Consider the following 67,072-nt stretch of genomic DNA (forward strand, 5'->3'; position numbering starts at 1 on the left):
ACTTCATTAAATAAAATAAAATCACAATTTAAAGGCCTAAAAAATTATAAAATACATAATTAAAAATACGTAATTAAAAAATACATAATTAAAAAATAATATAATTAAATAAAATAAAAATTACAATTTAAAGGCCTAAAAAATTTAAAAATACATAATTAAAAATTAAAATTTACAAATTTTTTTTTTTGAATTTTCGATTTTTTAAAAAAAAAAAAATTTATGACATCATAATTCCGACGCCCACGGGCATCACGCCATCGCTTAGCGCGCGCGTCGTCTCGCCAGCTCGAGGCCGGCCTCTTCCGGACACGTCGCGCGACGAGGTGTCTCGTCTCGTCGAGACGAGACGAGCGTCGCAACGCTGTCTCGATGCTGTCTCGTCACGTCGAGACGAGACCGAGACAGCATCGAGCCGCGTTGCGGATGCCCTTACGATCTCTGCATACATACCCAGCCAGGTAGATATCTCGGGAGCCCTCTCAATGTTTTTTCTTTTGCCATTTTCATCCATTTTTACATATGCTCAACAAACTCGTCACTTAATCAATTGGTACGTAATTGACATAAAACCATGATTCGAACTATAAAACTTGAGAATAAACAAGTCACTCGACTAGTCAAAAGCTGCAAAACAATGAGTTTATCAAGATTCAGGCTTACCTATTTTTAGGGTAAATAGTCATTTAAATCACCAAGATTCGTCAAAACTGGTTTATCCCACAATATTTAAAATTCACTAATTAAATCACGAAGTTTCAATTTTTCTAGTTTATCCCATGGTCAAATTTTAGGTGTAATATTTGCATCTATACATTGAAATCCATCTTGAAATATCAATCCAACTTTAAGATCAAGCTCCTTGTGATTATACTTTGAATTATACACGCATCTTTTTCGTGATTTAAATCTCAATCCACGTCAACAAAGATTCCACTTAAAATTCGACTCATGGGATAAACTAGAAAAATTGAAACTTCGTGATTTAATTAGCGAATTTCAAACTTTGTGGATAAACCAGATTTTGACCAAACTTGGTGATTTAAATAGCTATTTTTCTTATTTTTTATAATAAAAAACTACCCTCCCTCCATCCCAAGCTAATTGCTCCATTTCTATTTTGGATAAAAATTAGGATATTTAATTACAGTACTACAAAATTAGACTAAATTAAATGTCCGCTTATTAAACCTAATATCCAAATTAATTAAAGAATCCTTACCTCCCACCTATCCAATCCGCCGAATACCTCTCATTTCCAAGATTCAATTATATGTATTTCAAGTTTCCAACGATTTTCTGTTGCTCATTTTAGCAGTTATTAATATTTTGCACTACTTTTCAACGTGATCGTATATCTGCCTCAATTGTCTTCAATAATTGAAAGAAAATGCATGTACAAGAAAATCTGGTGTTTGCATATTGATAGCTTGTGTTAGGATGAGAAGATATAAACAAAAATAGTGATGAATAGAAAAGAAAGGCAAGGATAAAAACAAAATGCAGAAAACCATAGTTGTGTGGCTTTGGTATCCATAGAGAATGGTGTGGCTGAAAGCCCTTTATCCCTTTATCTCTTGCCATATTCTTTCCACCTCAATCTTTTCAACTCTTCTATGGTGTGTATACTTGTGGACCTTCTCTTCTTTTGTTGTATTTATAGATTAAGCACACATTTATGTATCATGATTGCATTTCACGCACACATTTATGTATCAAGATTACATTTTATGCATAATTTTTGTAAAAATCTATCTTAGAAAATATGAAGTGAATTCTATACTCAATCCCCAAATCTTATAATTTCCATAAGTACCTTATTTGCATCACCCATTTGTCCCACGAGCATATATTTTGATATGTAACATATTAAATCTGATTTAATATCATGTTTTTTAATAATAGATAATATGTTATAATTAAATTTAATTAATACTTCATTTGTCACATTAAAAATGAAACATTTTTGTATATAGGTTGTCCCAATAAAAATGACACATTTCCTAAAATATAAACATCACCATATTTCTTTTTCTCTTTCTACTTAATTTACAAAACAATACCATAGAAAACCATGTGCATGCCAAAAAATAAAGATTTCATATTTAGTGTGTCAAACAGAGTATTTATTATAATTATGATTTAAATTAGGTAGGAGATGGCCGAATGCTATCTAGAAGAATCACACAAAACAAAACTATATAGTATGGTGTAGTTCCGTAGATTTTTCTATGAGTAAATTAGTCATAGGTGAATGTAGGATTATTAATCCTGAGATATTATTTAATATTGACATTATAGAGAAAGGTCAAGATATATTATCATATAGGCCAATCTTTTAGAAAACACAATCGAACAAGAGATAAATTAGTGATGATCTTTAATCACAAGTACTAATGGCAATCGAACTCCCCATTAATGATTTGTTTGTGTTGTAGCAAACAGTAGATTAGGAGGTTACATTATGCCCTAATTAGTACAACAAATTAATCACAAGCACTCATTAGTTTACACATTTAGTTTTTTTTCAGAAAATCTAGAGGCGGATTTGGAATATTAGAAGAAATGGAGGGGTATGAGGGCATAAAGGAAAAAAAAATCTTTATGTTGCTGACATGAGATGATGTCCGTTGGATTAACATTGGTGTAACTCTTATCTGCCACGTAAGAATCCCAATGTGGGGCCCACGACCTCTTATAAAATATTATTCAACTCTATTCATCTATCATTGGGTGCTCTGTCTCTCTGCTCAATTCCCACTGTCACACAGGTAAACACATTTCCTTATCCTCTCCATTCAATTTTTGTTTTTGTATTTATTGTACATGCATGAGCCATGCCATGCATCTAGTTTACTACTGGATACAGCGATAATTTTCTGTATTTCAAACATGAGGTGCATATATTAATAAGTAACAAAAAAATTAAACTGATTTCTGTATTCCCACTGAATTGAAGTAGTCCTACTCCTACAAACAAGAGTGTGAGAAGATAACTTTTCTTCAAAATATGTTGTGTTTTATGTATTGATATGGATAGTAAGAGGACTGTGTGTTAGTATGTTTTGATATAGAGTGGTACTAGGACTAGTGATACATATATTAAAGCAACATATATATGTATGGTTTTGTTTGATTGTTGAAATATGTATGTATCTAACTAATAGTATTTGTATTTGGTAGGGAGTGTTAAGAAGATGGATTATGTGAATGGACCCGGAAGGAACCACCTGTTTGTTCCGGGGCCTGTAAATATTCCGGATCAGGTTATCCGGGCAATGAGCAGAAACAACGAGGACTACCGCTCCCCGGCCATCCCTGCTCTCACTAAAACCTTGCTTGAGGATGTCAAGCAGATCTTCAAAACCACCTCTGGAACTCCTTTTCTCTTCCCCACTACAGGTCCCTATGTTCCCTTACTAGTTAGTTACTCTTTTATGCACATATATAGGAGATGGTTCATTTGAAAATTCTGTTAAAATGAGAACTCTGAGAACAAAATAAAGCACTTTGTATAAGACTGATATGTCTTGTGATGTCAACTGATATTAATGTATCGATGAATTAATATGATTTTCAGTTCTCAAAATTCTCATTTTAACAAAGTTTTCATTGGAATCACTCCCTAATCCTGATTTTCAGTCATCAACATCATCTCTTTGACTTTGATTTGGAGGTTAATTGTCTATATATCTATTCAATTGACTACACAAGGAACTCTACCATTCAAATTGCATATGCCAAATTTAAAAATAGTTTTATGACATTCCAATCAAATGAAGCTAGTTTATATAATTGATTTAGAGGCTAATTAATATGAAAAAATGGAACAGGCACGGGCGCGTGGGAGAGCGCCCTAACGAACACGCTCTCCCCTGGCGACCGGATCGTTTCGTTCCTGATTGGGCAGTTCAGCCTCCTGTGGATCGACCAGCAGCAGCGCCTCAACTTCAACGTGGACGTGGTCGAGAGCGAGTGGGGCCAGGGCGCCAATCTGGACACCCTGGCCTCCAAGCTGGCCGAAGACAGGGCCCACACCATCAAGGCCATCTGCATCGTCCACAACGAGACGGCCACGGGTGTCACCAACAACCTCGCCACGGTCAGGAAGATCCTCAACCAGTACAACCACCCGGCCCTCCTCCTGGTGGATGGCGTGTCCTCCATCTGCGCCCTCGACTTCCGCATGGACGAATGGGGCGTGGACGTGGCCCTCACCGGGTCCCAGAAGGCGCTCTCCCTCCCCACCGGGATTGGGATCGTGTGCGCCAGCCCCAAGGCGATCGAGGCATCCAAGAGCGCCAAATCGGTGAGAGTGTTCTTCGATTGGAAGGACTACTTGAAGTTCTACAAGATGGGGACTTATTGGCCCTACACACCTTCCATTCAGCTGCTCTATGGATTGAGGGCAGCTCTTGATCTCTTGTTTGAGGAAGGACTTGATAATGTCATTGCCAGGCACAACCGCCTCGCCACTGCCACCAGGTATGTGTTAATAAACCAATTGGTGATAGGAGGATCGAACTATAAGATGAGACTTAATTACTTATATAGTAGTTTCAGACTTTCAGTTCTCTTTTTGTACTGATATGAGATGTCGTTATAGTTATTCTGTTGTATGTATATGGTTGGATAGGCTGGCTGTGGACGCGTGGGGGCTGAAGAACTGCACGCAGAAGGAGGAGTGGCATAGCGACACGGTGACTGCGGTGGTGGTTCCAGGATACATAGACAGCTCGGAGATCGTGCGGAGGGCGTGGAAGCGCTACAACTTGAGCTTGGGGCTGGGCCTCAACAAGGTGGCTGGCAAGGTTTTCAGAATAGGCCATCTTGGCAACCTTAATGAGGTGTGTCTTGTTTTCATCCATAATTCACATATACTCCCTTCATTCACCACCGAAACCTGACACATTTTGCCATTTTTGAGTATCCGCCTATTTAAAGACAAATTTACCTTTTTTCACTTTTATTAAGTGGATCCCATACTCCAGTAACTCATTACACTAATATTCTATTATCAAATTAATATATAAAAATAGACCTACATTACCTATTTTTCTCATTATCTTTCTTACTATACCAAATCGTCTCACTTTAAAACTACTCCCTCCGTCCCACATAATTTTACACAGTTTGACTTGACACGGGTTTTAAGAAATATAATAGAAAGTGAGTTGAAAAAGTTGATGGGATGTGGGTCCTACTTTTAAAGTATTGGTTTTATAATAAAATGTGAGTAGGAATGAGTTAGTGGAATATGGGATCCACTACAAAAAATGGTAAAAGTGAAATAGGTAAAATTATGTGGGACGGAATAAAATAGAATACTGGGTAAAATTATGGGGGACGGAGGAAGTATGTATTAAAATTTGTTATCATTTAAAAAGTTAGAGTATCAATAACATCTGCTGATCATTGATTTTGCAGTTGCAACTATTGGGGTGTCTTGGTGGGGTGGAGATGGTGCTCAAGGACGTCGGATATCCGGTGAAGCTCGGAAGCGGCGTCGCTGCTGCAGCCGCATACTTACAGAACACCACCCCTTTGATCCCTTCAAGGATTTGATTTCTCACACATATTTTACTTTTGTGATATGCTCTCATACTGTAAAAATTGCACCTTAATTTCCAACTCCTATGCCTGTAATCGGTTTATGTGTTCCTTAATGCAATGCTACCTTATTTGCAATAGCTATCGATGTATCTCGTTTGAGTCAACTAGTCAGTAGCTACTATATTAAAAAAAGTTAGATTATGGTTTCATATTTATTAAAGTGTCTTATGTTACATTTGCATATCATTCAAATGTATAGAACTTTTTCAATAAAAAAAGGATGATGACGTGAAATTTCTTGAATCTGAGAAAATGAAAACTCATTTTCACACAGAATGATTCTAATCAAAATATATAGTGAGAAAACAATGAATAAGTATCAAATTTATTTTTCGATCAGAGAAAAAGGAGATTATTTGAATTGAAACATAAATCTCATTTTTAACATAAGAGATCTAGTTAATCATTTCCATATAAGCATGAAAATATTAAAAACAAACCCAAAATTGTGCAGAAAGAATATACCAATATTTTGAAGAATTTCAATGTAACTTTTGTATTCTGGTGAGATTTTCAGGAATATTGACTGCAATTAATTAAGAAGGCTATTAAAATTTGAATATTAATGAGCAGTTAAATCATGAATGCAACGAATATTTATTCAATAATCAAATATTCAAAACTAAGCAGAAAAAAGATTTGCAGATCAAACTGCAAACATAATTAAATAACCCAGAAAATAAAAATTTGTTCATCCTTTTCTCGTTCCACTTTCTCTCTCTGTCTATACATGGATTGAATTGATAGTCCGTCGAGATTAGCTTTCTTTCTCTACTTGAATTCACCGCCAAGTTGAGTGGGGGATGGAGCGTTGATGGTTCGATACAGAGGAGAACGTGTTGAAACCTAATTTGAAAGGGCAAATTCAATTGAGGAATAGTTGCTCGCGGCTGAATCATGAGAGAAGGTATGGATTGATATCTTTTCAAGTTTAATTAACGTATCAGATCACGATTGACTCGTGATGTTGTTGGAGAACTTGATTTAGTTGGATTCCACATTTAGGTATCCTTCTGTTTCCCGAGTTTGATTTTAAGATTTTTGTTGTGCAATGTCGTCGTGAATTTTTATCCAAATTTTATTGCTCACTTTTTTTTTGGAATTGGCTTTAAGTTTTGTTTTCAATTTTGATTTTGTATTAAAGATTTGTGTGAATTTTTTCCGTTTCATCATTGTTACTGTTTCTTTTGCTGCTGAAAGCTGCAAAAACATTAAGCTGATTTTCTTACTTTAGGTTGAGATTTGTCGATGAAAAGATGAACTACATACATGATGTATTTGAGCAGTCTGGGTTTTAGCTGAATGGCGATGCATGGAAGTTATGTGAAAAACGAGGCATATTATGGACTCTGATCTTTGGATGCGTGTTATTATCTAGTACTCCACTATTCAACCAGATGACATAAAGTTGTCATATTGTTGTAGGTTTGAATATGACTTAGTAGTTTGCTGTTACGACATTGTGTATCCTTCCCTAGCAATGTTCATGTATGTAGAGGAACAACATTCTTCATATTGCCAGTTAAAAGTTATCGATGAGCTTGTCAAGAGATTATGAGCCTGAAGATAGAAGATGCCAACATTTTAGGATTCATTCATCCATGGGCACTGAAATATAAACACGTAGATACCAATTCATTTGGTTGGATGCAGAAGTGGGTATAGATAATTGTCTCCATCCAATAGTAATTTTTTCTTGACTCAAAATGCCTGGATACGTTATTACTCTTTTGAGGCATATAAATGCTTTCTATGTGCGTAATATAATGTGAGAAGCAGAGATTAATGAGATACAATCTCTCATAGATGATGATAATGATTTGCCTTCATGTATGCATAAGATCTACTTATGTTGGTATTATGTTTTATCTTTATGAGTGTCTATAGATTAGATCCAAAAGAAGTCAGTGATGGAAAATCAAAATATTTACACAATTGAGATTTGTTCCTTCTTCTAAATGAAGTGCTAAATAAGTTGTTTTCCTACCTTATGATCTTTTACTCCAATCACATATGTCCAATAGGAAGTTGCTAATGAATATAAAATTGTTGGTGCACATTTGCTGATAGCTCTTTAATACTTACCACATATGATTTTGATTATTAATGTTTTTCAGGATCATGTGAGATGCAGCATGAAGATGATAAATCTCTTTCAGAGAAGAACAAGAAAAGGATAGTGAAGACACAGGCTCAGGTTCAAGCATTAGAGAAATTTTACAATGGTGAGTTAGTCTCTTAAATTCTTAATATTGTGATATATCCTGTCCTGTCGTTTACTTGTGAAATTTCTTTTACACTGTTGTTAATTTAAGGGCTGGTTTTGTTCTACCAGAGCATAAATATCCTTCAGAATCCATGAAAATACAAGTTGCGGAGTCCATAGGTTTAACAGAGAAGCAAGTTTCTGGATGGTTTTGCCATAGGAGGTTAAAGGATAAAAAATTAATCAATGGAGAAAATCATGCCACTGTAAGGCAAGATCGGTCAAGTGGAGTCGTACAAGACCGTGGCAGCGGGCATAGGCAAGATTCATGTGGTAGCACAAAACAGGGGGATGATAAGAATCTCGATACCAGGGAAGTGGAAAGTGGAAGATTGACTGCAAAAGACTTTTCTGCTGCAGACCTTACGTATGAGCATGACAATCATTATGCTGGAAACTACAATCGTACAATTGATGATTCTTCAGGAAGTAGCAGTTCATTGCGGAATGCACCTCCTAATTACCAAAACGGGGATCCTTCTGACGTGTCTACTTCAAGGTACCTAATGCCAAAATTTCCATCTGATACAAAGGGTATAAAACCCAGGCCTGGCCCGTCAGGTTACTTAAAAGTGAAGGGTCGTCTGGAAAATCCTGCTGTAACTGCAGTCAAGAGACAGCTGGGAAAGCATTATCGGGAGGATGGTCCTCCTCTTGGCGTTGAATTTGATCCACTTCCTCCGGGTGCATTTGAATCCTCAATGCAGGAGCCGGTTGAAGGTAAGTTATTATAATGATGTTATTGTAATATAAATGTATATGGCCCTTTCAAAAGTTTCCTGATGTCATATGCAACTTTGATGACATGTGCATATAATTTTAAGAATTTGTTTGCTCAATTGCACCATTAGTCTCACAATGAGATCAGGCTTGTTATTCTTGTTACAAACTGCATTTCAACAATTCTGGCCTTCTAGCTTGTGACCATATGTATATGTTCAAGTGTTTGTTTTTCTTTCTCTTTTGAATTACTCCATTTTTTACGAAAGGGAATTTTCAACTGTTTTGCATTTACAATCTGGATATTCACAGTTCACATTGTTCATCATTTCACTTTGGCCTTTGTATTAGGAAATTATCACACTGGAGAAGATGTACGTGGTTCACCTGATCATTTGAATGTTCGCCAGAATTCCAAGTATTTCAAGGTGAGTCGGTGTCACATAATTACATTTAGTTTTCCATCTCCTGCTTATGCCAAATATGATTTTGAACATCAAACAACCTATTACTCAAGGAGTGTGTACTCGAGCTTATTGGTCAAGTAATTCTACAATCTAGCAGGTCATACACGAGTCTCTGCTAGTCAATTTTGGGAGCTTGAATAATCTGATTTTGCCACTGTGTGCGAAGATGCATGAATGCAAAACAAGAGTATAGCAGTGTGTATGCATGATCTATTAGTCTTTTGTAGAATCTTTATCGGAGATATCTCCACTGTCCATTTTAAAATTCTTGATGTTTATAGTTTATCCATTAAGTAAGCTGCAAGCAATTAAGCTGAACAGTTTTTTCCATCTCTATTTCATGTTGCTGTATTGACCCTTGAATGTAATTGCAAAAATAAGCTGCTGATCTTTTGTTGTTTATCTTATATGTTGCTTTTGCCAGACACCAATCTAAAATCAGCATTAATCAGCTATCACTCTCTTTTTTTCTGGCTAAGCCGAACAGTCTTTTTTACTGATTGATGAATTTTTCTGGCTAAGCAGAACAGCCACAGACCTTATGCGCACATCCTTGTAATGTTTTCATTTCTATTTATCTTTTATACTGACTTTGAGTGGACTGTGCATCTGATATGATCTAGATTCTCCTCTAATCAAAATTCATTCAGGGATCTGAATACCCATCCAGCATGGCTCCATATAACTCTGATATTGATGGTACGAATTTCAAAACAAGGAGTGGCTCTGATATTCCTGATAGCTACGTTTACCGGAAGTCCAGGATAAAGACCTCTTTATCCAACAGTGGTTCCTATTATCCAAGGAGTAACTCTTCAGTGGAATTTACGGGAGGTAGTGGCAGAGATATACCAGGAGTTGGGAGTAGAGATGAGTATGGTTTGAGGCATAGACTTGGTGTTGAAGTTACAACAATGGATACAGTGCCAAGATATTCAAATCTGCAAGCTTTTGGTGGCAAAGTGAGAGAGAAACGAGCAGAGTCTTGGTCTCAAAAATATAATGATGTGAATGGAGGGGTTCCCTTTGGAGAATATACAGAACATGATAATTCCCCCTTGGCAACAAGAAGAAATGGCTACTACAGCTCTGCTGACAAAGGGCTCCGAAGAGAAGTTATTAAGGTTTTCTTTTCTCTTATATAAACTTTCTTACTTCCCACTATTTGTTTTTGCTTTCTGTCCCTTTGGTGTGTGCTGATGTTTTGTGCCTTCACACAATGTTTTATGCAGGATGATGGAATATATACTGATAGGAGGATGATAAATGAACATCAAATGAAGATCCCCATCAAGAATGATACAATTGTAATTTACGCGCCTGCATTTGTGCTAATATGCATAGACTGATTAGGTTATAGTCATTGACATACTTTTCTCTTTTCATGTTTCTTATTTATAGGCTAAGAAAAGATTAAGGGAAGACTTTCCACATCAGCAACCCTCAAAAGCAACATTGATGGTGGATACAACACTACACAACTATCAAGTCATAAGGTTAGATTCGGTCAATATAGTTTTTGGACAACTGATTGATATTGGTGCTTTTGCTTGATGTATCTGGACACTCAATATATCCGAGTCTTCTCAAACAAATTACGAACTCAATCATTTGACAAATGGACTAATTGATGCCTGAATCTTGCATTATATAAATGGCCAATGCTGTCTGTATCCAGACACAATGTTAGTATCTTGCTGACAGTGTCCTCAGATAATACTTCACTCAAACACCAATTCACATAGACCAAATAAATTTTGCAAATTTCAAGGACCTGGAATCATGCTCAAATCTAGAGGGGATTTTAGCAAGCATTTGTTTTCTAAATCCTTGTGGTTTCTGGTTCGTCTGTGTCTTTATATGTAGAAATGTTCTAGCATGCGTTGCCTTGCCTTTTTCCTATTCCAATCTAGAAATGTCGTCTACTGCTCTTTCATCATCTTTCTTTTGACCTAATGTTGCAACATACTGTATTTGTATCTTTAGGTCCGCAACAGAGATGCCATCAAGCTTTAGTGAAGACGACGAAAGTGGTGGAACGAGTTCTTCAGTGGATTGAAAAAAGGCGAAACTATGGAGCTTTTCACTGCTTGCGGAGAGCTGGAAATATGTACAGTTAAAATAATTTTATAGCATTGTAACATAGTATTAGCTATGTGGGGCTGCAGGAACCTTGATTATATAGAAGATGGCCCCAATGTGAATCATTCTTGTCTCAAGTTTGCTAATTTTTTCCGTGATGAGAATTAGAATTTTAACGTATGGCTATTTATTTTTTTAATTATAGATTGTGTAGTTCTTCTTGGTAGTAAAACACCATTTTTCCTAGTAGTTATTCTTAGTAATAAAAAACAATTAATTGAATTCAAGAATTATAGCTAGTGTGACCGTATGGGAGGTATAGAATTATAAGTCAAAATTGAGTTTGCAAACAAAAAAGCTTTGAAGTGCTAGGTTTTTAACTGTAACTAACCCTATTTCTCAAGAAGCCATATATAGGATCGAGATATGATAAGATCAGTTCGGGGAAGATTCTCAATTAACAATATATATAAGCATCATTATCACGAGTCACCACTAAGATATTAATGCAAAAACTTTTCTAACACCAACATTTCATAGGAGTTATTCTTCAGTAAAATATCCTGTCTCCTAGTGCAATACTATATGTTTTCTTACCTTGATTTTCTCTTTCCAATAACTGTCATAGCAAAAGCTCAAACTATGTCTTAAGAAATTTTCACAGGACAATTTTTTACTTCTTTTTGGATGTGTTTGGTTTTGATGCAAATCAAATCAATCCACATGAAAATGCAAATTATTATCCTTTCAGAAGACTTAATTGATGTTCCACAACTGGAACTATGGATTAAAGCAACTAATGAGTTAATTGACGAATCTAATCTTCTATTTCTTACATATATATAAGAGTGAATTTAAATTGGAGTAAAAGGAATATACTAGTAGTAATACATGGACTAACAATCGAGTAAGAGCTGATGAAGAGATAAATACCGAAATCATAACAAAACATAATTTAATAGTAATAAACAAAGTATCTAAGCATGAGAAAAATAGAAGCAAAAACCAAAACAAGTGATTGCCAAAAATGCCCCCATCAGGAACGGAAAAAAACTTAAATTCACTCAAAATTAAAATACTACTAGTGTGATGGTGCTAGTTGGTATTTAGGAGTTTTATCAATATGATTAAAGAGGCCAAAATGCTGCTCGGTTGCACTGCCACTCTTCTCATTCTCATCAAACATGCCAAACAAGTATGTCTCCAACGCTTTCCCCTTTCTCTTCGGTGTTCCTCCTTCCACGTGCCCTATCAAATTCCGGTAATAAATCGCCGCCTTCTCAACACTCTCCACCACCCCATCTCCTCCCCCGGACGGCCACCCACTCTCCGAAATCACCACCTCCACACCGCCCCCTCCGGCCTTCTCCAGCGCGTAGTAAACCCCGTCAACCATAGCATCAAATATGTTCCTATACTCCAATCCATTGTCAACAAATTCTACTCGTTCCGAATTAAACAAGACGAAATCGAGACTTATATTCTTGTCTGCGAGGTAGGCAAAGTAAGGATATATGTTGACCAGAAGTGGAGATTCTTTCTTCACCAAAAATTCGACGATTGGAGCCATGAACGAGGCGTCTTTAAAGACGGACGCCGAGGGCGGAGAGGTGGACGCTAGTATCGCGGAATAGGCCGCGGTGGAGACCTTGATTTGGGTTTGTAGTCCGAATTTTGAGAGGGCGTTGTAGATGGATTGCATGGCGGGGAGAAGGAGAGGGGCAAATTCGGAATTGGAGGGGTCGATTTCGTTGCCGACGGCGATGTAGCGGATTTTGGTGGCGGGAAAGTGGGGAATGACGTTGGTTTGGATCCATGCGGTGGCGTCGGATTGGAGGGAGGGGAGGTCTGTGTTGGGGACGCCGAGGAGGAGCTCGATGTCGGAGCCTTGGAGGCCGGCGATGGTGGCCGGGTTAGGGTAGTAGATTCGCATTTTTTTTATTCCGTTGGCTTTGTAGAGCTCGACGACGTCGTGCTCCGGTGGTAGATTGTTGCCGACTCGCCCGTTGCATACTCCGATTGGACCTAATGATTGTAATATTTTTGCATATTTTTATACAGGCACAAACAACTCGCGTTACAATAAAACTAATTTCCAAGAACACAAACTTTCAATACAACATTTAAACTTAAACATGAACATGAAAACATAAGTTTATCAAAATTTAAACATATAAAATAGAAAAAGTTTTGAGTTTTGGATTGAAAATTAGTTAGCATATATACATATGAATTGCGAGCGATTATCAAAATAAAATTCTGCAATAAAGTTTATGATATTTACCTTGAAATTGAGATACCACAGCAGAGGTAGTAGCGGCCAAGAGGATTAATAGGTAAAAGAGAACCATCCTTACACTTACTAATGAATGAATAGACCAAATTTGCAGTGTGAATATTTTGATTTCAGAATGGTTTGGCTTAAATAGATGAATTTGGACGAATACACCAAAGTTAATTACATGGAAATCTCCCGAGTTTTGGAATGAGAATATTTTTCTTTCCAAACTCTATAAATTTAGTCGATTTTGTCCAATATTTCTCGCGCTTATATATGGTTAGATGGAAATTATTTTGAGAGAATAATTGTCTTGTACGATCAAATATTCTCTTCATATTCATATAAAGATAGTAGTATAATATATAGCTCCATCGATTTTCTTAATTCTTATTTTATTCTATGTTTTGAAATGTTTAAATAAACCCTAATTAAACCTTAAAAAACCTAGTCTAATGGAGTACTAAAATAATAAGAATTTGAACAGAAATATTTTGTTTCGGTCTGATTCGGTTTTTGGATTTTTAGATGTTTTGATATTAACAGAGATACATCCAGGTCAAAGCATAAGGACAATGAGATAGATTATTGGATTATATAGATTGGGCCGATTAATAGTGAAGAAAACTGAAGCTTTTCATATTGTTAAAGACAAAGTATCTTGCTCAGAACAAAGTATCTTTGTATAGAAATGATTATAAAATATAGGATGTTCTATCTATTATATGACCAAATTATTACATATTAATGCAAAGAGTGATTCATGCTAAATCACATCTTCCATTATTGATTTATTCTCACAGACAGATCTTCATTCGTGCGATCTAATGATGCATTCACAGGCATGCAATTTCTCTCCTTTTTGGATCGTATCTTTTATGTAGATTCTATGTTCCTTCCGTAAGTTTTGATTTTGTAAATGGACCGGTCGAAGGTTAAATCTTCATCTTTTGGCAAGGCGCGCTAACACTCTCCTCAATTCAAACGCAGATTACGACACTACTCCCAGTAATCTATCGAAAGGCTTGTCGAGCCGATGGCTTAGTAAAGATGTCTGCAACTTGATCAGACGTTGCAATTTTCCCACTTCTCAATTAAATAAATTCATTTTTTCTCCACATATAATTTCTTTTTTCATTTTTTAATCCAAAAGTCACCTTTTTTTTCATCTATAAGTACGTCTCATTTCATCCCAAAAAATCACACCAAACAACTCTTCTCTCAATCGCATCTTCACTCTCAAATATTCCAACACTCTTTTCTATCTATATTTTGCTAGCATGTCTGACCAACAACCCCCCCACCCCCCACCCCCCGGCGGTTGGAACCATGTACCAATGGTTCGGGACGTCCAACTTCATCTCTATGCAAACCCAAAATATGTAATTTTTTGACTTTTAAAATTCAATTATAGTATAATTACCCAAACACGGCCTTAGAGTAATTGTAGCATAATTATACTTGATTTTCTTTTTAAATAACATCAATAGTAGTAGTACTAGTATTTATTTTATAAATTATACTCCATGTAGTATTTAAGTTATAAATATATCCTCACAATGATCATGCTAGCTGGTATTTTGGAGTTTGATCAACAGGACTAAACAAGCCAAAATGGTTCTCAGTTTCAGCCCCATTCTTCTCATTCTCATCCAACATCGCAAACAAGTAAGTCTCCAACGCTTTCCCTCCCTTCTTCGGCGTCCCCCCGCCCACGTGCCTGATCAAATTCCGGTAATAATCCGCCGCCTTCTCAACACTCTCCACCGCCCCATCTCCGCCCCCGGACGGCCATCCCGTCTCGGAAACCACCACCTCCACGCCGCCCCCTCCGATCTTCTCCAGCGCGTAGTAAACGCCGTCAACCATTGCGTCGAACAAATTCGTATACTCCAATCCATCGTCAACAAATTCAACTCCCTCAGACTTAAACAGAGCGAAATCGACATATTTATTCCTGTCTCCCACGAAAGCAAAGTAGGGATACATGTTCACGAGTAGTGCAGATTCTGTCTTCACCAAAAAATCGACGATTGGAGCCATGAACGAGGCGTCTTCAAAGGAAGATGCCGAGGGCGGAGATGTGTCCTTGAGCACGGCGGAATACGTGGCGGTGGAGACCTTGATTTGGGTTTGTAGTCCGAATTTGGAAAGGGCGTCGTAGATGGATTGCATCGCGGGGAGAAGGAGAGGGGCGGAATTGGGATCGGAGGGGTTGATTTCGTTGCCGACGGCGATGTAGCGGATTTTGGTGGCGGGAAAGTAGGGAATGACGTTGGTTTGGATCCATTGTGTGGCGTCGGATTGGAGGGAGGAGAGATCGTCGTTGGGGACGTCGAGGATGAGCTCGATGTCGGAGTCGCGGAGGGCGGCGAGGGTGGCGTCGCTGGGGCCGTAGATTCTCATTTTTTTTAATTCCGTTGCCTTTGTAGAGCTCGACGACATCTTGCTCCGATGGTAGATTGTTGCCGTATCGCCCGTTGCATACTCCGATTGGACCTTCAATGAACTAACTTTGGTTAATTTATGACACCCACAAAATAATCAATACCAAAAATACTCCCTCCGTGAGACGTCTCACTTTGAACCGACACGATTGGTGAAGCTGAGACGAGTCTAGTATGCATTATTATATCTCTTACGTTTATTTTATTAAAAAATTTAAATAAAAAATCAAATGTGTGCGATAAATTCGGACTGGCAGTAGTTAATAGATCAAAAATATAGTAGTAAATTTGTATTGGTGAGTTGAATTAAGAAATTGAACGATTTACCTTGAAATTGAGATAACACAGCAGTCGTAGTAGCGCCCAAGAACATGAATAAATAAAAGAGCATCGGAGCCATCATATTATGTACTAACAAATGAATAAATAAGAGAGAATATTGAGAAAACTTGGTTGATTAATGCAATTGGAAGAGCAGATTTGAGACGTATTTATAGTGTGAAAATGGATGCAATCAATGCAAGAATTATGGTCACCATTCTACCCCATTGGAGACGGTAGACTCTTGTGTAGTGCTATTATATGCTATTATTACTATTAGTTGACTATTGTCATATCGTGTGTTCCAAGTTGCTACGTAAATGTTGGTTTGGCATAAATTGGACGACTTCACAACTTAGTGTAGTGCGATTTCATACTCGAATATTTTAAATTTATATGGTTATATTGTTCCGAGATTATATTTATGAGATATTGGGCATGAGTTGTGGTATCCAAGTATTGCATTATTGGATAATGTAATACGCAGTTTCAAATGTTATACTAGTATGATTTATGCATTTTGGTACAACTAGTTCATGTTGTGAGAGAGGCGGCGACAGTTAGTTCGTGTTGTATTCAAATTCGTACAATTTTCATTTCTTGTTCTGATCCATCGATGTAGGAAGATATTCTATTCAAGCATTCGTTATTCAGAACGAATGTAAATTGATTTTTTAAATAGCATTGACATCATGGTGACATATTTATAAAAATAGAAACATCCATCTCTTTTATTTTTCTCTCTTTTACTTTGTTCTCTTTATTTAACTCACATAACAACCTTTCATAAAATTCTCTATTGAACAAAAAATATTCCACATGAATGAAATATTTGGCTAAATCTCTACATTGAAATAAGCAAATGTAAAACCTATTCCTAAAGAAAAAGAAGGAAACACTGAGTAGTAAAGTTAGTTTAGGTACATAGACTAGGGATGGGTAGGTACGGTATACCTTATCGAAACACTATATTGTATACATACCTTTACATTATCAAAATTTTCGATATACCAAACTTCGGTATACCTATTTTCAGTATGACGAAATTCATACCGATATTTTTAGCATGAACTCCTTTAATTGAACTTGTATGATTTTCTTGATTTTCTTTGCTTATTAGTCTTATCTTTGGAGATTATTTTTAAACATGTTGAGTCTAGCAAGAACACATAATTTTGGAATTGCCTTATTCTAAATTATCTAATGTCTCTTTAATTTAGAATAAGGATTTAAAGAATAAGGAGCAAACAAAGATAAGGACCTTTCAGGCTAGAACCGATTAAAGGATAAACCAGGGGTCGATCTTTGTATGTTGAACTGTGATAAAAGTTAATCTAAAGCCTATTATGCCCTTGTAAGGGTGATAGGTTAGTGAGTAGAGTCTAAAAGACGTGATCAGCCTTCCCTAGGTGTATAATTCCTCAATCAGTGACCAATTGCGAGCGAGTGTAAAATCAACATTGTCCTTAAACCTATAACAACAAATTCACCGCTTTTTAGTAGTTTTAGTTAATTTTAGCAATTAAGCTCCTTCTCGTGAGTTCGGCCTTAAGTACTACTACCCTATCCTACTTAAGATGCCCACCTTTCTTTTTTAGTTTGTCTTACTCAAGATCTCCATTTATATATTTGAAAATAAATCTACCTCTCCTCTTTCTTCATTAAAATATTAAACTATTTTTTACTCTATACTTACTCCACCTAACAACCAGGGACGGAGACACCGGCGGCCAAGCCACCGCTCCAGCTGCCGGACCCAGACTCTCCCCCTCTGTAGCCGCCCCCGCCTTATTTCTGCCCCGGCGCCTCGGATAGCCAGAATTTGAAGACTACCCTTGAATTCGTGTGACTGTAACGGCGCCTCTGTATTTGTGCCCGGAGAAGAAGACTCAATTGGACTTTTAAGTGGTTATTAATTTTATTATGCCGTGGACTTTTGGTCTTGTGCCTTGGGCCTTTATATTTTTTAATTCGTAAATTTGTAATATAATGAAAGTATGGGCGGATCCAATTAATAACAAGTGGGTACCATTGTACCCCCAAGTTATAGAAGTAGCCTAGTGATAAAAGCATCATTTCGGTTCGATTCCTGTTTAGCGCATTTTTGGCTAAGTGCATTTCCGTCTATTTATGCTTATATATTACCTAATAATGTTTGATTAAATATAGTCATTTATTATTTGTTTTATCCTATACTCCACAGTAGGTATATAATAAAGCATGTATGGTTGAATATATGTTTATGATTTCTATTATGCTTATATTTTACTCCCTCCGTCCCGGATAATTCGTCTCAGTTTTCCATTTCGGTCCGTCCCACATAATTTGTCTCATTTCACTTTTACCATTTTTAGTAGTGGACTCCATATTCCACTAACTCATTCCTACTCACATTTTATTACTCCCTTCGTCCCGCTTAAGATGACACGTTTTCCTTTTTAGTCTGTCCCAACTAAGATGACACATTTCCTTTTTTGGTAACTTTCTCTCTCCAATTAATACACTCAACCACTTTTTCCCACTCCTATTAAAATATTCATCTTTCTTTATCTCTCTACTTTAATACTTCCACCCACTTTCTCTCTCCAATTAAACACTTTAACTAAGAGCATCCGCAATGGTGCTTAGGCCAGCCATAGGCCAGCAATAGGCCAGCCATTCTCTCCCCTGCCACGTCAGCAACACTAAAAAATCCACCTGTTACATCAGATTTAGGTCAGCCATAGGCCAGCCGCAATAAAAATAATTCAAAATATACTACATTTACGGAATTAAAATTACGATAAAAATACGGAATTAAATTTACGAGACATATACGGGAAAATTCATTAATTTTATTTATTTAAATAAAAAAAGATACATTAACTAAAAATCATAAAAATAACATAATAAAAAAAATCCGGGCTTCCACACACGAGCCACCTTGAATCTGTTATAGTTTGCCGCTAGCCGAACGGGGGTCCCGACGGTAGAGATAGATGTTGTATGCATAGTCATCAGATCCTGACGGTAGAGTTTTTTTTGTCGCTAGATGTTGCTCATGTACAGAAATTTAGAGATAGAGAAAATCGCGTTTATATAGTTTTTAAAAAATTTAAAAAAAGAATTAAATTTTTTTTTTTAAAAAAAGAATTAAAAAAAATTTAAAAAAAGAATTAAAAAAAAAAAAAAATTCGGCGCTGGCCGATCGCTGGCCGATCGGGCAGCCACAATGGCGGCTAGCCGATCGGCCAGCGCTTCGGCCAGCGACGAGCGATCGGCCAGCCCACGCCGATCCGCTCGCCGATTTCGTGTTTGCCGATTGCAATGGTTCGGCTAGCCGATCGGCTAGCGCGACGAATCGGCTAGCCGGTCGCTAGCCGACCATTGCGGATGCTCTAATAACTCCTAAAATCCCGTGCCGGCTAAGCAATGTGTCATCTTAGCCGGGACGGAGGGAGTATAAAACTACTCCATATAAAGGTAGGACCCACATTCCACTAACTTTTTCAACTCACTTTTCATTACAATTCTTAAATCCCGTGCCCGGTCAAAGTGACCCGAATTATCCGGGATGGGGGGAGTAGATTCTATACAAAATATGGTACATTTTATTTTTAGTTTAAATATTTCGAACTTTTTATAAATTAAAATAAATTCTTTGTATATAAATATCTAAAAATTCTCAATTTAATAGTGAACTTTTTCAAGTAATAACACTAATTTTTTTTTTATTTAATGAAATGACTTAATAGAAAAATTTGAGATAACAAAACAAAAAAGATAGCTTGGATTTTATATTTTTAAGTTAATATAATTATTTATCACAACCTTAATATGAAATTTCTAGATCTGCCAATGAATAAAAGGAAATAGAAAAGCTATTTATAGTTGAATTTGTAAGCCCCAGTAGAGCAGCTCTCCTAAGCAAAATACATCTAATCTGCATTCACCGCATAAAAACACAAACACTATACAGTAGCAAAGTGTATAATTGTGAAACACTAATCTGAGATTTGATTATAAACTTATGTAGTAGTGCTCGAGTACTTAGCTGCAATATTTTGTTAACGTAGTTTCTTCTTTCTTAACAAATCAAGGAAAATTCATTAAATTTTAAATTCATATTTTCTCATAATTGTTAGGTTCTTGTTACTTATTCAAGAGATGAATAATTGTTTCCCGAAAACGAATTCAGAATTGCTTAATTGCAAAAGTGATAATTTAATGAATTTATAACTTGTTTTATGAACTTAATTTACCCCCTAAAAATCGTAGTAATAGAAACCATTGCCCAGATTATTATTTGAATCCGCAATGCTCGAAATCGATGTCGCTACCAGAACTACAAGACAAAAGAAGACTGCATTTAGCTGCCATTTTTCGCACGGGTTTAAGAACCATATACTTAATTTTATTTTTATGAGTCGTTTTCATTGTCTAATAGAGTGATGGACGAGATTGAAGGATACGAGTTGGATTATGAGAAGTAAAGGTTTCCATTATTATGCATTCACTTAATTGAGTAATGAAAAAAAGTTTAGAATGGAAGACATGCATATGTGCATGTAATGAAGATTTGTTAACATTGTGATGAAAATTCATCTTGACTATAATAACAAAAAATAAATTTAATTATGCTAACATAATTAAAGTGGCCAAAAATAGGTAATACCATAATTGAAAACTGTGCTACATAATTTATCCTTTTGCTTTAAATGTATTTATCGCCATGTGTCAAATTATATCATAAGATTTTCAAATCCAATGGATATTAAGAGTTATTTGCTATATGAAGTATTATAGTTTGATTATTATCCAGAATACATTCTGGATAGCCAGAAATAAATACACAAGTTTTAATGATTATATGAACTAAACAATTCATCTTCAAATTTATAAATTTCAATTATATATTTATTATATTATTATCAGTTTTAGACAAATTAATATTTATTTAGATAAATGAAATATCAAATTAAAATCATCTTGGCTAATTGAAGTAGTACAGACATGAACTATATTGATTAATACATCACCTATTTAAGGGCAAATTGCCTAAAAAGTCATGAACTTTCAACATAATTTGATTTTTTCTGTGAATTTTAAATGTTGCATGAAAAGTAACGAACTTTATCGGACTGTGTAAATGTCCCATTCGACCCAACCCGATAGATTTCCGACACAATTACTTATTCTACGTGGCGCGCCAGAGGCGTGACTTGGCAAACTCCACTAATTCTGATTGTTTCTCTTTTATTTTTGCAATCTCTAACCATGAACCTATTACAAACATACAAGTAGCACAAATGAAAACATACAAATCGAATTCAACATACAAATCGACATAAACATTCAAATCGAATTCCACAAATCGAATTCAGCATAAAAGTAACATTAATTTCATTATTTGAATTGAACCCTAAATTTGTCATTTGTCAAGTCACGCCTCCGACGTGCCACGTAGGATAAGTTTGTGTCGGAAATCTATCGGGTCAGATAAAATGAGAAATTTACACAGTCCGATAAAATTAATGATTTTTCATACAATATTTAAAGTTTACCGAAAAAAATCAAACTATTCTGAAAGTTCAAAATTTTACTGGCAATTTGCCCCCAGTTTAAACCATATAGACATCCTGCGCCCACCACAACATGAATTAATATACATTTGACAACCTTGTAAAGACGAAACAATTAGTAAATTAAATATCATAACTCATCTTGGCTCTTGGCTAATTGAAGTAACACCAACATGAGCTATATTGATTAATCACTTGTTTAAGCCATGTAAGCAAACCTTGTGTCCACCACAAACAATAAAAGTGCTTCCTCCGTTCGATAATAGTGGAGTCATTTTGTCATTTTGATACATTCCACAGTAGTTGAGTTACTTTCATTTTTAGTAAAAGTTATCACATTTCGTCTCAATTATATTACTTTCTACTCCCTCCGTCCGCCATTAGGAGTCTCATTCCTGGGCGGCACGGATTTTAGGAAATGTTAAAAAAAGTGGGTGGAAAAGTTAGTGAAATAGGAATCTCACTTGTATATATTAGTTTTAAATTAAATGTGAGTGGAATGAGTTAGTGGAAAGTGGGACCCTATTACCACTTATGGTAAAAGTGAACCGGGACTCTTATTTGCAGACGGGCTAAAATGGAAAAACGAGACTCTTATTCGCGGAGGGAGGAAGTATTACCTTATTATTTCTTCATCTCTCTACTTTTTTTATTTTCTACTTTATTCTTCCTTTTATTTTTAAACTTACTTAATAAAGTTTTTCTTAAACTATGTGCCAAAAAAAAACCGTCTCCTCCACTATCCGCAGGGAGTATACATTAGTCTTGTACAGATGAAACAATTAGTAAATTTAATATTATAACACATACAATTAGTAAATTTAATATTATAACACATAATTGCTAATTAAAGTAGTATAGACATGCGGCTAACTGAAAGTGGTACAGACATGAACATATTGGTTAATAAATCACCTATTTTAAGTCGTATAGACCCACCTTGCGACCACCACAACATTAAGTACACATTTGACAACCTTGTAAAGACGAAACAATGGAATATTAAATTTAATATCATAAAACATCTTCGCTAATTGAAGTAGTACGGACATGAACTAGATTCGGCTAATACATCACTTGTTTCAGCTATATAGACACACCTTGCACCCACCACAAACATTATTAATGTATGCATTTGACAATAGCTCGCAGGAGCAGGCAGAGGCAGAGTTACAAGAATACTACGGAGTATAACATTTGACAACCTTGTAAAGACAAAACAATTACTAGTAAATTCCATATCATAACACGCATCTTGGCTAATTGACGTAGTACAGGCAAGAACTATATTAGTTAATACATCACTTGTTTGCATATAGAGACACATTGCGCCAAAACCTAGGGCTGGCTAAATATATCGAAATACCGAAATACCATACTTATCGTACCGAAAAAATACCAGAAGTACCGAATTTGCGGTATACCGCAAGTTGCAGTACGGTATGATACCTTACCGATAGATTTCGGTACGATAAAGGTATAGATTTTCCTATACCGCACGTACGATATTTGCCAAAAATTCGATATACATGTTGTATTTAATATTTATACAACAAATAGTTAATATGTTAAAATCCCTAACCCTACTTCCATATTTTAGTTCAGTCGCCCCCAACCCCAAACACACTCACGCAGAGATGCAAATCAAGTCTACCGTATAGATTTGATTGTCGTGTAGTTTTAATATTTTGGACATTATTTAAATAGGTGAAATTTTATGTTAAATATTTGGCTATAATAGAATTTTTTTGGTATGAAACACATGTATAACGGTATGACATACCTTATTTTGGTATATCGTACTCGGTATGCCATACTTTATTTCGGTATACTGCAATACGGTATGGTATACCGCATAGACGGTATGGTAACAGTATCAGAAATAATCATACCGAAAATTTGGTAAGATATAGGTATGACATTTTCTCATACCGCAATTTGCGGTACGGTATGTGGTATGACATTCTCGGTGCGGTATACCATACCGTGCCACCCCTAGCCCAACCACAACATTAATCAGTATACATTTGAGAACCTTGTAAAGACGAAACAATAGTAAATTCAATATCATATCGTTGATTTACCGAATTTTTTAGTATATCGACATTTCGATATGACTGATTATAAATATTGATACCATAAGATTTTTTCGATACACTGTACCGTTCAATGTACCATAAAAATATGATATACTCATGTTGTCTCAACTAAGTTGATTCACTTCTTTTTTGCACTCGTTTTTAAAAAATCGTAAAAAATAGTTAAAATGGATATATAATAAAGTAAAAGCGAGAATATTGTAGATAAGACTAATCTCTATATTATTCTCGCTTTTATTTTACTATATATCCACTTTAACTATTTATTAGAGATCACTTAATAAGGGAACACTTAATTAACTCTAGTATTTTAATTAAATACCCTGATTCTTACTCCACTTAAAATAGAAATAGTTTAAGTAACTTGGAACGAACCGAAATAGAAAAGTGCGAGTAACATGGTACAGAGGAAGTGTATAAAAGTAGGACTCACATTCCACCAACTTTTTTCTATCCACTCTATTACATTTCTTAAAACCTGTGCCAAATCAACTTAAGACAATTAATCATGGACTAAGGGAGTACTTAAAAAAACGCTTGTATAAAAGTCGCTAAGCGCTTACACCTCCAAAAACAATCTATAGCTCTGATGATAAAATCACATATTCTTAGTATCAAATGTAATAAATGTTAGGTTATAACCTAAATTGTTTTCAATAATGGGATTAAACATTTTAGGGGTAAAATTGTATAACTTTTTCATATTATTACAAATTGTTCAAAATTTTGCATAAATTATAGTACAAAAAATTTCATCAGCGTTTCAATTTAATACATTCCGCCTTGGACGCCTTTAACTACGTCGCGTATAAAACAGGAAACAATAATGAAATTTTATGTACCAATATAAATAGTGATAGAACTTTTTGTATCAATATATGAAACAATCATGAAACCTTTTATATTCCACATCGAAAAAGAGTTAATAACATGCAAACATAAATTTACAGAATGTATTAAAATAAAACACTGGTGAAACTTTTTATATGATTTTTATAAACTTCAAACTTTTTTGATAACACGAAACAAAGGTGAAACATTCTATATAAGTTGTGTAATTACACCAACATTTTAACCTCTCTTTTTTAATAATTCCTTGCCAGCAACAAATAAAAACAAAGGCATCGAACCTTTTGCCTTAAAAAAACTAAATGCTAACATAGCCTGGCCCAGTAGACTTCGGGGCTGTTCGGTTGTCATGATTCTTACGATTCAAAGTCATGGCTAATGTTATCTTTTGTTTAGTTATGCTTTTCTCACGTGATAATGTAACTTAGCCCTTCTCTATAATATCAATATTAGATTGTATTTTATGATTAATCAGTTCACTTTCACCTCTACGACTAATTTAATTCTAAACAAATCCTTTATGACCTATCCATATTGTGTCCCACTATTAACTTGTATAACTAACCAAACACCACCTTAAACAACCATCTACAATATCAATGCTTATAGATCTATAATATCAATATTAGATTGTATTTTATGATTAATCAGTTCACTTTCACCTCTACGACTAATTTAATTCTAAACAAATCCTTTATGACCTATCCATATTGTGTCCCACTATTAACTTGTATAACTAACCAAACACCACCTTAAACAACCATCTACAATATCAATGCTTATAGATTTTCTTGTTCAATCTTGCCAGTAATAACCCCCAAGGGGAAACTAATTTTCAATGCTTACCACATATTCCCTCCGTCCCACATTATTTGAGTCACTTCTTTTTTTCACTCATTTTGGAAAACTGATAGTAATAAATAGTTAAAGCTTTTTTCACTCATTTTGGAAAACTGATAGTAATAAATAGTTAAAGCGGAGAGAGGGTAATGCACAAGAGAGGATAATGCAGAAAAGAGTCTTCTCTATATTATTCATCCTTTACTTTTTTTTCCACTTTAACTATTTATTTGTCATTTTTCTAAAACAACCGCAAAAAAAAAGAAAAGAAATGTCTCCAGTAACGTGGAACAGATGGAGTATCTTACTTTTATTAACTAATCCTTGTACTTAACTGATCATGAATAGTAAATGCCTCAAACGGAACAAAGGAAATGACAGGAAGGAAGGACACCAGATACTATACATCTCAAAACTAAATGCCCATTCCCTTTTCATTTCAAATTTCCTAACATTTTTACAAATTGATAATGGAAAAAAAAGAGTAAAAGAAAAGGACTGCAGTCAAAAGATATAAAACTACTAGCCTTCATTTGTCTAGTGATGTGCTACAATTCATCTGTGGTCCATACCATCACATGAAAGGGTCGCAAAATAAAGCAAAGGAGAGACCCCACTCCCATAAATCAGTTCTTGCATACTACACTCTATATTGTTCCAACTCACATTATCTGTTCATTGATCATTATACACAGCTAACTGGATTGCAAAATGAGCCATCTAAAGCAAACATGTACTGATTTTCAGAACTATTGTTTCAGGACTTCTGACCTACTTACCAAGCTAGGCTATTCATTACCATTTCACAAACGACGACTGGTAGAAACACCTTCATTGTCGTTGGCAAGTCATCCTTGTTCCTAAGTGCAAATTCTTTAAAATGGCGAAGTGACGGAGTTGAATTAACTAGTGTACCTTGTCGTTTGGAGCATAGTTAGAAGGATGTACTAATTAGAGGACTATTGTCTTCTGATGAGCTGGTGAGGATGCAAATTAATCCTCCGAAGCTGGTTTTGTTGGCGAGCAGAAAAGAGTGCCGGGTAGGAAATGCTCCAAACTGTGTCACGTCAAAATCAGGTGAAAAGCAGATTAGCATACTTTGAACCTTACAATGTTTGTATTGGGGAGACAAAAATGATGTACCTTGCGGGGAGATAAGAGTCATCATCATTTACATGTCGGTTTCTATTGCCATTCGAAACATTGTTATCCAAGGAAGATTCAGTTTCTTCCAGCACTGAATTCTCATAATCAGCTTTCGATGATTCTTGCCAGTCATCGAGTTCTGCAGCAATGAATAACTGAGTTCAAAAGAAGAAAATACAAGATGAACACCTGCAAAATGTAATCCTAACCTTGCAAAACGTTTGGATTAGCACGATCACAAGAAACAATCATGTTTTCTACTGGCTGAGACTGTCTCGGGGAGGAAACCAAGACACCAGCTGGAAAGCTTGGCAGAAAGCGATGATTATTCTGCTGGTATCCTACGTCCATCAGCTGTAAATTCCCCATCCTTCGACCTTGAAGTTCAATGACATTATGTAATTCAGCCTCGTTCTCCAACTGTCTCCTCAGCATCTCCTGTCTATTGAATAACATTCTGGGTCCTGCAGCCAGCTGCGCATGCTCACCAATCGGAACATCAAAGAGTTCTTTTGAATCCATTGTAGAAGGGCTTAAGTTTGGTGAATACTCAGACCTCTCTAGATTTTGATATTGCTGTTGGAATTGTTTCCTACCAACAATAATTGAATGCACATATGTCATTACCGGGCTAAGATCAACAGGAGAGAAAGCAAAGCAAAGCAAAATATTCTTACTTGTCCGGGGCTTTTCCTTTTTCCATGTATGGTTTTACCAGCACTCGAGAATCACACACATAATGAGGGTTCCCTTTTGCCAAGATGTGTTTTACAGTATCTGGGTACACAAATGTAACGAACCCAAACATCCGCTTTTGTTGATATGGAATTCTAACATCTTGCACCGGTCCAAACATACTATAGACCATGAAGGGAAAAAAAGCAAAAATTATCATACCATTTGCATGTATAAGATCACTGAAGCTACCATTACCTAAAGTAGCCGGCAACATCCTCTTCTTTGAACGTACTGTCAGCCGGAAAGGTCAAGTAAATCTGCCGTGAGCTAGAAGCCATAGCAGCACTCATTCCCATTCCCATTCCCACTCGTGAAAGCTCATTCCTAGGACCACACCTATTGAATTTGTGGAAGTTATTACCTTTATCTAACAAATGCATCGCATTCAAACAGGATATCACGCATAAATGCCCTAATATGCACGACAGTAAGCATCCACACACAGATTTAGAGCATCAATTTCCAAAATTGGAGCTACACGATGTTGAAATATGTACACATAATATGCAAGAATAGACATACTATAACTTGCTCCAGAAACTACAAAGCAGAAAAAAAAAATGTGCACAAAAGGCAAAGATTGCCAAAAATTTACCTCTGATTCGCATTCAAAGAGTTGCTGGATTTGTTGTAATTAGCAAACGGAGCCCTGACTCCAAACCTCTGCTGCTGAAAAGACCCCAATTCATCACCACCACCAACATAATCACCATTCCTGCAAAACCCTTTCCCCAAATAGGTACACGGCCTACATCCAACACCACCCCCTTCCTCAACACGAGACAGAAATACATCATTCACCGAATAGCTCCGCCGATGAAACGGATGGTGAGAGTGAGGGTGAGGGGACCCACCGACGCCGCCGTCCTCACTCAATTGGAAAATGAGAGAATCACTCCGGCCACTAGGGCTCAGCAACTCATCACTCAACTCATTCCCGCCAAAATTAGAATTGGGCGAAATTGGAGGCGGGGGAGAGAGGCTGCCGCCGAAGTAGCCATAACGGGGCGAATTCGGGAAGGCGGTCGGCCGGATTCCGGAATTGAGCGGCAGAGTGTTCGAATTCGAGAGTGAATTGGGGAAAGCGAGCCCTAAACAGGCCTTGGCTTGATTGACGCTGGATAGGAGAACGGCATCGGGTGCTAGGGCTAACCTAATCATCTCCTTCTCCCCTTGATCCTGCATCAGAATGTATCCTATGATTCTGGAGGCGTTTTCGGTGTCCAAGTTCTTGATTCTCGGCATCACTATTTTCATTGCTTCGCAGGCATCCATAGCGGCTGAGTTTTTTTGCTACAGAGCTTGAGTGAGTGACGTTTCAGAAAAGATTCCTGCTACAGAGCAAGTTTGCAGGGGAGAGAGAAGAGTAGAGAAGGGATAGTAGGGTTTTAGAGATAGATAGATTCCTCTTTCAGTCTCTCTATCCTATCCCTACTAGTTGAATCGATTTTTATTGAATCCAATTTAAGCAATAAATGTTTAAAATTGGTCAAATATGAATTTTATATTTATATATTAACTTTTTAATGAATAAAGAATAAAAGTAAAATGTGTTACTTTATATTTATATAAAGTGTATGTTTGGGAGGATGGATAATTCGTTTAGGGTGGAATTCTTTGAATAAAAATGTCATTTCTGCCTGTTATTAGAAGTTCCAATTTATCATTTTAGTTCATCCACCATTAGGAGTCCTGATTCTTTTTTACTGTAAATTGTAGGTACACCTCACTTTTCACTAACTCATTCCACTCAAATTCTATTATAAAACTAATACTTCCTCCGTCCTACAAAGATTGTCCCACTTTGACCGGATACGGGTTTTAAGAAATGTAATGAAAAGTGAGTTGAAAAAGTTAGTGGGATGTGGGTCCTACTTTTATATATTAAAAATGTGAGTAGGAATAAGTTAGTGGAATATGGGGTCCACTATAAAAAATGGTAAAAAGTGAAATGGGGACAAACTTTGTGGGACGGACCGAAATGGAAAAATGAGACAATCTTTGTGGGACGGAGGGAGTAGTATATAAATGGGTCACATATTCAACTATCTATTTGCATTCACTTTTCTTTATACTTCTTTCGTCTCCAAAAAAGTAACAACTTTAGATATGACACAGATTTTAATGTGCAATTAATAAAGTAAGAGAGAGATTGAAAAAAGTAAGAAAGGGAAAGGGAAAATGTATTGAAAATAGTGTTAGTGAATTGTGAAATTCAGATTTTTAGTGATGTATAATTGGTTAAAAACTTTCTATAGTTAGACTTTGTCTAATTTTGAGGAAGGGTAGTGATAAAATGCAAACTTATATATTGTACAAACTCAAAACTCTTCAATACAGCTTCAACACAGTTTCAATACAATATCAACACAATGTAAAATTTCAAGATTTTAATGTCAACACAGTATCAACACAATATTAACACAACATCTATCATTGAGTACTGTTGAAATTCTGCTGACATTTTCCTGTTGATGCTTTTTTGTGATCTGTTGACATTTTTCAATGGTCCAAATCATAGTTTTAAGTTTGTACAATATTTAGAGTTTTTATTTGATCACATTCCTTTTGATGAATGTCTCAAAATGGTAAAAATAGTGTACTTTTTGGAACATGAGTGAGTATTTCTTAAAATTCGTGTCAAATAAACGGAATCCTAATAGGGGACGAGAGATTAGTAAATAAGACTGTGTAATAATGAATATTTTGAAATTGCAAAATGTGGCCTTTAAGAGCATCCACAATGCCGGCTAGCCGATCCACGTCGCTAGCCGATCGGCTAACTGAACCATTGCAACCGGCCAGCCGAGAATCGGCGTAAAAATCAGCGTGGGCTAGCCGATTAGAGGGCATTGGCCGATGCACTGGCCGCCATTGTGGCGTGCCGATCGGCCAGCGCCAATTTCCGTTTTTTTTTTATTTTTTTTTTGAAACCTATATATACGCGATTTTAGTTTCATTTTCATTTGCACCACTTGTTTTAACGAGTTTTCTCTCTCTCTAAATTCTTATACAAGAGCAACATCGAGGGCTGAGTAACGCGGGTGGTAGCGGTGGTGGTAGTGGTTGGGATGCTGAGGAGTACGAACGACAGATGAACGAGGCTATGGAGGCCTACATGAACCGCGAGATGGAGCGGTACATGCGAAGGGTGGAACAGCAGGCGGTACCTCGCCCTCCACCGGTTGTCCACCGCCGAGCAGTGATTGATCGGGATCACGTAGCTACACATCAGCGCCTATATGACGACTACTTCGCTCCGGACCCGCGGTTTCCAGCAACCATGTTCAAGCGGCGTTTTAAAATGCGCAAGGAGTTGTTTATGCGTATCGTTGACGCTTTGGAGCGTCGATATCTTTATTTCCGCTTCAGGCACGATGCGGCTGGCAGACCCGGCCACACCCCTATCCAAAAGTGCACGGCGGCAATCAGGCAGCTGGCCTACGGAGGCGCGGTAGACATGTGGGATGAGTACCTCCACATCGGTGAGACGACTTCTCTGCAATGTCTGAAATTTTTCTGTCAGGGCGTGATTCAAATTTTCGGTGAGGAGTACCTTCGAAGCCCTACCCCCCAAGATTGTCAGAATCTGATGCAGATGCACGGGGAGCAGCATGGGTTCCCCGGGACATTAGGCAGCATAGATTGTATGCATTGGGAGTGGAAGAACTGTCCGACTGCCTGGAAGGGGGCCTACACGACCGGCTACAAGTCAAAGAATCCCACGATGATCCTCGAGGCCGTAGCTGAATACCGGCTGTGGATCTGACATTCATATTTTGGGGTAGCCGGGTCGAACAACGACCTCAACGTCCTCAACTCGTCGCCCCTCTTCAACGAGAAGTGTCAGGGCATCAGTCCAGCCGTCTCATTTGTGGCCAACGGCAACCGGCATGATATGGGCTACTACTTGGCGGATGGGATATACCCTAGGTGACCCGTCTTTGTGAAGAACATCAGGCACGCGGCGGATGACAAGAAGGCCTACTTTGCGGAATGACAGGAGTCGGCGCGCAAGGATGTGGAGCGCGCATTTGGTGTGCTCCAGTCTCGATGTGCGGCAATTAAGGGTCCAACGCGTTTGTGGGATGTCAAATGCGTTTCCCAAATAATGTACGCCTGCATTATCATGCACAACATAATCGTCGAAGACGAAGACGTACAACTGACTAGTTGGGCTAATGACGATTAAGCCGGTCCAAGCCACGGAACGACCACCCCTAGCGTACGACATGGGATACCTCTCGATGAAGTCGGCCGCCTCCAGGAATATGCCGACATGCGCCAAGTGGATGCTCATATTCAACTCCAAAAGGATATAATTGAAGAGTTGTGGGCACGGAAGACTGCACGGCGATAGTTTTTTTTCTTTATTATGTAATTTATTTTTTTAAATGAATGTACTTTTTCTTAATGCAATTAATGAATTTTCCCGTATATGTCTCATAAATTTAATTTCGCAATTTAATCGTAAATTTAATTCCATAAATGTAGTTGTTTTTGAATTATTTTTATTGCGTCTGGCCTATGGCTAGCCTAAATCTGATGTGGCAAGTGGATTTTTAGTGCTGCTGACGTGGCAGGGAGAGAGAGTGGCTGACCTATTTCTATTGTGGATGCTCTAATGGTAGATAAAGAGGTATATTTACTAGGGGTGTGTGATTTGGTTAAGCATACTATGTAGACTTACTGTAATTAATCAACATTAATGGTATAACACAAAGTATCACCATAAACTCATAAATGACTGCTATTGTGAAAAGGTTACTCAATAAATGATTGCTAATTCAAAAAGATATTCTAATTGAATGTTATATTTTGTGCGTGAGAAAAAAAAAAGAAAAAAAAAGTGGGTGACCGGTGATTGAGGTTATTCTGAAGGTGTGTTTTAATGAAAAAACCCTAAGCATCTTGCATTTGAAATTCAAGTTGGCATCTCGTGAAGGTATAGTGGTGTTGAAGGAGGTATGAAATGGTTTTATTCACTTTTGCATTTTTGTTTTAGTTAATTTTATGTAATTTATTTTGATATGGGTTGTAGTACTTTATGGTTTTGAGTCTGTTTTATCTTTAGTCAATTTTAGTTTAGGTTGGAGTCAAATTTTATGGAGAATCCTTTCTTCTAACAGTTAATCAATTACTCTTTTTGACGGCCATTAGAAGTCACATTTATGGTGGTACGAATTTTAGAAAATATTAAGAAAAATGGGTGGAAAAGTTAGTGAAATAAGGGTCTCACTTATATTTATTACTTTTAAATAAAATATGAGTGGAATGAGTTAGTGGAAGGTAAGACCCTATTACCATTTATGGTAAAAGTGAATCAAGGCTCCTATTCGCGGACGGATTAAAATGAAAAAACGGGACTCCTATTCGTGGACAGAGTGAATATTTTTAGAGAATTTGTGCACTTTCATTTTAGATTGGTTGTTAAGGTTCACAAAATTTCATTCAAGTACATATTGTAAAGTGGTAGGCATGTTGATATTTAGACTAGAGGTTCTGGGTTTGATTCCCCTAGGCACATATATTTAAAAAATTTGAACAAAACATTTTAATAAAACCGGTTCTCGGTCGAGCCAATCTGGCCGGCCGATTCTGACGGTTTAAGACAGTCTAACATGCTCACTGGTTTAAAGGGTAACCAGACCGGACCACCTATCGACTCACTGTCCAACCGGTCGAATCGACCGGTTCAGTCCAATTTTTATAATACTGTGTAATAAGCACCAAGCTTCTAGCTTTAGGGCCATGTGATATAGCCACTAACAAAAAGGATGCTAAGGATATACAACTTTGTCTATGAATAATTGGCATTTTTTTTCCTCCGTCCAAAATTACTTAGGTCATCCGCATCTTTGTCTCTTATTTGTCTCTTAACCGTCTCATCTCTTCACTATTCATGGGCCCCACTGTACTTCTCACCCCATCTCTTTACCAATTGAGCATTAAAACCCGTGTCATTTACAACTTTATCTATTTCTTGTGGATGGATGGGGTATAATTAAGAGTAAAGGTCAATTTTGGTCCTAAACATATGACCAAAATACGAATTTGGCCCACAACATTCACTTTTGAAAAATGGATCCATAACAAATGAAAATGTCGACGAATTAGTCCTTCGTTTGACGGTTCCGTAAAAAAACTAACGGTCAACGCTAATTGTACAGTGACATGACCGTTAGTTTTTTGGCGAAATCGTAAAAAAAGGACCACTCCGACAATGATTTCATTTGTTACGGACTTGTTTTTCAAAATGTGCATGTTTTAGACTAAATTTCTAGTTTGGTCATATGTTTAGAACTAAAATTGACTTTTACTCTATAATTTATAAACAATATTTTGTACTACTCCCTCCATCACATAAAAGATGTCTCAATTTTTTTTTGTCTATTTAAAGATGTCACATTTTCATTTTTGGAAAAAGTTCATCCTTACATCAATATAAATGGAGTATTATATTTTCTCACCATATTAAACACACAAAACAAAATCTCCTAAAATTTCATGTCTTGCCACAAGTGCAACATTTATTGTGGGATGACGGGAGTACTAAAACTTTATAATTTGGTATTCTAATTTTAAATTTTGTTTAATAAAAATTAACATATTTCCCTTTTTGAGAGAATTCGGAATAAGGGTCTTAATTCGCTGACCTTTCGAAATTAAGGATTAAATTCGCTGATCTCTCAGAATATGAGTTCGAGTCACGTGAATTTTTCAAAATAAGGATTTTTCACTTTTTTATATTTTTTCTCTTCATTTTTGTTATTATTTTCTTTATAATAATTATAAATTGACCAAACTATCCATTACATTTTACCCAATTTCTCAAAAATTCAATTGAAACTTTGCTCCAGTCACACCGAGATTGTTCTGCGCTCCCCGCCTCCACCCTCCTCTTCCCCCCGCCTCACACCTTGATGAAGCTTCACTTTCATCCGATAAGTTCCTATTTTCCCCTCCATCAACTCCCAATCCTTCTTCACCATCACTAAGAGCATCCGCAATGGTCGGCTAGCGACCGGCTAGCCGATTCGTCGCGCTAGCCGATCGGCTAGCCGAACCATTGCAATCGGCCAGCGCGAAATCGGCCAGCGCATCGGCGTGGGCTGGCCGATCGCTCGTCGCTAGCCAATCCGCTGGCCGATCGGCTAGCCGCCATTGCAGAGGCCCGATCGGCTAGCGATCGGCCAGCGGTGTTTTCCGATTTTTTTTTTTTTTTTAAATCATATATAAACGCGATTTTCGTTTCATTTTCATTTGCACCACTTGTTTTAACGAGTTTTCTCTCTCTCTAACTTTCTGTTCAAGAGCATCATCGAGCGATGGATCACGCGGGTGGTAGCGGTAGCGGTAGTGGTGGGGATCCTGAGGAGTACGAACGGAGGATGAACGAGGCTATGGAGGCCTACATGAACCGCGGGATGGAGCGGTACATGCGTATGGTGGAACAGCAGGCGATACCTCGCCCTCCTCCACCAGTTGTCCACCACCGAGCAGTGATTGATCGGGATCACGTAGCTGCACATCAGCGGCTGTACGAGGACTACTTTGCAGAGTACCCGCGGTTTCCCGCCAACATGTTCCGGCGGCGTTTCAGAATGCGCAGGGAGTTGTTTATGCGCATCGTTAGGGCATTGGAGCGTCAATATATGTGTTTCCGCTTCAGGCACGATGCGGCTGGCAGACCCGACCACACCCCTATCCAAAAGTGCACGGCGGCAATCAGGCAGTTGGCCTACGGAGGCGCGGCAGACATGTGGGATGAGTACCTCCACATCGGTGAGTCGTCAGCCCTGAAATGTCTGAAGGAGTTCTGTGGGGGCGTGATCAGCATTTTCGGTGAGCAGTACCTTCGAAGCCCTACTCCCGAAGATTGTCAGAATTTGATGCAGATGCACGGGGAGAAGCATGGGTTCCCCGGGATGTTAGGCAGCATAGACTGTATGCATTGGGAGTGGAAGAACTGTCCGACTGCCTGGAAGGGGGCCTACACGACCGGCTACAAGTCAAAGAACCCCACGATAATCCTCGAGGCCGTAGCTGATTACCGGCTGTGGATCTGGCATGCGTATTTTGGGGTAGCCGGGTCGAACAACGACCTCAACGTCCTGAACTCGTCTCCCCTCTTCAACGAGAAGTGCCAGGGCGTCGGTCCAGCCGTCTCATTCGTGGCCAACGGCAACCGGCATGATATGGGCTACTACTTGGCGGATGGGATATACCCTCGGTGGCCGGTCTTTATGAAGACGATCCGACAAACAAGTGATGAAAAGAAGGCCTACTTTGCGCAACGACAGGAGTCGGCGCGCAAGGACGTGGAGCGCGCATTTGGTGTGCTCCAGTCTCGATGGGCGGCAATCAAGGGCCCAACGCGTTTGTGGGATGTCAGATGCGTTTCCGAGATAATGTACGCCTGCATTATCCTGCACAACATGATCGTCGAAGACGAAGGCGTACAACTGACTAGTTGGGTCAGTGACGATGAAGCCGGTCCAAGCCACGGAACGGCCACCCCTAGTGTACGACAGGGGGTACCCCTCGATGAAGCCGGCCGACTCAAGGAATTTGCCAGCATGCGCCAAGTGGATGCTCATATTCAACTCCAAAAGGATATAATTGAAGAGTTGTGGGCACGGAGGACTGCACGACGATAGTTTTTTTTCTTTATTATGCATGTACTTTTTTTTTTTATCTATGTAACTTTTTAAAATGCAATTAATGAATTTTCCCGTACACGTGTCTAAATTTAATTCCGTATTTTAATCGTAATTTTAATTCCGTAAATGTAGTATATTTTGAATTGTTTTTATTGCGGCTGGCCTATGGCTGGCCTAAATCTGACGTGGCAGGTGGTTTTTTTAGTGTTGCTGACGTGGCAGAGGAGAGAATTGCTGGCCTATGGCTGGCCTAAGCACCATTGCGGATGCTCTAAACCTTCTCCCATTTGCAGTCTCATCAAATTCACCTCCAATTTGCACATTTCTGTCCCTAATATTTTTCATTCCGCTACCAGTCACAGCCCCATTCCCCCAACTACCTTTAGCATCAAAATTCCCTCCCAAATCAACACCACCACTCACAAAACCTTCAATTCTCTCATTCAAACTCAACGCGCTATTATCAATTACTCGACGCGACTCCGAATCGCGAATCTTATTAAATTCAGAATTCTCACCGCCAAGTTTGAAGCTTTTCAATGAGCCGAAATCAGAAACGTTCAACAAGCTACCTCGGAAGCTAGGGATCCCCGTTGTTGAGCTGGCCCTGCAGTATATTTCGAACTCCAATTGGCCGCCACAAGATGACTACTGAGATAACTCCGGTTTGGAGTTGAAGCAAAATTTCAATTGAATTTTTGAAAAATGGGGCAAAAATGTGAGGGTAGTACGATCAATTTATAATTATTGAAAGGAAATAATAATAAAAATGAAGAGAAAAAATAAAAAAGCGAAAAATCCTTATTCTGAAAAATTCGCATGACTCAAACCCATATTCTAAAAGGTCAGCAAATTTAATCTTTAATCTCGAAAGGTCGTAAATTGATACCCTTATTTCGAAATCTCTATTTCAGAAGTACTACTAATTTAAAAAAAAAAAGTTTTTTTAATAATGACTCGTGAAATATGATTTGGCAGTCTCTTTTAAACCCATCTCCAATCCCCAACTCTAAACCTAGCGAAAATTATCTGCTTCAATGGCGAATGCGGAAGCGGAAGCCGTCGATTTCGAGCCGGAGGAGGACGATCTCATGGACGAGGACGTCGGCGACGGCTCCCCCAGTCGGCTCGCCCATCCTCGCCTCAAGTCCGCCATCACTGGCGGTGGCTCCTCCACCGCTCCGAAGAAGACCAAGGGCCGCGGCTTTCGCGACGAGGCCGCTGCTGAGGCCGACCGCAATGCTCGCATGTCCGCCCCCTTCGATTCGCTCGATTCAGAAGGCGGTCCTGGCCCCGAACGATGTCAGTGTATAGAACCTTAATTGTTTTGAAATATTTCGTTATTTGCTTTTTTGTTTGTGCGAATTCACCTTGCTCGTAACTGTTTCTGTTGATATCTTTGTGCGGATGTTGTTGAATAGTGGTTGTATCGAAAAATTGAAGGATCTGTTTGTTGAATTTATGCAATTTTTATAGAGTTGTCAAGCTATGATACTTCTTTCGGAAATTTGGTACAGAAATTTGATAATTGAATTTGGGGATAATTGCTATTGAAGGTTTGGTATATAGTATACTACTCGCTCCATCCCAGCTAAGATGACACATTTCTTAGCCGATACGAGTTTTTTGGAGTTGTTGGTTAGTCAGGTTAGTTGGAGAGAGAAAGATTAGTTGGAGAGAGAAAGAGTGGGTGTAAGTATTAAATGGAAAGAGAATTGAATATTTAATTGGAGTGCGAAAAACATGGTTGGGTATATTAGTTGGTGAGGAAAAGTTACCAGAAATAAAATATGTCATTTTGGTTGGGACAAACTAAAAAGGAATGTGTGTCATCTTAGTTGGGACGGAGAGAGTAGTAAAATTGAGCTAGATGTACTCACTTGGGTTGTTTTATCGGTAGTGGTTACATTTTCCTTTACACTTACAGTGTGGGAGAATTAAGCTCTAGAGTACTACTGATCAAGTTTGTTCGAGTGTTTGATACTGTTGTCTGTCGAATTCAAAGTGGAGGCATGTTTGATTGGATGACACCAATTTTCTTTTTTTGCAAGAACTTCAAATAGATGTTGGGATATAAGTTTGAGTTCTATTTGTGGTTGCGCTTTTGTAGCTATTGAAGGATGGATTATTCTAGTTACTGGAGTTCATGAAGAAGCTCAAGAGGATGATCTACAAAATGCATTTGGTGATTTTGGAGAGATAAAGAATTTGCACTTGAATCTTGATCGACGTACGGGTTTTGTCAAGGTATATAAATCTTGTTTTCTTTTATATGTTGTGCAAGTTGCCTGTTACAGTGTAATTTTGTCAATGTGTTAAAGAGAAATCTTATGAGATATTGTATAATGTTTGCCAGGTTTATCTTTAAATGTTCTGATCTTCCACTTTTATGCTATGTAATTCTTCTTCATCCACTATATTATGTTGAATTTGAAATCGGCATGTCTTCCTTTCGGCCACCGCTTTAGATGATATTGTAGCATATTATCGGCATGTCTATCCACAGCTAATCGAGGATCCTCTAAACTCATTTTTGACCGGGATCAGTATTTTGAGTCTTGTAACTACCATAGTGTGGATGGGCTGAAAGAAAATATTATTATTCACTCCGAGTTGCATAAAACAGCTTATTTTTTTCTCTGGAGCAGTCTTTGCTCACAAAGGGACTAAGGCTTTTTCTGCCTGACACCCTTATATTCTCTCGAAAATATTCCATTTATCTTTCCCTGCACTATATTTCTCATACATCCATTGTCAACTAATTGTGTTATGGTGTTTTCTAGGGCTATGCTCTGATCGAATTTGAGAAGTTTGAGGAGGCACAGAGAGCCATAAGAGAGATGGATGGAGCTGAACTCCTAACCCAGATCATGAATGTTGACTGGGCATTCAGCAAAGGTCCATTCAGAAGAAGGAACGTCAGGAGGAGGTACGTGTTCTAAAATTACTGTTGCTCATAGAAGAATATAGGACAAGAAAAACTGGTAATCCCATTGGAAATGTGCTTGGCCCAATTATTACCTACACTGACAAATAAATTATACGAATTTTTATGAGGTAAAATGGTGTTTGAACGATGTCGAGGGGGCATGTTAAATGTTTTGGTTAGCAGTTTGGGTTGGTTATGGTCCAGACATTGTGAAGCAATGTTATGATACCTAACCTTGAAAAATCTTTCTCCACTTGCAATCTGTTAGACGTAGTTTTTCATGTCTGTTTTTTAGTATCCCACTGTTTGATTGGTGATAATATTGTATCGTCTCGTTTGACAAAAATGGGAACAGCCACATATTACCACAATGTGACCTGAATTGTCTATTTGTCTGTTACTGTTTTGTGATTGATCTCTTTATTGAAATCTGCTACAGATCACCTCGAGGTCATCGTTCCAGGAGTCCAAGGAGGAGATTCTGATCATGGAGGCGTGTGAAAGTTTTTGGGGCTTTGATCTAGAGTGAAGATACCGATGCGCGTGTTTGTTAATGTTTTAACAATGTGTGCGGTTGTTGTTGCCAGTTTTCGTTCATCAACACTTCTTTTCATATGTATTAACGTTTACAAGGCTTCTTCGGGTTGCTCCCTTCCTGGCCTGCCATTTTTATAGTTGGTGATACTGTAGTTGAAGAATGTTTTGTATTAACAGTGGTGTATTCCATGCCTTATTTATTACTTGTTGCTTTTTGTAACATCATAATTCTTTTTGTGGTTTTTTTCTTTTTTTTTGTTCAAGTAAAAGATGCATTACTAAAGTTCGTTTTGAATTAAAACCAAACAATGTAACGCAGCATATTCTAATTCTCATCGGTTGCTGACTTGCATATAAAAGTTCAAATCCATCTGTTTATTAACTTCATCTTAGATAATCATGTAAATCTTAAAGTATTAAGAAGATATCTAAGTCTAAGCTTTTTCTATAATAAAATAAATTTAAATTTAGTGTAAATGGTTGGATATACTCTTAAAAGCTGAATTTCACCTTAAATAAAAAAATAAAAATAAAAAATCACAATTCACAAGTGCACTTTCAATTCACTCACAGTAATATAAGAAATTGATTAATTGAAGAAAAAATAGCGCAAATCAATTGTTTGATAAAATAAGAATAATAAAATAATAAGAATCTTTGGTCCAAGTATCTCTTAGTAGTACTTTATACTACCTTCATCTATGAAAAACAGATCTTTTCAAACAGCACGAGTGTTAATGTATAATTGATAAAGTAAGATGAAATAATTGGTAAAGTAGGGGGAAAAGAAAAATGTGTAAAATAAGAAAGTGGAAGAAAAAAAAGTAGTGGAGGTAGTGTTAGTGGATTGCGAGGTTCGCCTCCTATAACGTTCATAAAGTTTCTATTTTTGAGAAACAGTCCAATATAGAAATAGGTTTCAAAATAGAAACAGGTTCTATTTTTAAGGGATAAAGATAGTATTGTTTTTAAAATTATAAAGATCTTTATTCACATTTTTTTACGAATACGATCTCAAATATCCACATTATAACTGTCAATAATTTTTTGTAATCTTGTACTATCAAAAACCACCATATATTCATCAACGTCAAACTCATCCGAATTCCTATCAATGACAACATTATTTTTCTATTATTTTGATTCTTGTTTATCGCTAGTAGAAACTTTGGGTATTTTCATAAATAAGTTATCCATTGATCTAATAATTAAATAAAAATTATATAATACAGGGTGGACGCAGAAAAATATCCTAGTAGGGGCTGACTATATGTGTCCCATAACTACTACAAAGTACTTAGTATATAATTTTTTCATTCCATAAAAACAGACACTATTTTTATTTTATTCGTTCCAGAAAGTAATTACCCTTTTTTTTTCAATTCGTAATTCACTAATAAGTAATATTTTATTTTCTTTGATTTCTCTTTTACTTTACATATTGCGCGTTAAAACTCGTATTGTTTTAAAATTGTCTACTTTTATAGAATGTCTATAAAAACAGTACATACATTATTAAAAATAAAAAACACAACTACTATAAAAATGCATTAAACCCACAACGTTATCTATTGATAGATTTATAATTTTTAATATAGTAACAATTTATCAAAAATAGGTTATGAATTTGGAAGAAAAATTAATATGCAATTTAATATCATCAATGTACTCATCCGTTATACCATCGGCTAAATGAAAAGAATAATAAAAAAAGCACTACTATTTTAAACAATAAATGATTGTAATAGCTTATATTTTAAATCAATAATTAAATTGACACAATTTTTGACACACTTTTTTATATTTTGAATTGAATCATCTTTTTCACAAACACCGGGCGGCCATTGTTGTCCATTTCTTTATGCAATTTTTCTTTTCAGATTTAGTTCAGCCCTTTTGTCATATAATTTTTGATGATTTCGTCTTCAAAAACATTAATTTAGTAAGGGCTATAGATGATTTTTCAAAAATCTAAAAAAAGTTTCAGAAGTAGAAAAACAAAAAAAATACATTTTGGGTAAGGGCTTAAGCCCCACCCTTCTCCCAAGTGTGTCCGTCCCTGGTACTACCTCTACCCTTTCTCGATTGACGCATTTTTCATGATACGTTGATGCACAATTTATTAATACTAAAATCAATTGCAAGTATACATTATAGAGGTAGTATAGCTCAAGATTAGTACAGATATCGAATCTACGATGAATAAAAATGCAAACTAGGTTTTGAGTTTGATTTATAAAACTAATGCAAAATTAATAAATAAGAAAATAAAATAATTAAGAAGTTGATGAAAATCAAGCAAATAAAAAAATGACTAAAGTACAATTTTTGTCCGTTACATTTGCCCTGAAATTCTTTTTAGTCCCTTACATTAAGTTTGTGACCTTTTGGTCCCTGACATATTGTTTTGATACATTTTGGTCTCAAACATATTGTTTTGGTCCAAAATAACCATTTTCTGTAAAAATTAACAGTCAAAATGTTTGACCGAATCAATAACTTAATTATAATCTAAGACTAAAGTTCAATTTTGGTCCCTTACATTTTCCATAAAGAATTTTAGGGCAAATGTAAGGGACCAAAATTGGACTTTAGTCTTAAAAAAATTTCGGGATGTGATTTCACTACTTTAGTCTTTTAAATAACAGTTTAAATATCCAATCTTTGAACAAAATCATGCAACTCCAAATAGTTCATTAGATCCTTAAAAAGCCTTCACCCTTAAGTTTATCTTTTTGGGGAAATTAACTGTAATGTTATCGGGATTGACAACTCACCTTACCATTGTGCTCTAAGAGCATCCGCAATAGCGGATGTCAGATAGGACGTCAAGTAGGACTAGCGGGATGTCCGTGGGGTGTTCGCTGCAATAGCGGACGCCAGGTAGGACGAAAGGTAGGACGTCCCGAAGTAGGAAGAGCTCTCGTCCGCGTCCGAAACTGGACGTCCTACCTGACGTCCGTGCTCTTGTCCGCTATTGCGCGGACAAGAGATAGGACGTCCCAATTTTTTTTTTTTTTTTTATTTATACTCAATATTTACAACTCATTGCACTTCATTTTTTTTATATTTGATAAACACCAACAATTAAAATGAATTAATCGTATTTTTCAATTTGTTTTATTGGCTAAAACGTCGGCTAGTCCTAGTGTTAGGCTATTATTATGCAATGAGATGTCCTAGTGATTTGGCAGTGTAATGAGATGTTATAGTGACATGACAGGAGGTGTTTTTGGGATGTCCTAGTACTAGACTATTGGGATATCCACACTATTATGAATGCTCTTAGGAAGTTGGAATAAAACACTTGCTTGGCCTAGGTGTACTATCTGCTACACTAGAACCCTTTGTGGAGAAGGAAGGTGAGGCAACAATAAGAAGGATGTTTGAGAATAAATGCAAGGATAATAGATCTTACGAATTCTTAGGCCATGCTTAGTATGATGGAATGGAATGGAGGTTGGAATGGAATGAAGATAGGAATGAAATGTCAATTTCCTTGGATTTCCTTTGCATTTTCATCCATTCACTTATTCATTCCATCACACCAAGCAAATGAATAGAATGAAAGAGGAATCACATTCCGTTCCACCATTCTATTCCATCCCATCATACCAAGAAGCCCCTTAGGAGTTAGTTGCACACTCATGGTCCATAATTGGCCCAAGTTTGTAATTAACCATGTGAACGCTCTCAAAAGGAGGTTTATGATTATATTTGTGCTTTTTCTAGTTCAAACTTTAGTTATAACTGAATGTTAATTTTATAATTCAATTACTGAAGAGTATATGAAATCAGTGCAATTCTCATGTTTGATTGATTAAAACCTTGTTTTCCATATGCAATCTTGACCTAATTTTAATTAATTCAATTTATTTAGTTATAACAAACCTTAAAAATCTTTGGTTTGGATTATAAGACGTCAAGTTGCAGTACTTTGTAAAAAAATGCATTAACCATAAATAAACAAAAGATTACTTTTTTTATAGCCAGATGAAGTTATAAAAATATAAATATTGATGATCGAGGATAACATTGTGCCCATTATTGGCAAGTGAGACATGTTGTATTTCGCCCATAATGGGAATGCAGTTAAAACTTCTAGATCAGTCTATATTCATCAAATAATAATTTGTATGCATATTCAACTATCCAATATTAATACTATAGCCCTTAATTCAAAATAATTATGAATTTACTAATTTATCCATTTCCGTAACTTATATCACAAAAATACTATCGATTTGTAAATTTCGTGCACACGGATATGGTAAAAAGGGATGATTGATTTAAATTTTCACCACCACGCTTCACAAAAATTCACACAAAACTTGTTTCTTTTACTTTTTTTTTTCATGACCAACAAGTTAGAAGCTGAAGTGATTAATAGTTATTGCCATTTGCCAACCGTTTAACGTTTGCTGCACATTCATAAATAGGTGCAGCTGTATTTATCTGCCCCATTGGGTAACTGGATGAAATTGAGAGGTGCAATTCCATTGTCATTGATTGGGACCCACCTGCATTCAATTTTTTTAGTACCGCTAAATTTTAGTAATATTTTTGTTAGCCATGCAACTCTATATCTAAATCCAAGTATTACCTAACTTACAACATGAAGCAAAAACTTCCATTTCAAGAGAAAAAGCAAAAACCAAGATAGGAAAGGGATATAAGGAAAACATCTTGTTTAGTGAAAATCGTTACAAAAGAAGTACTCCATTATATATATACTCCATAAAATTTATTCCCACCATGGAAATTGAGGTGGCGGGAGGTGGCGCGGCCGCTTGTGGTGGCAGCGATGTGGAAATGGGGCGGAGATGGGGAGGCAATGAGGCTTGTTTGGTGTGGCGGGATTTGACCGTAATGTTGCCAAATTTCGGGCAAGGGCCGGTGAGGAAGTTGCTTAATGGGCTAAATGGCTATGCCGAACCGGGTCGGACCATGGCCATTATGGGGCCATCCGGATCCGGGAAATCCACCCTTCTTGACTCATTAGCGGGTATCTTATTTCTTCTCCCTACATCTTTATCTTCAATAGCTTTAGTACATCATATTAATGCTAACATATTTTAAAATCACATATATAGAAGTTAAACCATCTCTTCTAGATTAGAAATGAGGTTTTGCTCCAATTAATGTACTTCTCAGTGTGACTTCATCTTCTAATCTCGATATTAATATATTAATGGTATGTTCAATATTCATATTTGCTATTGATAAAAGTTAGTTATATGAATTTAAAGGATCGGATAGCTATTTTTGGTTTAAAGGATTGTTTATATACTAGGATCCTATTCACCTAATACAGTCATTATTGATATGAGAACTGGGAACCATATTAATTCGCTAATTTATTAATATTAGTTAACATCATAAAATATATAAGTTTCTGATTCAGTATTAGTTGCTTGAATATTTATATAGCAGTAAATATGAGTAAGATTATGTGATATTAAAGTTAACAACTGATATTAATAAATCATTGAACTAATATACTTGTCGGTTCTCATTTTAATGTAGTTCCCATTCGATAACTATCTTTTTTATTTTCATAAATAAAAATATATTACATTCGTCCTTTAAAAATAAAAACTACTCCCTCTAATAGAGTCATTTTGTCATTTTGGTACATTCCATGGTAATAGAGTCATTTCCCTTTTTAGTAAACGTCAACACATTTTTCACACCTACTTTACTCTCTCTTACTTTTTTCTCTCTTCATTTCTATGTCTTTTTTCATTTTCATTTTAGTCTCTCTTTACTTAACTCACCTAAAACAATTTTTTTAATCTCTGTGTTGAAAAGAAACGCTTCCATTATTATAGAACGGAAAGAGTATTCAATTTTGACATGTTTATTAAAAGAGAATTTTTTTATTCTTTGAAATAATTTTCTTTCTATTACAATGGAATCTGTTTTTAACTGACAATATTTCAATTATTTATACTTTGTATCTCACTTTATAAATTATATGTTAAAATTTGTGTTTGTTTCAAAAGTCTATACTTTTTAAAAATAGAGAGGTATAGAAGATATTTTAGGAATTCGATTTTAAGGAGTTTGTGTTATTTTTTGTGGTTAGTTATTAGTGCTCCTTTCAACATGATTTGGTTTCTCTTTTATTAGGTTTAAGAAATGCACAATTTAGCAATCATAAATGGCTCGAACCAACTTTTTATAAATAGTTAAGATGATCAGTGTATGTCAGATCAAAGTCAAACAAATAGATCTGCTTCGGATAAAAAAATTAATTTTATATTCAATTAATTGTACTAAAATATTACTCCATCCGTCCCATTATTATTGTTATACTAGTACTTCCTCCGTTTTAAGTGGTACATTTTATTTCCATCACAAAATTTTTGTAGTGTTATCTTGAGAATTAAAGCGTATAGAATAAAGCAAGAAAAAAGAAAAAAAGTAGAAAGAATAATATTTTTATTTTAGAAATATTTCTTTAGAGTGAAATATTTTAAAAAGGAAAATTTGTTACTTATAATAGGAGGAAGGAGTATATGGTAAGTGTAGTGAGATTAAGTATTATAGTATGAGTTGTAAGTATTATAGTAGGAGTTAAACAATTATGTTTTGTACATAGTACATAAAATATATATTGAATCCTTATTAATGTATATAAAAAATCATTGTGCTTTTAATCAAACATTCAAGTGTCATTTTGCGTCACTAGTACAACGTAAAAAACAGATTTTCTTCAACCCCACATTTCGAAATCAAATTCCTTTCCATCTTCATAGTGAAACAATAGTTTATCTTTTCTCATCCAAAATAAAAGGATAGGTATAATCTAGCTTCTCTTAATTAATGAATTATTGACCGATGTTGGATTCACAAATAAAAGCATACACATGAGATTGAAATTAATAGGGTAGGAGGAGTAGTTGAAGTGTGGATAGCCGTATTAAATGAGGATAAGCCAACTGTCCTTCTCTCTTTACGACTCAATTCATTGTCACGTTACAATTTTTAATATTTAAATTTTTTGTCGACCAAAGTTGGAAAGCATTTAAGGGGTTTCTAATTTATTTTCAATATGTAAATAAGACTTGACGAATGATTTTTGAACTTTTAAAACAATACTTGGATAATTAATAAACTCCCAAATTAAATAGTTGGACATCCTAATTGTAAAACATAAGGTCCTTAAATCTGAGCTAAGATCGAACCAAATACAAACTCAGCACTCTACCAAGTATGTTAAAGAAATACAGTACTTTGAAGGTAATGAAAAAAATAAATACCCCAAAAAGAGTTGTAGTATTTGTATATTACACGTGTAAGATATTTTCCATTTTTAATTTTGTCGTTGTTTATAATCTTTTTGTATACTTCATTGGTCCCAAATTAGTTGATGTGTTTATTTTGAACATGAGTATTATGAAATTAGAGTATAAAAATTTAAAGTAGGAAAGAAAGAGAGGATAAAAAGGAGAGCGAATACGACTTATTAACCTAGGAGAGCGAATACGACTTATTAAGTCTGAAAATGAATACATGTCAACTATCTTGGAACATAGGAGTACAAAGTAGGCGTACAACAGAATCTAACACGAGTCTTTATGAATTTGAGGTAGAATGTATTGCACTTTTATTAGGTAGAATGTGATGCGAGTAGAGAAATGACGGGTCACACAACCACAGGCATTGAAGGGGGCTTAAGCTCATATGACACATGGTTTTTTTTTTTCTTTTTTGTTCAGTAGTTAATTTTGTCAAAATTATTCGAAATCATTATTAGGCCTTACAAAATAAAGACAAGTGAAGACCCATTATTGGATATTGTAGGATTACCAGAGGCTGAAATTAGAGAAAGAAATGAAGAAACAAGGTTGCTAAAGATTTTGATAGAGAAAGGAAGAAAATGCTGAAGTAAAAAATACATAAAAAAATTAAAAATCTGATGAATGTGTAGTTCTACTTGTTTTAAAATGCATGAAATATATTGATGATATGAGTATATGACCTTCTATATAAAATGATTAACAGCCATATATTGCACAATTATAAAAAGAAAAAATATGAATAATAGTTAGGAAATTATGTGCAATGACATAAAAAAAGTGAAACTAGTTTTTGAACATTAAACATCGACAAAGTCTATATATTACCTTCATTTGGCCACAGGTAGATTATCGAGGAATGTTGTAATGATGGGAGACATACTGCTCAACGGAAAGAAACGCCGGCACGGATACGGCGTCGTTGTAAGTTTCCTTATATTTTCATACTCCCTTCATTCCTGATAATTGAGGCATATCATTTCGGCACGGCATTTAAGAATAGTGTGTTAAATGGATGGTGAATAAAGTAAGAGAGTTACTTTTTGTCAGAAATAGAAATGACTCAACTATCGTGAAACTTCCCAAAATAGAAAAATGACTCAATTAATATGAAACGGAGAGAGTACTAAAATGGATATCCAAGCGGAAAAGAGATATCCTGAATTAGCTAGTGAATGGAATAATGTAATGAAGATTTGCATTGTGTGTGTTGGTGAATGGTGATGATCATGATTGTGGTTACGCTGTATTATGATAGGATAGATTACTCATCTATCTTGAAATTTTTTGAATGAAAATAACATACAATATGCATTGTGTGTTTAGTTTATTTATCTTCCCTATCAAACTGCCGCTAACAGGCATACGTAACGCAAGAAGACGTGCTAATGGGGACTCTAACAGTGAGAGAAACCATAACATACTCTGCAAATCTAAGGCTTCCCAGCTCCATGTCCAAGGAAGAGATCAACGACATCATAGAAGCAACCATCATGGAAGTCGGGCTGCTAGAATGCGCCGATCGCCAGGTCGGAAACTGGCAAATGAGAGGCATCAGCGGTGGGGAGAAGAAGAGGCTCAGCATTGCGCTCGAGATTCTCGTCCGCCCCCGTCTCTTGTTTCTCGACGAGCCTACCACCGGTCTCGACAGCGCCGCCTCTTTCTTCGTCATCCAATCCATCAAGAATCTCGCCCGAGACGGAAGAACTGTCATCTCCTCCATTCATCAGCCCAGCAGCGAAGTTTTTGCCCTCTTTGATGATCTCTTTCTGCTCTCCGGTGGTGAAACCGTTTACTGCGGTGAAGCCAAGATGGCCGTCAAGGTATGTACGGACTGTCGTCTCACTGTAGCTGAGTCAAAAATCAACATATTTAATTGATCTTTTTATATTTTCTTTCCCACTTTACTCTATGTTCTGTTATAAATATTCTTGGTAGTGATGATCTACAAAATGCATTTTTTCATACAAACAACTCCCTCCCTCCATAAAATAATGTTCGCATTTGCCATTTTGGTCCGTTAAAATCATGTCCACATTTACTTTTTCCACTTTTGATTAGGAGACCCCACTTTCGACTAACTCATTACACTCACATTCTAATGTAAAAGCAGTAATAAGTGTGACCCGCATTCTACTCACTTTTTCAACCCATTTTTTTAACATTTCTTAAAACCTGCACAGGGTGAAGGTGGAACTTGAAATCGTGGAGGGAGTGTGAAATAACGTCAACAGAAAATGTCAACACATGTCATTCGGTTGACAATGTTGACATTTTCCGTTGACGTTATTTGTCATCTATTTACATCAAACCGATATCTAACGGCCAAGATCATAGTTTGTAGTTTGTACAATATATAGAGTTTGCATTTGATTACAATTCTTATTTGTATATACACTATTTTTAAAAAATGAGCATAAATTTTGAAAAATTGAGTGATTTTTGGGTTTTTGCAGTTTTTTGCTGAAGCAGGATTCCCCTGTCCAAGTAGGAGGAATCCATCCGATCACTTCCTACGCTGTATCAACTCAGATTTCGACGTCGTCACAGCCACTTTGAGAGGTTCACAGAGGCACCGTGTACGAATCAAATAATGCTATTATTAGGAGACTGGATTAACCTTAATAGTGACCATTTCTATTAACTGTGGCGTTTGTGTTTTGTGAATGACAGGAAACACACATGCCATCAGATCCTCTGATGAATCTTGCGACTGCTGATATCAAATCAGTACTAATTGAAAAATATAAGAAGTCGGAGTATGCTAGGAAAACGACATCCAAAGCTCGAGAAATGTCAAACTTTGTAAGTTGTTTGTGTGTGTGTATATAATAGGAGAAGATGGGGTTTGTTTTTACGTGGAGAATGAAGTATATACATGGAACAAATCAACATATCTAATAGGAAAACGAATTGCAGCAAGGAGTGGAGATCGAAACGATAAAGGGAAGCCATGCGAGCTGGTGGAAGCAACTCACGACATTGACACGACGATCGTTTGTGAATATGTGTAGAGATGTTGGGTACTATTGGTCGCGAATAGTGATATACACCATTGTCTCTGTTTGCGTTGGAACTCTGTTTTACGATGTGGGTACGAGTTATACTGCAATCTTCGCAAGGGGGGCTTGTGGGGGCTTCGTCACGGGCTTCATGACTTTCATGTCCATCGGAGGCTTCCCGTCCTTCATCGAGGAGATGAAGGTACGTACAAAATTAAATAATTTCATTCGTTTGATGTATCTGACTCCTCTATAAATGAGTGGATAACCCTCGTCCCTCAATATCTAACAATTATATTGATATGGATTGATTTGCAGATCTTTACTCGAGAGAGGATAAACGGGTACTATGGCGTGGCGGTGTTTATACTATCGAATTTCTTGGCTTCCTTCCCCTTCTTGGTTGCAGTGTCGATTATCACGGGGACGATAACGTTTTACATGGCGTTTCATGCGGAATTCTCTCGCTATGTCTTCTTCTGCCTCAATATCTTTGGAAGCATTGCTATGGTTGAGAGTGTGATGATGATTGTAGCTTCTTTGGTTCCCAACTTCTTAATGGGGATCATTTCTGGGGCTGGAGTTCTGGTAATATACATAATACCTCTCTCTCACTCGTTCGTTCATTCGTTCATTCATTCAGATATCAACCAAGTATTCTTAATGTGTGTATATTTGTCAGGGGATCATGATGATGACAGCCGGTTTCTTTCGGCGGCTGCCAGATCTTCCCAAGCCAATTTGGCGCTATCCAATATCATTTATTGGGTACGGTGCATGGGCACTTCAGGTATTCGTTACTCCTCTCAAAATACTAGTCTGTTTATGAGGATAGACAGTTCATTTATTCTATAAACCGCACATCAGTTGCTCTTACAACCAATATGGGGCATTGAGTCCGTAACATTTTTTTGATGAGGAATTTAATTAATTAGTTGTGATATATGCAGGGATCATACAAGAACGATATGATTGGACTAGTATTTGATCCTCTAATACCAGGAGATCCAAAAATATCAGGGGAAGATGTGATAACAAAAATGTTTGGTGTATCTCTACATCGCTCAAAGTGGTGGGATTTGGTGGCTCTATTCAGCCTCATACTATGCTATCGAATCCTCTTCTTCATCGTGCTCAAGGGGAAGGAGAGAACGGCCGAATACTTCCAGTCCATCTACGCTAAAAGGGCATTGCATCGTTTCAAGAAGAGGCCGTCGTTCAAGCGAAGAGCCTCGTCCAAGAGCCACCTCCACTCTTTGTCTTCTCAAGAAGGCCTCAACTCTCCACTCCCTTAGCCCTCAACTTGTATGAGCTAGTTTTTTTATCTATATTCAGCTTGTTTTTGTATCAATGAATAACCACTGAAGGGTGATTTTAATATTAAAAAAAATAGGAATCAGTATAAGATGTTTGATTTTCAAATTCAATGTTTTGTTTGGCAATTGTATTTAAATTTCATTTATATTTTATTTAAAAGCTAATTTAAGTAATTTTAGCAATTGATGTGGTTATTCTAATCCCTTATTTATATCTATATCTACATAAAAAATGGGAGTTTCGGAAATAATAACGTAATGCCATTGAAATTATTATAAGATTATATCATAAGATTTAGAGTAAAGGTTAATTTTGGTCCTAAACATAAAATACGAATTTGGTTCAAAATATTCACTTTTTGATAAATAGGTTCATAATAAATAAAATTCTTGTCGAAGTAGTCCTTTTTTCCGTCTAAAAACTAACGGTCATGCCACTGTGTAGTTAGCGTTGACCGTTAATTTTTTGAAGAAATCGTAGAAAAAGGGACTACTTCGTCGACATTTTAATTTGTTAGAGCATCCACAATGGTCGCATCGTCCGCCACTGTGGCTTCGCGGACGATGGCTTAACCATCGTCAGCGCCCGATCGATCGTCCGCGGACGAAGCGCGGACGGTGCTCATCGTCAGTCGCATCGTCCGCCGCTGTGGCATCACGGACGAATCACGGACGATGCGACGGACGATGCTCACGCGATTTCTTTTTTTTTTTTTGAATTTTTTCCAATTTTTTTTCTTATTTAAACACCACAATTCTCTACCATTTCATGCACTCCAATTTCACATCTCTTCAATTATTCTCTCTCATCTCCTAAAAAATGAATCCCGACGACTACGATTTGGGTACATCGGAAGGCTGCAGACGGGCCTTGACTCGAGCCTTGTTCGATGCCGTTAATGAAGCCGCGGCGGAATGCTTGGCACAAATGCAGCGGGAGCAGGCAAAGGCGGAGGCGGCGGTGGCGGTGGCGCGGGTCCCTCGGCCGATTCGATGCACGACGTAGCTCACGAACGTCTGTTCGCAGATTATTTTGCCGAGCATCCACGGTGGGGCCCGAATGTTTTTCACCGCCGTTTTGGAATGAGTCGAGATCTTTTTCTCCGCATTGTGCACACGTTGGAGGGACGTGATGAGTACTTCCAGTATCGGGAATACGGCATCGGCAGACTCGGACTTACGCCGTTGCAGAAGTGCACGGTTGCAATCCGGCAGTTGGCCTACGGCACCACAACGGATATGTTCAACGAGTACCTTCACGTCAGGGAGACAACTGGCCGCGAATGTCTAAAGAATTTTTGTAAGGGAGTTGTGGAGACTTTTGGCCACACATATTTGCGACGCCCGACTGCTGATAATTGCCAGATGCTGATGAGGATGCACGAGACGGTGCACGACTTTCCTGGGATGCTAGGGAGCATCGAATGTATGCACTGGCAGTGGAAGAATTGTCCGACTGCGTGGAGAGGCCAATTTACTAGTGGCTACAAGGGCAGCCACCCGACGATGATCCTTGAAGCCGTCGCTGACCACCGGCTCTGGATCTGGCATGCATACTTCGGTGTAGCCAGGTCGAAAAAACGACATCAACGTCCTCAACTCGTCCACCCTCTTCGCCGATTAGTGCAGGGATCGCGGTCCGACCATCGAGTTCACTGCCAACGGCCGCAGACATCATATGGAGTACTACTTGGCCGATGGCATATACCCAAGGTGGCCTGTTTTTTTGAAGACGATCAGCTGCCCAATTGGTGACAGGAGAATCTTGTTTGCGGCAAAGCAGGAGTCTGGGTGGAAGGATGTGGAACGGGATTTTTGGGTGCTCTAATCGCAGTGGACAATCGTGAAAGGTCCGACACGTTTCTGGTTCAAGGAAGTCATCGCCGACGTCATATATGCGTGCATCATCATGCATAACATGATAGTCGAACAAGAAGTTGGATATGTCACAGATTGGGTGGATGATGAAGCCGGATCTAGCTCCAGCACGGCGATCCCGCCTATAGCTCGAGGATTACCGATGAGCTTCGGTGAGGTTCTACAGAGACATACCTCAATGTGCAGCCAATAAGACCATACTCAGCTCATGAACTACATGATTGAATAAGTTTGGAACCGCAACCGCCGTTGAGAATTTATAGTTTTTTTATTTCGTAGTGTAATGTTTTAATTTTAAAGAAATGAAAATTTTTTTTTCCAAATTTTGAAGTATTTAAATATTCAAATAATAGATAAAATGCTTAGGGCGGGCTATAGTCCGCCCCATTGCAGGTGGAAGAGGCGGAGGATAAAATGCTGATGTGGCGGTGCATAGGGCGGGGCTTAGTCCACCCCATTATAGATGCCCTTATGGACCTATTTTTCAAAAAGTGAATGTTTTATATGAAATTCGTATTTTGGTCATAGGTTTAGAACCGAAATTGACCTTTACCCTAATATTTATTGTAATTTCAATGCATGAATTTAATACTCCCTCCGTCCCAATAAATATGAAACATTTGGTTTCCGGTACGGGATTTTATGCAGTGTTGTTTTGTGAGTTGATGAAGAGAGAGTAAAGTAGGAGAGAGGGAAAAGTAGAGTGAGTGATGTTTTCATTTTAGGAAACGTTTCATTTTTAGTGGGACAACCCAAAAAGGAAAACGTTGCATTTCTAATAGGACAGAGGGAGTAGTTTTTAAAATTCCCTTTCTTTGGATAAAACCCTTCCAAATTCCATTTCTTTAGAGGGCAGTTATGTGAAGCTCCATAAAAAAGACAACCCCAAAATATATACACAAAATATCATAACAAAAAAAAAAGTGCTATTGGAACTGCGAATTGATTACTACAAACCTTTCCTTCATGTGGCCAATATATTAACTTTTACGAAGAAGTGAATAAGTTTTTTTTTTTTCGCCAATTGAGGAAGTGAATGTTTTTAGAGGAGAGAAAGTGCAAATGTTTTCGGAAAACAATATATAATGAAAGTTTTATTGATCATTCAATACATTCTGCAAACTCATTCTTGTAGCCAGTTTTCTCTCGAGTTTATGAGATTATCTATTTAATTTGTGTTCTTAGCTTTTGCAGAAAAGAAGAAAACATACAATAATCTCAACGGAAATTTATTCATAATAAATGAGTTAAATGCATATATGTGTGTAAGTAATTCATCGAGAAATGGCATCTAAATTACATACTACAAAATTAACTCTAATTGTTGGATATTTCGTCGTTGCCGATGTGGAAGAAGGATTTCGATCGGACTAGAGAGCTGCTTCCTCGCAGATTTCATCTCCGCTAGCTGCAGGGGCGGACGCAGGAATTTTTGTTAGTAGGGGCTTTAATATATATTAGCACTATCAACAAAAAAATAGTCTTATATATGTACATATCAAGCTTAATGCATATTGGTAACGCACATAAATAAAGAGAAATAGTAGGTAAAATATAACTGAAAAAGGGAAAAATTGATGAAAACATTTCCACAGGTACAGATGACAGTTGACGTACCAAAAAATAGTTAGACAATTTTTTGTAAACAGATAAAGAATTTTTCGTGATAAAAGTATATAATGAAATAATAAAAAAATTTGCATAATTAAATTTAAGAGAGAGAGAGAAATTAACTTATTGTTTAAATTCACTATGAAAATGAATTTTGAGTTTGCTCAGATTATTGACAAAGAAAAAGGAGAAGAAAATTTAGAATCAATTGAATTTATTAATGGAATACTAAGTTATTTCTAGTACTTCCTCTGTTGCATAAAAGATGTCACACTTTCTTTTTTAGTTTGTCCCACCACAGATGTCACACTTCATTTTTTGGAAAAGACCCCCTCTCATATTAATATAAATATATTATTTTCTCTTTCCACTTAATACACAAAACAACATGTCCTAATATCATGTGTTATTTTTTAAGTGTGTCATCTACTATGGAATGGAGCGAGTACTGCTGAATAAAAGTAGGAGTAGAAGTTTTAAAAAGTTATTGCATTTTAATTTATTAATTCAATAGCCGACAAACACATGACATAAAAGCATGACACATTTCAGTAGAAAATTTTAAATAATAATGCGTTTTGACATTTTGTGTTATTTTTCAAGTTTGTTATCTTATATGAGACGGAGGAAGTATTATGAATACAAATATTTTCTTCGTCCAATAAAAGATGTCACACTTTCTTTTTTAGTTTGTTCCATAAAAGATGTCACATTTCCATTTAAAAAAAATTTCTCTCTCACATGAATATAAAAATTATATTTTCTCTCTCCATTTAATACATAAAACAAAGTCTCCTAAAATCTCGCGCCGTCCCATAAGTGTGACATCTTTTATGAAACAATGGGAGTAAAAGTTTTAAAAAGTTATTGCATTATTTATTAATTCAATAGACGACAAACACACTGACATAAAGCATAACACATTTCACTAGAAAATTTTAAATAATAATAATAATAATAATAATAATAATAATAATTTATTAACTCTTTTTATGTCTTCTTCCTCCACCATATCGGTAGCCATGGTTATATTTCATCCTCTGCACATTTCACATTTTTTTCCCTTGATTGTTCAGCCCATTTTTCCTTATAACTTCTAGTATGATTTAGTCTTAAATAACTTACACTGGTAACTTCTAGTATGATTTAGTCTTAAATAACTTACACTGGTAAGGGATGAGAGATAAGATTTAAAAATTTTTGAAAATTTTAGTAATAGAAAAAACTAAAAAAAAAAGTTTGGTCCCTCCTTGAACGTGTGTCCGCCCCTGGCTAGTTGTATCATTCTCTCTCGATTTTATAGAAAGTTGAGAGAGGAAGAAGTTATCAGTTTTTTAGCAACATTCATTGTAGAGGTATGTTTAGAAAGTTGAGAGAGGAAGAAGTTATCAGTTTTTTAGCAACATTCATTGTAGAGGTATGTTCAGTTGCTAACTCTCACTAACTAATTAGAGACCACAGGATCTTTAACGATCTAGTGATCTATAATTTGTCATGTGTAATTTTATTTTATCATTATTTAAATTTAAAAAGATAAGAAGAAATACTGGATTTAGAGTTTTTGGTGCATTAAATATATCAATATGATGCTTTGAGTAGGTCAATGCAATTTCGAATTGACAATTTATACTTACATACTATTTTGATACTTCATGAAAATACTAAAATACTGCCTAGTCGCGTCGGCATCATGTACTTCTTTTCAGATATAAGTGCAAAAGGATAAGCATGTGGATATGTAAGAGATGCATTATACCTTCTACCACCACAGTTGGTAATACTATCAGTCGGAGTGCACCAACAAAATTTCCAAAATAAGACATGCGAATAACAAAAGAAATTAGCAGAAGCTCCTAGATACTACTGATCTGAACAGCAATAATGAGGCACATGTTGAATGAGGGGTAATAAACACCACAAAAAATGGAGACACGAACCCGTGTGCGGGCCTAGCATGTTAAAAACGGGCCACCAACTATGTATATTGCACTTATAAATTACTATAATCTGTCTGAAACAAACAGAGAGTGTGAGTGATTCGAGAATGTGCATTGCAGGGGCGAAGACTGTGTGTGTAACCGGTGCATCGGGCTACATTGCCTCATGGCTCGTCAAATTCCTGCTCCTCAAAGGCTATACGGTCAAGGCCTCAGTTCGCGACCCCAGTCAGTTTCCTTCTCTCTCTCTCTCTCAGTCAATTTAATTTCACCTGTTTTAATCGATGGATCTAGCTAGGCCTCCATTTCCATTTTATTCTCTACCCATTCAAATTATGCGATCTGTCACAATGTGGGCTCGGCCGTCTGCCGGAGGACTTCTCACAACAGTCCCCGACCCCGCCCCATGATTTTGTGACAGATCTGGTCGAACCACTATTAGCACCAGTGATTATATATAGGAGCGTCGAGCCAAGTTGCAGAAGAAGCTGATGTATTCTCAACGAAGAAGATGAACAATTAATATTGATTTTTGGGCCGAGGAGTGGTTAATACTCCTATTGATTGTTACTCCATTCGTCCCAGTTTAAGAGTCCTGTTTTGCCATTTTCGTCCATCACAATTTAAGAGTCCCATTTAGAATTTACCATATTTGTACATAAAATTTAACCTAATTGTTGATGAAATTTACACTCATATGTCATTACTTTCATAAAAATAAAACTAAACAAAATACTAAACATACAAAAAGTAAAAAGGGTCTCATTTTCCACTACATCACTTCAATTATTACACACTCTAACAACCACTACCTAACTTCATTTATTACACACTCCACCAATTTCTTAAAACTCGTGTCATAACTAAATATTACTCTTAAACAGGGACGAATGAAGTATTTAAATTTATTAGTTAAAAAAATCAGTCAATATTGTCCTTTCAAATAATTTTATCTTTATTACATGAGTTACAACTTTCTTTATAAATAAAAATTCTAGATTTCTACCCTACTATTATTTTGGTTAAATAGAAGTTATAGTTTAAGATTTTTGAGGCGGCACGAAAAAATTTGGTGCGGTATTCTTTGAATCATGTTTTATTATTTTTTTTACTTTTATTTTGTTTATTTGACCTAATTTTTATGAATATAATAATTATACTCCATGTTTTTTATTGTTGATTTTAATTACCATCCATTTAAATTAATGGATAAATTTATTTTAAAAATATCTCGAGTTTTTATCTGTTCTTCTGAAGCTAATGTTGAACACAATCAACAACGACTAGCAGATATGTTTGCAATTATTTCCAATGATAAAATTTTGGTCGGCTCAAAATATGAGTACTCGTAAAAGTTAAATATATGAATACATGTAAAAGTTAACTATCGTGATAAAACAAAGATGTAATTTATTTTTAATGTATTTTTATTAATATATATATATATATATATATATATATATATATATATATATATATATAGGGATATAATCAATTGCTAACTAATTACCAATCCCAAATTGAGACCAATTTTCAACCATTAGATTAGAAGATCTTGTGGTTAATATAATACCAACTGTAATATATTTTAAATTTAAATAATTATTAATTAAATTAAAAGGGTATTAATGTCAAATCATATATGTAGTAATTATAACTAACTACTTTCTCTCTCCTCAAAATCATCTCAAATCTTTAAATTTACGTAACTCTCTCAATTTAAATTATTTTTTCGCAAAAAATATATCAAATTAAAGATAATTTAATAAGGATTCCAACGAGATCTCAATTGCATATGTTCCGACGACGTTCGGATGATGAAATTTGATATTTTTTATTTTAGTTTTCGTAAATGTTGATACCCAGATTTTTATCAACAAATACATCAAAAAATCTCAATAAAAACATGTAAAAATCTCAATAAATATGTGTTGATATTTTCTTGTACTAATGTTGATATTCTTATATCATATTGTTGATATTTGTAATACACAATGTTGATATAAAAAAACACCTACGAAAATTATCATATGATAACATAATGACGATATTACCCTTTTGTTGATATTTTGTCTACTATTTATTGAGATTTGTGAGCTTTAATCTCATCCACTCATTTTAAAATCCAAGGGTAGAGATTTAGTCTTGATTTTGGATTAGGGTGCTATAAGCATTAGAATAAAACCCTATATATATATATATATATAGGGATGTGATCAAATGAAAACCAAAAACTCAAAACTTTAATCCTAGCCACTAATTTTTACAGACCTGTGTTTAATATTGCGTTGTTTTTTAATCTCAACAAAAGTATGTATTTTATCAACAAGGGGTATTTTTGTGAGATTATTTTTGAACGGTTTGTCATCCTGATTTCTCTCCCACTTTCCAAAACCAAAAATTTTCAGATCTTAACACATAACTGACGTCAAAAATTAAACTTGGTTGAAAAAAAACACAAAATTCAAGTTGATACAACCAAAACCCTAGTTCAAACAAGAAGTGAAATTTTTTTCCGCAACAAAATGCTTGAATTTTGTGTTGAAATTGTGTTGCTCATGTGTTGATGTTGAATTTTGGGTTGAAATCATGTTGATTCAATATTGATTCTTACGTTTAAATTGCTTGATTGTTTTGGTCTGATTTTGAAATCGAATTTTGGTTGGTAATAGGCTGTGCAGTAGAATTCTGATAGTCTCTGCAGTTGAAATGGCTTGAATTATGCGTTGAAATTGCGTTGATCCTGTGTTGATCATGTATTGATGTTGAATTTTGGGTTGAAATCGTGTTGATTCTATATTGATTCTTACGTTTAAATTGCTTGATTATTTTGGTATGATTTTGAAATCGAATTTTGGTTGGTAATAGACTGTGCAGTAGAATTCTAATAGTCTATGCAGTTGAAATGGCTTGAATTATGCGTTGAAATTGCGTTGATCCTATGTTGATCTTGTGTTGATGTTGAATTTTTGGTTGAAATCGTGTTGATTATATATTGATTTTTATGTTTAAATTGCTTGATTATTTTGTTCTGCTTTTGAAATCGTATTTTTGTTGGTAATAGTCTCTGCAGTAGAATTCTGATAGTCTCTGCAGTTGAAATCTTATTTTTGTTGGTAATAGTCTCTGCTATTGAATTCTGATATCTGTTGGTAATAGTCTCTGCTGTTGAATTTGGTCTGCTGAGTTTGTGCTGAATTTGTATTGATTGCGCGTTGATTGTGTTGATATTGTGATATGATTTTAGGTGTATTCCGTACAGAAACTTACATTGCTTTTTTGTTGATTTTGTGAGTAATTGAAACTGATTAATTAACGTGAATAGTGGAAGGAGAGAGAACGACGAAATCGGGATTGCATAATTATTCCATAAATAAATGATTCACTTTATTATGAAAATGTCTAATATGTCCTCTGTTGCCAGATTCATAGAGGTTATTGAAATTAATAATCTGGAAACATAATAAGCGTTGATAACTAATAATTAGTGGCTAGGATTAAAGTTTTGAGTTTTCATTATATATATGGTTTTCATTATATCACTACCCTATATATATATATATATATATATATATATATATAGGGGAGTGTTATATTGCTAACTCAATACCTAATTGCTAACTACAACTAAATAATAGCCATTAGATATCCAAAGTAAGGGCCTAGATCATCAACCACGAAATGTCAATACGATCAACAAAAAACGTCAATAAAGCCATAGTATTAATTCCATAAAACATCAATAGGGGTATTAATGTCAATTAACTACATGTTTAGTTATAACTAACTTTTAAAAGAAATCCCAAAACGGTAAATTCATATAACATATATCAAATTAAAAATAATTTTATAAGGATTCCAACGATATCATACATGCATATGTTCCGACGTCAAAATTTGAAAAAAAATTCAAACTTTTTTCAATTTTTTCGTAAAGCAGAAATATCAACATACTATATAAAATATGTCAATATAATACATGTAGAATGTCAATATAAGCAATGGGTTAACATTCTTAAAGCATTGTGTTGACATTCTCAAAGCATTGTGTTGATATTTCCGAAACACTATATTGACATTTTCATCTAAAACCCTAATTTGACGTTTTTTTTATCTTTTTTATTTTATTAATAAAAATGAAAATTACACGTGGCAAATTGTAGACCACACGTTTTCTAAAATCCTATGGCCTTAAATTAGTTGTAGTTAGCAATTAAGTGATGAGTTAGCAATTGATCACTCCCCTATATATATATATATATATATATATATATATAATATTATATTAATTATCTCGTTCGACTCCACGATTTTTAAATTCTGGATCCGCCATTGTGTCACATCCGGCTATTGCCGATTGTTGAATTTCAATAGTGAACAATATTTATGAAGATGTCTGGCTTTTTATAGGGTAATTTGCAGTTACAACGACGAAATTGCTCACTTTTGGGCACCACATTTAGATAAAATCAAGGGAGACTATGATAATCTGTCTACACTAATTTTGATGAATTGATTAAAAGTACTACTACATCTTATTTTTGAAATAGTCAATCATATGTTTTTATCAATATATGTCACTTCAAATTAAAAAATAAGTGCAAATTGCAGGGTGAAAATGTGAAATTTTTTGCATAAGTTGTAGTTTTGAATACCTGAAACATTTATCCTACAAGTATTTTGTTTTAACACTAAAGTCAACAAGTAGGTAGATTTTATATGCATGTCTGCATTTGCATGTAATAGTCGTATTTCTCAAAATATGCTTGATAATTTTACTTGTGAGAAAATGTATGTGTATCATCTTCTTGTTCACATATTATTTGAGTTTGATGATGATAGGTTATGCTAAAAATTAAAAGTCAAAACATGGAACAGGTGATTCAAAGAAGACACAACACTTGCTTGCACTTGATGGAGCCATGGAGAGACTTCAGTTGATGAAAGCAAACCTGCTGGAAGAAGGATCATTTGATTCTGTAGTTGATGGCTGTGAAGGTGTTTTCCATACTGCATCTCCTTTCTACCATGCAGTTACAGATCCACAGGTGATAACATTTTATAGTTTACATAAAGTTGAAACCACTATTCTCATAGTAATCTCCTTCTCTAGAACATCCTTCACATGGTTGTCCACTATCTCTAAAACAAGTATCAATTGCACCCCCGTGCAAATACACTTGTCCTTGAGGATCGTATGGTTCAACATCCTCCGTCGTACGTTCTTGACGTTGTGGAATAGCATCTTTCTCCCCAACTAAAACTTGCAAAGTATTAGTTGGGTTTGACCAAACTTTAACCCACACTTGTAAAGCCTGTACCTTGTTTCAATGTGAGATAGTTGCAAGAAAATATGAAATGTAATTGTGATTTGTTATGCAAAAGAATGTGTGATTGACTCACATAAGTTTTGATTGCCATCAGGCAGAATTAATTGATCCTGCAGTGAAGGGAACACTGAATGTTCTTAGGTCATGTGCCAAAGCGCCCTCTGTGAAAAGGATTGTTTTGACATCCTCTATAGCTGCGATTGCATACAATGAGAAGCCGCGCACACCTGAAGTGGTAGTCGATGAGACGTGGTGGTCTTCACCAGAGTTTTGCCAACAGATGAAGGTAATGTTTACTTACGACAGTTTTAATTTGTGATCATTCATCAATTTTGGTTGTGGCAGAAGTGGTATGTTCTTTCAAAGACATTGGCTGAGGATGCTGCTTGGAAGTTCGTGAAAGAGAAAGGTATTGAAATGGTGGCTATAAACCCACCAATGGTTATTGGTCCGTTATTGCAGCCAACACTAAACACGAGTTGTGCAGCAATATTGAACTTGATCAATGGTAAGTTCCATACCTAGAGACTAGAGGTTTTAGATTATTAGTTAATATGCAGATCTAATTGGAATTAGAATTTCACTATGCAGGTGCAGAAACATACCCGAATTCTACCTACGGATGGATAAATGTTAAAGATGTTGCTCTTGCACACATTTTGGCATTTGAGAATCCTTCAGCAAATGGAAGATATTGTATAGTGGAGAGGGTTGCACACTTTTCAGAAATCGTCAAAATACTACGTCAACTCTACCCTACTTACAAACTTCCTCAAAAGTAAGTCCCTTTGGTTATTACTCCTATATTCATTTCAAATTTCCTACGAGAATGTGCAATTTCTATTGTGATCAACTTTTTATATTTTTATTTAGGTGTGCGGACGACAAGCCATTTGTGCCGTTATTCCAGGTCTCCAAAGAAAAATCTATATCTCTAGGTGTCGAGTTCACTCCTCTTGAAGAAGGAATCAAAGAAACTGTTGAAAGCTTGAAGGAGAAAAAATGGTTTAAACCTCAATCGGGTATCTGAATGCCCATTCTCTTGAGAATATGTTGCATGCTTTGCGTGGGAGCTGACGTAGGCATGCAACGTAGATGGTGACGCATGCGCCTTGTCATGCTAGTAGGATGCATATATATTGAATAAGAGCACGTGTTACATTCATGTCGACGCAAGGAAGGAGTGTGGTAGATTGTGGGAGTGCTGGTAACGCAATGAGGAGGGACCACATTGTAGAGAGGTGTCGATTATGTGAGTGTCATGGGCTAAGGATCGAGGATCCGAAGCAGAGTTTGTTATTATCATTCCCTGTTATTCCTTTGGTTGTATTTCCCTTGTTCACTTTCGTTTTCATCAATAAAGCTCATTGAAAATCCCATCGGAGTTTATCTTTACGTTCATATAATCGTTAAATCGTTGTTAGTTTGGTTCTTAGCTCACGTGCACGTGAGCGGCTGTGTACCTATCAGAATATGTTTACTGGATGGTAAAGATTGTGGGTTTTCTATTGTTTTGTTTTGTTATGGTAAGGAATGCTCTCTCTATCCGAAAAAAGTAAACTAGTTTTACCATTTTAGGTTGTTTTTCAAAATAAGAAAAAAATCTAAATACGGAAAGTTTTGAATAAATAATAATCCTACATATTATTTATTTATGATGTGGATCTCATAATCTATTAACACTCGTTCCATAATTTTTTTTCCTCTCTTTCTTTTTTTCATCACTCGAACTTTACCTATTGCACATTAAAATTCGTATTATTTATATTTTTGTCAATTTTTTTTGGGACGGGGGGAATATCTACAATATGCTATGAAGAAAAACTGTCATTGGAAAATTACACAATCTAAAAAGTTAGAGCATCCACATCCATGCCGTTAGATGTGGGCCCAGATCCACTTTTGTTCATTTTTTACTCCCTCTTTTGCAAGAGCACAACACCTACATCCATGCTCTTCAGTAAGACCATGCTCAAGGGTTCCACCATTCTATTATTCAATGTAAAAACTTCAATTACTAAAAACATTTCCAAAATATTAAAATGCATTAAAACTACCCGAACTACTATTACAAATTACAAAAGAAAAATGACATAATTAAAATCCTAAAAAATAAAAATTACATACTTAAAATCCTAAAAATTAGAAATTACATAATTAAAATCCTACAAATTAAAACTTACATAATTAAATCCTAAAAAACACATCCGTGGAAATTTAAAGAAGACTAGTCCGATGGCGGTATCCCCAATTGTTGTCGGAGAGCTCGTATCGTTGCATGATGTGCATCAAATTGCTTGGGAGTCATTCGAGACGTATCGGCGTTAGTGGCTTATTACAAAATGGCCCACAACGAGTTGGTGGGGGTGGAGGCGGCACAAAGGGAGCGGGAGTGGGAGCCGGCGGAGCGGCTGGCCGTCGACTGTTTCCTTCCTTTGCGGCCGGCGTAGGGAACCGCTCGGGCCAACGTCGGGCTATCCAAGTGAGCTCCGGCAATGCCACCTCTTCCTCGCCGGCGTTGAATAGGGATAGCGTCCTCGACCGTTTGCTGGAGGAGTTGGAGGAGGATCGAACGCCTCACTTATACTTTGGATGATGACGCACCTGCTGCCAAGTGTTGAGATGCTTGAATGATTTGTAATGCTTTGATTGGTAGGTCAACATGGCGGCTGTGATGATGTCGACCTCGCTCGTGCCGCTCCCTGCCGACCGCTGTTCCTCGAGGTAATACCCCTGAAACTTTTGGATTTCTTTGTTGGCTCTTCCGATGACATTGCACACCATACTCTCATTGGGCTCCACCATTCCAACTGGTCGGCCGACATTGTACCAGCGGAAGACGCAGTGCCAAAACCTGTCCCCGGTTTGGTTCATGCCTACCTCCTCATATTCGGATTCAATAGGCTTCGAATATCTTCTCCATCTATGCCGGAGTATACGGGGTGTGGACGTTGGGGTCACCGGTACTGCCACGAGTACGGAGACGGACGCCATGAGCGCCGCGACTGGTGGAATCACCCTCTGGAATTTGGACAACAGTGGCGTCGAGGTGCTCCCTCCCGAACCTTGTTCGGGTGCCCACCCGTATTGCCCCTCGGGGGCATCTTGCTCGTCCACCGGGTAAGGCTGGTAGCCACCCGGAATTTGCGAACCTTGGGTAGGAGGAGGGGGCGAGATATTCGTATCCGGCGAAGGGAATGGCGATGCGCCGAACCATTCGTGGTTCCATCCGCGGGAGTCGGAGGGGTGGTCGCCAGAGCCGGACATATTTGCAAGAGAAAAAGAGCGAGAATTTAGAGAGAGGTATATTGATGAGAGAATTGTTTGGTGTAGTGTAGTGTAATTTTTGGGTTGAAATAGAGGTATTTATAGATGAAAATGTGAATTTTGGGATAAAAATAATGAAAAATAAATTAAAAGTGGAGAAAAAACTGATACTCCCTCCGTCCCAAGATAAGTGACTTGTATTCCTTTTTGGGGTGTCCCACTATAAGTGACCTATTTTCATTTTTAGCAAAAAGTCATATCTCTTACTTTATTCTCCACCTACTTTATTCTCTCTTCCCTCCTCTACTTTTCCCTCTCTCATACTTTACTCTCTCCACTTTGACTTATTTAAATACCATTCCTTAAATCCCGTGCCCAAAAGAAGTAGGTCACTTATCTTGGGACGAAGGGAGTATATTTTATTGGAAAGTGGAAAATTATTATTTTTTATTTAAATCTGATATGTTTATATATTTAGAAATAAAAAAAAACGAAAATAGCCAATGGCATTGCCATTGGCGAATCACACCTTGCCACGTCGCCCTGCTCCTCGGCACGATGATGCTCAATGCTAAGCAGGGGTCTGTGCCGTCAGCAAGAGCACAACAGTGAGCAGGGTACTCGCCGCGCCAACGACACTTCTCCTGCTCCTAGCATTGAGCACCGAAGCGGATGCTCTTAGTACTCTTTCCGTTCTGCCATAGTTGAAGCATTTTTTTAGCACGAAGTTTAAGAAAAACAATATTTATTATGTTAAATGGAGGGAGAGGAAGGTAGGAGAGGAAAAAGTAGAGAGAATAAAGTAAAAAAGTGAATAAAATAAAGTGAGATAGAGATAAAGTAGAAAAGGAAAAGTGAGTTAGTTATTGCAGCTAAAGGCGAGTCCGTCGCCTTGGAGGCCCCTACACTCCGGTCCGACATCATGTGAGGGGGGTTTTATCAAGGTACGCAGTAGCCCGTTAAGGGGGATGCCTTAACCCACTGACTGCTAGAAGCCCATCTCCCAAGGTCTCACACTTGTGCCTGAGAAATGAAAGCAACTACACCACAGCAGTGGGATTGGAACTCAGGCTAATTGCAGCAAGATTTGCTCATCCGTTGCCAACTACACTACGCCCCTGCGGGCAAAAAAAAAGTGAGTTAATTATTAGTACTATATAGAGATATGACTCAACTAGAAAGAAACTTTTCAAAATAGAAAAAGCTCAACTATAATGGAACCGAATGAACAATTCAATTGATTTTTTTTTATTATTGGAAAATTCTGAGAATTCCCTAAGCTAATGACATTAACAATTATGCCCCTAAAACAAAGTATTTCAAACATCTCTTATTCCCCCCGTCACACAAGAATATGCACTCTTTCCTTTTTAGTCATTTTCACAAGAATATGCACTTTCTAATTTTATAAAATATTTTCTCTTTAATTAGGTGGGACCCATTCTCCACTAACAATACATTAATTACTTTCTCTCTCTACATGACTCTTACTTTATCAATTTATATTAAAACTCGTGCTAAACATAAAGTATAAATTCTTTAAGAACGGAGGGAGTATTATATTATCTCTCCAGTCTCCATTAGAATGAACTCACCCTCTCTATCTCCGATCTCCACTACTCCCTCACCCTTCTGCCCGCCGTTCCCGTTGGGATAAGGCCGCTCGAGCTCTTTCAGCTTCTCTCCCTCCCGCCGAGATGAACGTCAATACAAAACTCATAAAAAAAGAAGTTGAAGTAATTATTATCATCTTTCAAGGAAAAAATATTCAACATTTACGGTCCAAGATGCTAAAAGGAGGAAGCAAATCCACAAGGTTTTAGACTTTAGTTACTCGTTAGAAACTCGAACCGACTCCGTAAGCACCCCAC

At 36.5% G+C, this 67,072-nt stretch overlaps 6 protein-coding genes and 2 pseudogenes across 9 annotated transcripts; 5 read left to right on the forward strand and 3 right to left on the reverse strand.

Moving 5' to 3' along the window:
* The first annotated feature begins 2,634 nt into the window (after window positions 1-2,634).
* On the forward strand, window positions 2,635-5,694 carry LOC125223183 (serine--glyoxylate aminotransferase-like). Its single transcript, XM_048126199.2, has 5 exons — window positions 2,635-2,771; window positions 3,184-3,402; window positions 3,834-4,485; window positions 4,637-4,847; window positions 5,428-5,694. Exons 2-5 carry the CDS (start codon window positions 3,198-3,200, stop codon window positions 5,563-5,565), a joined length of 1,206 nt encoding a protein of 401 aa, XP_047982156.1. The 5' UTR covers window positions 2,635-2,771; window positions 3,184-3,197; the 3' UTR covers window positions 5,566-5,694.
* Window positions 5,695-6,243: 549 nt separating this feature from the next.
* Window positions 6,244-11,347, forward strand: LOC125224120 (uncharacterized). Of its 3 annotated transcripts, XM_089067755.1 has the most exons (10): window positions 6,244-6,520; window positions 6,848-7,298; window positions 7,731-7,838; window positions 7,949-8,599; window positions 8,951-9,027; window positions 9,592-9,621; window positions 9,717-10,190; window positions 10,299-10,373; window positions 10,468-10,562; window positions 11,053-11,347. In XM_089067755.1, the coding sequence occupies exons 3-10, from the start codon at window positions 7,742-7,744 to the stop codon at window positions 11,123-11,125; spliced, it is 1,572 nt and encodes a 523-aa protein (XP_088923881.1). In that variant the 5' UTR covers window positions 6,244-6,520; window positions 6,848-7,298; window positions 7,731-7,741; the 3' UTR covers window positions 11,126-11,347. The 3 variants fall into 3 exon arrangements, with proteins under 3 accessions (XP_088923881.1, XP_047983428.1, XP_047983432.1); XM_048127471.2 differs by lacking the exon at window positions 6,848-7,298 and having other exon boundaries at window positions 6,245-6,520; XM_048127475.2 differs by lacking the exons at window positions 6,848-7,298; window positions 9,592-9,621 and having other exon boundaries at window positions 6,246-6,520.
* Window positions 11,348-12,229: 882 nt separating this feature from the next.
* On the reverse strand, window positions 12,230-13,499 carry LOC125221127 (glucan endo-1,3-beta-glucosidase pseudogene; annotated as a pseudogene).
* A 1,323-nt stretch (window positions 13,500-14,822) lies between these two features.
* LOC125217564 (glucan endo-1,3-beta-glucosidase pseudogene) lies at window positions 14,823-16,325 on the reverse strand (annotated as a pseudogene). Its single transcript, XR_016134435.1, has 2 exons — window positions 16,201-16,325; window positions 14,823-15,925 (listed from the first exon to the last, which is right to left on the reverse strand). The product of XR_016134435.1 is annotated as a glucan endo-1,3-beta-glucosidase pseudogene (transcript).
* A 9,627-nt stretch (window positions 16,326-25,952) lies between these two features.
* On the reverse strand, window positions 25,953-28,853 carry LOC125223883 (zinc finger CCCH domain-containing protein 55-like). The gene is made up of 6 exons (XM_048127195.2): window positions 28,023-28,853; window positions 27,623-27,763; window positions 27,367-27,546; window positions 26,899-27,281; window positions 26,687-26,828; window positions 25,953-26,600 (listed from the first exon to the last, which is right to left on the reverse strand). The coding sequence occupies exons 1-6, from the start codon at window positions 28,700-28,702 to the stop codon at window positions 26,537-26,539; spliced, it is 1,590 nt and encodes a 529-aa protein (XP_047983152.1). The 5' UTR covers window positions 28,703-28,853; the 3' UTR covers window positions 25,953-26,536.
* An 8,222-nt stretch (window positions 28,854-37,075) lies between these two features.
* On the forward strand, window positions 37,076-39,784 carry LOC125217820 (RNA-binding protein Y14A-like). Its single transcript, XM_048119357.2, has 4 exons — window positions 37,076-37,392; window positions 38,201-38,337; window positions 38,874-39,019; window positions 39,459-39,784. The coding sequence occupies exons 1-4, from the start codon at window positions 37,128-37,130 to the stop codon at window positions 39,502-39,504; spliced, it is 594 nt and encodes a 197-aa protein (XP_047975314.1). The 5' UTR covers window positions 37,076-37,127; the 3' UTR covers window positions 39,505-39,784.
* A 4,362-nt stretch (window positions 39,785-44,146) lies between these two features.
* Window positions 44,147-51,289, forward strand: LOC125224506 (ABC transporter G family member 15-like). Its single transcript, XM_048127915.2, has 9 exons — window positions 44,147-44,561; window positions 47,705-47,784; window positions 48,222-48,683; window positions 49,317-49,439; window positions 49,534-49,665; window positions 49,780-50,064; window positions 50,181-50,450; window positions 50,545-50,652; window positions 50,813-51,289. The coding sequence occupies exons 1-9, from the start codon at window positions 44,312-44,314 to the stop codon at window positions 51,155-51,157; spliced, it is 2,055 nt and encodes a 684-aa protein (XP_047983872.1). The 5' UTR covers window positions 44,147-44,311; the 3' UTR covers window positions 51,158-51,289.
* Window positions 51,290-56,679: 5,390 nt separating this feature from the next.
* LOC125219800 (phenylacetaldehyde reductase-like) lies at window positions 56,680-63,311 on the forward strand. The gene is made up of 6 exons (XM_048121871.2): window positions 56,680-56,832; window positions 61,483-61,652; window positions 62,029-62,220; window positions 62,280-62,442; window positions 62,526-62,712; window positions 62,808-63,311. Exons 1-6 carry the CDS (start codon window positions 56,712-56,714, stop codon window positions 62,962-62,964), a joined length of 990 nt encoding a protein of 329 aa, XP_047977828.1. The 5' UTR covers window positions 56,680-56,711; the 3' UTR covers window positions 62,965-63,311.
* The last annotated feature ends 3,761 nt before the right edge of the window (window positions 63,312-67,072 follow it).

This window comes from Salvia hispanica, chromosome 1, assembly GCF_029641045.1.
Source record: "Salvia hispanica isolate PSC_SH4W2 chromosome 1, Shi_PSC_v1, whole genome shotgun sequence".
In the NCBI taxonomy this organism is placed as follows: domain Eukaryota; kingdom Viridiplantae; phylum Streptophyta; class Magnoliopsida; order Lamiales; family Lamiaceae; genus Salvia; species Salvia hispanica.

Bases quoted from the DNA above. Each gene is read 5' to 3' on its own strand.
- LOC125223183 (XM_048126199.2), top strand. From the start codon at position 3,198: ATGGATTATGTGAATGGACCCGGAAGGAACCACCTGTTTGTTCCGGGG. The intron at 3,403-3,833 runs GTCCCTATGTTC...AAAATGGAACAG, and splicing joins TTTTCTCTTCCCCACTACAG to GCACGGGCGCGTGGGAGAGC. The intron at 4,848-5,427 runs GTGTGTCTTGTT...TTGATTTTGCAG, and splicing joins ATCTTGGCAACCTTAATGAG to TTGCAACTATTGGGGTGTCT.
- LOC125224120 (XM_048127471.2), top strand. The intron at 8,600-8,950 runs GTAAGTTATTAT...CCTTTGTATTAG, and splicing joins AATGCAGGAGCCGGTTGAAG to GAAATTATCACACTGGAGAA. The intron at 10,191-10,298 runs GTTTTCTTTTCT...TGTTTTATGCAG, and splicing joins TCCGAAGAGAAGTTATTAAG to GATGATGGAATATATACTGA.
- LOC125223883 (XM_048127195.2), bottom strand. From the start codon at position 28,702: ATGGATGCCTGCGAAGCAATGAAAATAGTGATGCCGAGAATCAAGAAC. The intron at 27,547-27,622 runs GTAATGGTAGCT...CATGGTCTATAG, and splicing joins GATGTTGCCGGCTACTTTAG to TATGTTTGGACCGGTGCAAG. The intron at 26,601-26,686 runs GTACATCATTTT...GACGTGACACAG, and splicing joins GACTCTTATCTCCCCGCAAG to TTTGGAGCATTTCCTACCCG.
- LOC125217820 (XM_048119357.2), top strand. From the start codon at position 37,128: ATGGCGAATGCGGAAGCGGAAGCCGTCGATTTCGAGCCGGAGGAGGAC. The intron at 37,393-38,200 runs GTCAGTGTATAG...GCGCTTTTGTAG, and splicing joins CGGTCCTGGCCCCGAACGAT to CTATTGAAGGATGGATTATT. The intron at 39,020-39,458 runs GTACGTGTTCTA...AATCTGCTACAG, and splicing joins AGAAGGAACGTCAGGAGGAG to ATCACCTCGAGGTCATCGTT.
- LOC125224506 (XM_048127915.2), top strand. From the start codon at position 44,312: ATGGAAATTGAGGTGGCGGGAGGTGGCGCGGCCGCTTGTGGTGGCAGC. The intron at 44,562-47,704 runs GTATCTTATTTC...ATTTGGCCACAG, and splicing joins CCTTCTTGACTCATTAGCGG to GTAGATTATCGAGGAATGTT. The intron at 48,684-49,316 runs GTATGTACGGAC...GGGTTTTTGCAG, and splicing joins AAGCCAAGATGGCCGTCAAG to TTTTTTGCTGAAGCAGGATT.
- LOC125219800 (XM_048121871.2), top strand. From the start codon at position 56,712: ATGTGCATTGCAGGGGCGAAGACTGTGTGTGTAACCGGTGCATCGGGC. The intron at 61,653-62,028 runs GTGATAACATTT...GATTGCCATCAG, and splicing joins ATGCAGTTACAGATCCACAG to GCAGAATTAATTGATCCTGC. The intron at 62,221-62,279 runs GTAATGTTTACT...TGGTTGTGGCAG, and splicing joins AGTTTTGCCAACAGATGAAG to AAGTGGTATGTTCTTTCAAA.